Below are 60,948 nucleotides of genomic sequence, written 5' to 3'. Positions count from 1 at the left end.
AATAGTATTTCAGTCAAGTCATGAAGTGTGAGCGTTATGTCTGGGAGGAAACCGATCTCAGACGTTTACCACTTCATTGAACCCCACGAGCACAGGGGTGCTCACAAACCTAGAAACATAATCAGCGCGAACCGGGATTCGAACCCTTGATCATAATACTCTGGCAACTAAGGGACGCAACTCTGCACTCTGAACGCCAGCTGGGTCCCCTCAAGGAATACGGCTGTCGGAATATCATGTTGGTTTCCGGTGAACGATAAAGTTAAGATTACCCTCTTACAACATGGAAAGGAACGTTCAGTAACGCCTCCATGTTTTTGTGTCTGGTTTTGCTCAACAGTCGGCGTACAAGGAAGTCGGATCACTTGACACACACCACAGAACGTCTATGTAAGTGACGTCACATGCTGACTGGGTGGGGAAAGCCCAGCACAGCACTTCCTCATTGCCAGATCTAATGTCTCCCAGAGCGCGATGTCGGCTTATCACATTGTGGCCATGGATCCTCTTCCTGAAGAAATATCTTGGAACAGACGCAGCCGGACTGAAACATCCGGGTACTGAACACGCGTGGGTCGATATTCCTTTGAATCCAGTTCTCAATTATTCCTTCGTATCCAACAACAAAGACGACAACAACAACAACAACAACAACAACATGTTTATCGGTACTATGTGAGATACTACACAAGTCCCCGCTAGACACTGTTGCTATTACTCGCTATCTCCAAACATACCAAGCGAGGTAAAAAGAGTTTTGAAATGCACGAGTAATTAAATACTTAGATATCCATATACGTGTTGTCTCTTTTTATTAGCTACTGTGGAAAGGAAACGCCCCAATTTGGCCACCCATGTAAGAAATTAATTATTTTCTGACGGTTTGGGTATCGCTTGATTTCACAGGATTTTGGAGATCCAAAGCTATTTATTACCCAGTTTAAAGAAAGAGTGTACCCGCCTCCTTAGACTCAAATGTGTTAACTTTTTATAAGACCCAGAAATCATTGTTAGATTGTAAAAACATATTTGTCTCTTCAAATGCCCTGGGAGTACAAACGTCTATTAACAAAGTTTAGAATTGGCTGTAATTCTTGGGGTGTGCAGCATCTACGAAGGGGTGTGTCAACAATGCCTGATGATAATGTTCTGTGTGAACATTGCAACGCAATCGAAGATGAAATTCATGTTGTATATGTCTGTAAACATTATGAAGATGAGCGTAAACTGTGATTACCTAAATTGTCAAATATACAGTATTATTCACTAAAAAGCCTATGTAGTTCGTCAGATGTAAATGTATTATTGCCATTTACTAAGTTCTTAACACAACTGATAAGAACTGTTCCTCTTAATAAGTACTTTTGTTGATTTGAGTCTGTGTATCTTCATGTGGTAACTCAAATTATGATGTAAAAAGTTTTGTACTTTAGGTCACGTGGCTTATAATGCCTGTCTGTCTGTCTGTCTGTCTGCCTGCCTGCCTGTCATATAGACTGCATCAAATAGGGACGAATCTAGTTTAGTGTTCTCTGGGGGAAACCTAGCTATACAGTGCGCAAAGTTTTCCTTGATCTATTGTAAAGATCCTAGAAACACTTCCTAACAGGCTAACCACAAGCATTACTATGTAAGATTCAACAGAACGTACAACTTGCCATGTTGGTCGTGTGATTTCACACGAATCAGCTGTTTATATGAATTAAGCTTGATTGTAATTATCGTTAGGCAGTGAGGTGAGGTGAAATGGGGTTTAACGTCGCGTCCAAGATGATTGCACTTATATAGCGACGTGTGTGTGTGTGTGTGTGTGTGTGCTTGTACTAGTCCGGACTGATACCGATTTATAGTGCTAGTTCAATGAGATACCATGCCGCAGTTTAACATGAATACCCCACTCAGACAGGGTATACTGACTTCTTGTTTTAGTCCCTTAATGCCGATCGCCAGACAGGGTTACAACAAGTATCATCTTTTAACGTCTTTTGGTATGACGCGGCCGGGGATCGAACCCCGAACCTTCCGCTCTCCGGGCGGACGCTCTCCCACTAGACCACGGAGGCGGTTGACTTGATGACCATTTCTAACGACTGTCTACTTTGTTCGAGAGGGACTACTCTCATTTGCAGCGCACAGTTCAAGGTCGTAGGTGGACGCAGTAATGTCCATTTTGATGATGCTTCGACGACATGTTTTCTGTTTCTGGTTGTGGGAAGAATTTACCAAATATTTAATGGACATACTGGATGTCTTAATATACGAGTGTGGGTCTCAAATAATGTTTTGGTTTTTTATATGTCTCAGAGGAGGGGACTAGTGTCTGTCCCGAGCAGCCTCTGTTTGTCCTTTAAGGCGAGATGATGGATCGGGTCGCCCAGCTCTGCGACGTGGTAGATAGCGTACCGCTAAAACAGCGTAGATGAAGCACTGGTCCGGAATCGGTTACTTACATGCCGACCCGGGGAGATCCGGGGTAGAACAGGTCTTCAGCAACCCATGCTTGTCGGAAGAGGCGACTAACGGGATCGGGTGGTCATTCTCGCTGATTTGATTGATGCATGTCATCAATCCCATTTGCGTAGATTGATGCTCATGATGTCAATCACTGAATTGTCTATTCCAGACTCTGGTGGCGGTCGGGTACCCTTGTGGTTAAAGCGTTCGCTCGTCACGCCGAAGACCCGGGTTCGATTCCCGACATGGGTACAATGTGTGAAGCCCATTTCTGGTGTTCCCCGCTGTGATATTGCTGGAATATTGCTAAAAGCGGCGTAAAACCATACTCACTCACTCACTATTCCAGACTTGATTATTTACAGACCACCGTCATATGGCTGGAGAGCGACGTTCAACAACAAACAAAGAACAAACTTACAGGCCGCCGTGGTATAGCCCGAATTCAATGACAAGCTCCATATATTTGACTTTTGTTAAGGAAAAAAACAAACATAGTTATAAGACACTTACTATTGTTGAACATGGAAACACGATCTGTTTAAGTTTGTACCGTGAACGCCTGCGTCTTACCGTTACGGTCAATACTGTAACACGCATAGCTGACCATAGCTGACAACGGAACATACTTCGTGATTGTGGAAATAACGGATAACCTCCAGAGTGAGTGAGTGAGTTGGGTTAACCCTTATCGACTGTAATTCATTGAGAGTGAGTCATATTTTACGCCGCTTTTAGCAATATGCCAGCAATATCACGGCGGGGGACACCACAATTGGGCTTCACACATCTGCCGGGGATGAATTCCTTCTACACCAAGACGGTTATGGGCCGGGAAGAGGAAAATCATTCCCTCAGAGTTAGAAATTACGTTCGCCTTCCCGGTCATCACAAAAATTCTTATTATGGCAGATGATCGCCTTCCCGGTACTTGTTAATTACAAAGAAAACACCAATGAAATGAGGACACTATTTAATCTGGGCAACAAAGTCAATATATAACAAGTATAGTATAACATTTCATATATCATGCATGTATTTGAAGATGTATATAGACATACATTTTATCATTTATGTAATAATTCAGTTCATTCCCAGTGCAGTAGATCTGCCACATCGTCAGTGTAGTCCATTGTTGTCGTCAATTGGTTCAACAGATCTTCTTTCAAGGCACGGAGTCTAGAGTCAATCACTCGGTATTTTCTCTTCCGAGCAGGTGCTCTTGGGTGAGCGCCTAGCTCCTCAACCCTCACTTCTGTTAGAGATTGTTCACGTTTCAGAAGATTCACTACCTCGAAGATGTTAGGGTGAGTCTTCTGGGCGCTCTTGTTCAGGTGATGATGCCATCCTTCAAGGTTGTTGTTTGTTCTGCGTCCCTGGTTTCCGAAGTGATTCCACAGGTCCTTGCTCCAAGATCCTTCTACCCATGTACTGGTAACATAGCCCATGAAGCGCGTCACCTGACGCCTTGAGGACTGTCTGCAATCGCATCAGCCCACACGTCTTCAACCATGTCTAGTGGCACCAAGGGAATGGCAGAAGCTCGTCTTACAACCTTCTTCACTTCTTCAACGCTAGTGTGTTCTGTTGCCAGTCCTTCCTGATCATTCTCTGAGTTCAATTTTAACAATTTTAGTAGATTATATCTTTCTTTATTTTTCCGTCTCACGAGTTCAGTGGAAGTTAGTAATCACATTCTCTGAGTTCAATTTTTTTTATCTCTTTCTTCACTTTTCCGTCTCACAACACCCCAGTGTCCTCAATGTATAAGTGTCCGTTGTATACATAACGAGGGTACACATCACTGATCTTTTCATTCGCCTTCCCGGTCCCCAGTCCCTTACCCCTCCATTCGCCTTTCCAGTACTACTGGTAAATAGATTTTCGACTTCCCGGCCCGACACCACCAAGACACCAAGATGCTGATGTTCACCACCACTGAGAACCTACGACGCCTGTCCGCTGCCGACACCTACTTCAGTGACGACACCTTCAACATTTGTCCATTCTATTAGCTCTACACAATCCATGCCAAGGTCGACAACAAGATGCTGCCTCTCGTCGACGGTCTACTCTCTGACAAGCGCCAGACAACCTACCACCGGTGTTTTCAGATCGTGAAGCAGAAGGTCGCTGATCACAACATTCCACTGACACCCGTAACCATGTTTACAGACTTTGAATTGGCCGCCCAGAATGCTGCTCGAGATGTTTTCAACTGTGAAATGAAGGGGTGCATGTTTGCGGACAGAACAGTGGGTGTAATCAGACAGGAGAGATGTGTGGAACCTTTTTGGGACCCTGGGTGTCAGGACAACCAATCACTTAGAAGGTTGGCACTCCAAGCTGAAGAAATCGGGCCCAAGTCATCCAAACAGTCAACATTTATTGACATTATCAAGAATGAACAATCACGTTTAGAGAAATTATTGATGCAAATTCATGCCGGAGGAAGACTGCCGCCAAAGAGAAGGAAATATCTCCAAATTGAAAACAACATCCTGATAGAGAAGGACAACTTGTTGACTGGCAGAGTGACACCAATTGAATATGCTGACGCAGTGGCTGAATATGTTGGATTTTGAATGAAAATGAAACTTTATGAAATATATGTTTCTGTAAAGTGAATGTTATGTAATGTTGTGAACTCAATATGAAATATATGAAATATTATTAAATATATGCTTCTGTAAAGGTGAACGTACTGTTGATTTTATGAATCTGAGAGACAGTATTTTCTACAGACTATAGGTAATCCTAATGTTACCCACTTAACCACGGCTGCCTGCACCTCTACCCTATACCATCAGGTGAGGGCACAGTGAGGTGTTCCCTGCGAAATATGGGGACATCACAGATTAGAGATAATAGAATATTTGTACACTCCCACTGCAATTGCTTTAGAGGAATGTGTATCCGTTGTTTACAAACCTTCCGCACACCTGTATGTCTCTGTGCCCCCCTACCAGGTAACACACAACCAAATGTTTCCCCATAGGCTTCTATAGTGACGTAATATTCCTTGTAAAAATAACAAAGCATTCAACAGCTTTTACTTGAAGCTACCTGTTTACCTGTGTGCACAGTTTGGCCTTAGAGCAGCAATAACAACCAAAACAATGACAAGCCCAGCCTGGAAGCTAAACACATCAATTGTCACTTGCTTGAAAATATCTGTGGTCACATTCAGCATAAGTAGTTGAAAAGACAATACTAAATAAAGAACTATATGGTCAGTTTTAAATACTGGATAGATCTACATTTCAAAAACATAAATGCTTCTAATCACAGCTGCCAGATAATTCAGTCTGCACTGAAGGATTGTTACCGACTGATTTTGATTTGGTGTAGTTACATCCACACATCTGTATGTCTATGTGTTCCCCTGACATCAACACACCTGTACGTCTCTGTGTTCCCTTGACATCCACACACCTGCATGTCTCTGTGTTCCCCTGACATCAACACACCTGTACGTCTCTGTGTTCCCCTGACATCCACACACCTGTATGTCTCTGTGTTCCCCTGACATCAACACACCTGTACGTCTCTGTGTTCCCCTGACACCCACACACCTGTATGTCTCTGTGTTCCCCTGACATCAACACACCTGTACGTCTCTGTGTTCCCCTGACACCCACACACCTGTATGTCTCTGTGTTCCCCTGACATCCACAAATCTGTATGTCTCTGTGTTCCCCTGACATCAACACACCTGTACGTCTCTGTGTTCCCCTGATATACACACACCTGTATGTCTCTGTGTTCCCCTGACACCCACACACCTGTATGTCTGTGTGTTCCCTTGACACCCACACACCTGCATGTCTCTGTGTTCCTCTACTATCCACACACCTGTATGTCTCTGTGTTCCCCTGACATCAACACACCTGTATGTCTCTGTGTTCCCCTGACATCCACACACCTGCATGTCTCTGTGTTCCTCTACTATCCACACAACTGTATGTCTCTGTGTTCCCCTGACATCAACACACCTGTATGTCTCTGTGTTCCCCTGACATCCACACACCTGTATGTCTCTGTGTTCCCCTGACATCCACACACCTGTATGTCTGTGTGTTCCCCTGACATCCACACACCTGTATGTCTGTGTGTTCCCTTGACACCCACACACCTGCATGTCTCTGTGTTCCTCTACTATCCACACACCTGTATGTCTCTGTGTTCCCCTGACACCCACACACCTGTATGTCTCTGTGTTCCCCTGACACCCACACACCTGTATGTCTCTGTGTTCCCCTCACATCCACACACCTGTATGTCTCTGTGTTCCTCTAACATCCACACACCTGTATGTCTCTGTGTTCCCCTGACACCCACACACCTGCATGTCTCTGTGTTCCCCTCACATCCACACACCTGTATGTCTCTGTGTTCCCCTGACATCCACACACCTGCATGTCTCTGTGTTCCCCTCACATCCACACACCTGTATGTCTCTGTGTTCCCCTGACATCAACACACCTGTATGTCTGTGTGTTCCCCTGACACCCACACACCTGCATGTCTCTGTGTTCCCCTCACATCAACACACCTGTATGTCTCTGTGTTCCCCTCACACCCACACACCTGTATGTCTCTGTGTTCCCCTCACATCAACACACCTGTATGTCTCTGTGTTCCCCTCACACCCACACACCTGTATGTCTCTGTGTTCCCCTCACACCCACACACCTGCATGTCTCTGTGTTCCCCTGACATCAACACACCTGTATGTCTCTGTGTTCCCCTGACATCAACACACCTGCATGTCTCTGTGTTCCCCTCACACCCACACACCTGCATGTCTCTGTGTTCCCCTCACACCCACACACCTGCATGTCTCTGTGTTCCCCTCACACCCACACACCTGCATGTCTCTGTGTTCCCCTCACACCCACACACCTGCATGTCTTTATATCACGGGCGGGTAATGTAAGATCGTGAGAGCCACGGGAATGAATGCAGACATTAGTATAGGTTAAGTGGAGGTATAGTGTTGGTTTAGTGTAGGTTAAGTGTAGATTTAGTGTAGGTTTAGTGTAGGTTTACCGAAATGAGAGCCCTGGAGACCTATGTGTGTATTTACAGATCAATTTATAAATGTCGCTGTGGTAATAGAGGATAGTGATTAAACACGACAGTGACATGGGCATATGGCTTACTATAGGATATAGCACAGTAACTCAATCTTAACTCTGTTGAAGGGGAGGCATACTTTTATTTGACATAACGTCATTCATTGTTTGGTGACGGATGTAACACATGCATGTCTTTGTGAAGCGTAATCGCCTTAGTGGGTGTTGAGTGACCAGTCCGTGTATATTATTTCATTACTGCGTATTTTATCCTTACCTTCCACATGGTAAGTTTAGGGTATAGATAATTCCGTCGCACATGTTACCGAAGTTACGAAATAATTCAAGAACATTTAATCAGCACATATTCCATATGAAATCATAGAAAGGATTCCCCATGAAAGAACATATGTCAAAATGTCTGAAGTCAAAGGACACGTTTAAGAAAAAACTTATACCCTTAAACCTTAGGTGCAATGCTACATTATCAATCAATCAGCTGTGGTACATGAGTAGTAACATATATACATAATACAGTATTCAGTAATCAGTATTCAGTAATCAGTAATCAGTAATCAGTATACAGTATTCTGTATTCAGTATATAGTATACAATATATAGTATACAGTATTCAGTATACAGTATACAGTATACAGTATACAGTGTTCAGTATACAGTATACAGTATTCAGTATACAGTATACAGTATTCAGCATAAAGTATTCAGTATGCAGTATATAGTATTCAGTATACAGTATACAGTATTCGGTATACAGCATACGGTATTCAGCATAAAGTATTCAGTATGCAGTATACAGTATTCAGTATTCAGTATACAATATACAGTATACATAATACAGTATTCAGTATTCAGTATTCAGTATACAGTATTCAGTATTCACTATTCAGTATACAGTATTCAGTATACAGTTTTCAGTTTTCAGTTTTCAGTATACAGTATTCAGTATATAGTATTCAGTATACAGTATACAGTATTCGGTATACAGCATACGGTATTCAGCATAAAGTATTCAGTATGCAGTATACAGTATTCAGTATACAGTATACAGTATACAGTATACAGTATTCAGTATACAGTATTCAGTATACAGTATTCGGTATAAAGTATTCAGTGTACAGTTTTCAGTATACAGTATTCAGTATACAGTATTCAGTATACAGTTTTCAGTATACAGTATTCAGTATACAGTATTCAGTATACAGTATTCAGTATACAGTTTTCAGTACACAGTATTCAGTATACAGTATATAGTATTCAGTATACAGTATACAGTATTCGGTATACAGCATACGGTATTCAGCATAAAGTATTCAGTATGCAGTATACAGTATTCAGCATTCAGTATACAGTATACAGTATTCAGTATACAGTATACAGTATTCAGCATAAAGTATTCAGTATGCAGTATATAGTATTCAGTATACAGTATATAGTATTCGGTATACAGCATACGGTATTCAGCATAAAGTATTCAGTATGCAGTATACAGTATTAAGTATTCAGTATACAGTATACAGTATTCGGTATACAGCATACGGTATTCAGCATAAAGTATTCAGTATGCAGTATACAGTATTCAGTATTCAGTATACAGTATACAGTATTCAGTATACAGTATTCAGTATACAGTATACAGTATTCAGCATAAAGTATTCAGTATGCAGTATATAGTATTCAGTATACAGTATACAGTATTCGGTATACAGCATACGGTATTCAGCATAAAGTATTCAGTATGCAGTATGCAGTATACAGTATTCAGTATTCAGTATACAGTATACAGTATACAGTATACATTATTCAGTATACAGTATTCGGTATACAGCATACGGTATTCAGCATAAAGTATTCAGTATGCAGTATACAGTATTCAGTATTCAGTATACAGTATACAGTATTCGGTATACAGCATACGGTATTCAGCATAAAGTATTCAGTATACAGTATACAGTATACAGTATTCAGTATGCAGTATATAGCATTCAGTATACAGTATTCGGTATACAGCATACGGTATTCAGCATAAAGTATTCAGTATGCAGTATGCAGTATACAGTATTCAGTATTCAGTATACAGTATACAGTATACAGTATACAGTATTCAGTATACAGTATTCAGTATACAGTATACAGTATTCAGTATACAGTATACAGTATTCAGCATAAAGTATTCAGTTTGCAGTATATAGTATTCAGTATACAGTATTCGGTATACAGCATACGGTATTCAGCATAAAGTATTCAGTATGCAGTATACAGTATTCAGTATGCAGTATACAGTATTCAGTATGCAGTATACAGCATACGGTATTCAGCATAAAGTATTCAGTATGCAGTATACAGTATTCAGTATACAGTATACAGTATACAGTATTCAGTATTCGGTATACAGCATACGGTATTCAGCATAAAGTATTCAGTATGCAGTATACAGTATTCAGTATTCGGTATACAGTATACAGTATACAGTATACAGTATACAGTATTCAGTATACAGTATTCAGTATTCAGTATACAGTATTCAGTGTACAGTTATCAGTATACAGTATTCAGTATACAGTATTCAGTATACAGTTTTCAGTATACAGTATTCAGTATACAGTATTCAGTATACAGTTTTCAGTTTTCAGTATACAGTATTCAGTAGATAGTATTCAGTATACAGTATACAGTATTCGGTATACAGCATACGGTATTCAGCATAAAGTATTCAGTATGCAGTATGCAGTATACAGTATTCAGTTTACAGTATACAGTATATACAGTATACAGTATACAGTATTCAGTATACAGTATTCAGTATACAGTATTCAGTATACAGTATACAGTATTCAGTATACAGTATACAGTATTCAGCATAAAGTATTCAGTTTGCAGTATATAGTATTCAGTATACAGTATACAGTATTCGGTATACAGCATACGGTATTCAGCATAAAGTATTCAGTATGCAGTATACAGTATTCAGTATTCAGTATACAGTATACAGTATTCGGTATACAGCATACGGTATTCAGCATAAAGTATTCAGTATGCAGTATACAGTATTCAGTATTCAGTATACAGTATACAGTATTCAGTATACAGTATTCAGTATACAGTATACAGTATTCAGCATAAAGTATTCAGTATGCAGTATATAGTATTCAGTATACAGTATACAGTATTCGGTATACAGCATACGGTATTCAGCATAAAGTATTCATTATGCAGTATGCAGTATACAGTATTCAGTATTCAGTATACAGTATACAGTATACAGTATTCAGTATACAGTATTCAGTATTCAGTATTCAGTATACAGTATACAGTATTCAGTATACAGTATACAGTATTCAGCATAAAGTATTCAGTTTGCAGTATATAGTATTCAGTATACAGTATACAGTATACAGTATTCGGTATACAGCATACGGTATTCAGCATAAAGTATTCAGTATGCAGTATACAGTATTCAGTATTCAGTATACAGTATACAGTATTCAGTATACAGTATACAGTATTCAGCATAAAGTATTCAGTATGCAGTATATAGTATTCAGTATACAGTATACAGTATACAGTATTCAGTATACAGTATACAGTATTCAGTATACAGTATTCAGTATACAGTATACAGTATTCAGCATAAAGTATTCAGTATGCAGTATATAGTATTCAGTATACAGTATACAGTATTCGGTATACAGCATACGGTATTCAGCATAAAGTATTCAGTATGCAGTATGCAGTATACAGTATTCAGTATACAGTATACAGTATACAGTATACAGTATTCAGTATACAGTATTCAGTATATAGTATTCAGTATACAGTATACAGTATTCAGTATACAGTATACAGTATTCAGCATAAAGTATTCAGTATGCAGTATACAGTATTCAGTATTCAGTATATAGTATACAGTATACAGTATTCAGTATTCAGTATTCAGTATACAGTATTCAGTATTCAGTATTCAGTATACATTATACAGTATTCAGTATACAGTATTCAGTTTACAGTTTTCAGTATAAAGTATTCAGTATACAGTATTCAGTATACAGTTTTCAGTATACAGTATTCAGTATACAGTTTTCAGTATACACTATTCAGTATACAGTATTCAGTATACAGTTTTCAGTATACACTATTCAGTATATAGTATTCAGTATACAGTATACAGTATTCGGTATACAGCATACGGTATTCAGCATAAAGTATTCAGTATGCAGTATACAGTATTCAGTATTCAGTATACAGTATACAGTATACAGTATTCAGTATACAGTATTCAGTATTCAGTATACAGTATTCAGTGTACAGTTATCAGTATACAGTATTCAGTATACAGTATTCAGTATACAGTTTTCAGTATACAGTATTCAGTATACAGTATTCAGTATACAGTTTTCAGTATACAGTATTCAGTATACAGTATTCAGTATACATTATTCAGTTTACAGTTTTCAGTATACAGTATTCAGTATACAGTATTCAGTACACAGTATTCGGTATACAATTTTCAGTGTACAGTTTTCAGTATACAGTATTCTGTATACAGTTTTCAGTATACAGTTTTCAGTAAACAGTATACAGTATTCAGTATACAGTATTCGAACCAGCTTAATCTGTTTTAGAACCATTGTTACTTCTATTTTGACAATTAAATTTTTTGGTATATCATCGGTACATTCATTCAGTTCAGCTTGGTATTTTAAATATTTAACTTTTGTTCTTTTTTTCTGCACTTTTGGTATTTTTGTTTTTTTCCTGGTTACAAAATCCGTGTCAGAATGCTCAGGGTATCTTCCTGATTTTACAATTACTTCCTGTCATTCAATACCGCATGTTCGCCCAAGACAGACATGTTGATTTTAAAAGGAATCACAAAGAGTCTATTACTTATGGGGGTGGAATGTCCACAGTATTTGTAAGTTTTTATTTTGTGATTTATTTATTTCAAAATATATTATTTTATCATAACATTTTAGTATTTATAATATGTTTGTTTATTTAAAGATACAAGGTATAATATTTTGGTATAAATTTAGGTCTAATTTAAAGGTGCATTTTTACTATTTCATTGATAATTTAAGGTATTTTTTTATTTTTTTAAATTATTTTTTTAATAATGTTTTTGCATGTTTGTTTACATTTTTACTTACGAGTGTTATTGTTTATTTATTTTAGCTCGTACCGGTTTAACTGTGTACATAATATGGAATAAATTATTTACCACCCACAACCATAAACCACCACAACGTCATTAAGTCGTTTTTAATAATAGTACTCTCCTCCCTCCGGAATAAAAAAACCCAACTTTTTAAAACATACATGTATTAGCAACAAGGCCTGAGTTACAACCAAATCCTTGCAGCATACATAGAGGTTATCACGCGAGTGTGTTTGGGGATGGTAAATATCCTGCATTAGGAATAAACATTGTATTTAGCGAGCCTTGGCGAGCTAAATACATAGTGTTTATTCCTAATACAGGATATTTACCATCCCCAAACACACAAGCGTGATAACCTCTTTATCATATAATGTCATTCTTTAATTCTGTGCTTCAAAATCGCTTTCCCTCTCTCACACACATAACCGAAACATTGCGAATTTTCCTGGAATGCGCGCATTAATAATTGTTACGTCACAGGGTAAGTGATGTGTCTGTCAGACAGTGACAGTAGCCAATATAGCTCCAACTGAAATAGGTTTCTTATACAGTGGCGAAGCAACATATACGCAAAACAACAACAAAAATTAATTGCCTTTCGCGGCAATCCATCGGTCTGACCGCTAGAGTAACTGTCCTTTGTCAAAGGGAAGCTACTCTAACCCTATACTATGAGACGTCACGGCCACGGTCAGATGTTGTTGACAGTCGGTCTGTCCTGTCATAACGATAAGAATTGAAGTCAAATGTACACACAGCGACAAAACGAAACAAGGTAACAATTCAAACATATTTCCGCCAAATCCAACTATTTTAATTTGTGGAGGAGGTTTTAAGCGGCAGAGGTCTACAAGCACAGATATGGCTACTCATCCTACTTGGCTAGGCCTCGTGCCTTCGCCAAATTGTTTCGAAATTTATATCTCCAAAGTTGCCAAACTTATAAAATGCCTTAGCTACGTCACAGTTAAACACAGATTTTCAGTATATTAGAGTGTTCTTATGATAATGATAGCAATTATCCCTGTAGTTTATCCAGATTCACGATGGTTAATTCTGACTCGATCGCCGAATGACAAGTGCGACGCCATGTTTGTTTATAAACAGTGAAAGTAGTCCCTACTTGACCTTTGGTATTTGCATCTCTTTCCGCATATGACCCCAACGGATATCGTTTTTATCCGTTGGCTTTATCCTGCCGAGAAACCTACCCATTGTATGATAAAATATTATATTAAAATTTAATTGCCATGGATGTTTTCAGAATTATGCGTTATAATCCCATGTTTATGATATGTGTCAGAGTATTTTATTGTTGAACAATAATTGTAACTGCGTTATATTTGTTTCTGTTGAAATTCGGTAGACTCTCATGGCATAGTGTTTGGGCAGTGATTAGTCGGCAGGAATGTAGTGACATTTAATGTAAGCAGTCATCAGGATGTTGCTATATTTAGATTCTTCCTGTGAACACGTCATGCTGATGAAACACTTAGCTGCAGATTCTTCCCGCGAACACGTCATGCTGATAAAACGCTTAGCTGCAGATTCTTCCTGTGAACACGTCATGCTGATGAAACACTTAGCTGCAGATTCTACCTGTGAACAAGTCATGCTGATAAAACGCTTAGCTGCAGATTCTTCCCGCGAACACGTCATGCTGATAAAACGCTCAGCAGCAGCTGCTGGTGTGATACCAAACAATACAAAATCAAACAAAGCATATTTTATTTCACGCAAACCATACAATGAACATATACGTTAACATTTTGCGAAAACATAAAAAGGCAGCAGTGTGAGCATTTTAAATAATTAAACATCAGGAACTCCCTGAAAACTTTACAGCTCCAAGTCCAATAAGCATGTACACGAGATAAGCAGCGAAACATTTCCTTAAGACGCCACACCGCTCTCACGTGAGTTCCTTCACTGACCAATAGGACCTTGTGGTGCTGTTAACACGATCAAATCCATTCACTTCTGAGTCAACCTGGCTATCACTGGACGTATTCCATCATGTGATGGAGTATTGTTATAAAACTTAGATGCATCATAGAGTGAGTGAGTGAGTTTGTTTTTACATCCGGGTGGCCACGGGTGCACGACGCACGCCTCGGTGAAGCCCAGCAGCACGGATTAGGTGCGGAGGAACTAGAGATCATACCCAGGGGGAATCTGTGATCTGAACTAATGTATACCGGATCCTGGAATAACAAAGGGACGAAACTCTGCACTGGACCCCACGGGATGATATTCGTATCAATCATACAGACACACTCGTGCAGTATATACAGCGTCAGTACTATCAACCCACATCTAGGATCTGTTAATAAAACTATGTAACAATGTAATCATATAACGTCACACACAGTCAATGTACACAAAAACAGGAGGGGTAACGACTATAAATAGGCAGATCATGAATTTAGTCCAATATACATACATGGGCATGTACTGTAAGTGTATACATAATATTATGTAAAAGAAATATATATAGATCGTTCTCTCTGACACACAGCGTGAACCTGACAGAAAGAACAGGTGCCGGAAGAGCCTCGCCTACCTCTCATAAACATCGTGATTCAAGTAGAATGTCCGATCATAAAAATGTTGTCCAAAACGGGTTTCACTATGGTTTCATTTTACATATATGTCATAGAGGCGACGTGTTCTTTTGTGTAATTTTATTGTTCGTGGTGAAATGGTTTAAATCATTTGAAAGGTTTCGCCTTTCTTTCCTAAACGAGCAGCCGTACAAGAGCGGCAACATGAACTGAATATACTCAATTTGTATCAAGACGTGAGTGAGTAAGGTTTAACGCCGTTTTGGAAGTATTTCATCCGGTTGTGCCAGCTTAAAGTGGGAGGAAAGCAGAAGTGATGCAAGTCTTTAAGACAATTACCATTTTTATGGAACCCAAAGAGCGGGTCTTAGCTCAGTGTACACAAGGCTTGTCAACCTTCAACTGTAATGGTCTAACATGCTGGCCGTATAAGGCGACTATGCTTGCCGTAAGAGACGACAAACGAGATCGGGCGGTCAGGCTAGTTGACGTGATTGAGACATGTCATCGATCCCAGTTGCGTAGATCGATACTCTTGATGTAAATCACTCGATTGTATGATCCAGACTCGATTATTAACAGACCGCCGGAATACTGCCGAGTGTGGCGCTAAACAACACACAAACAGACAAAAACAAACAGGTCAATCAAATCTCAGGTCTTTTACGCAAGCCTCTTCAGGTACAAGTAATAATGAATGGTTCTTAGATGTTTACAATTCTTTGTTTTCTTATATTGTGTCAACAATAACGTTCGACCACATTAACATCTGCGTCACTAACCTTGTGATACACCGGCATCAGGTAGAGGGCAACCCACAACTTGTAATAGGAAGTATTGGCGTTTTTTAACTGAAAACATGACGTCTTGTCAAAACAATCCTGAAAGAATTTGCTGCTGGATTAATTCTTGGATTTTAAACAACCCTGGCTTGTTTATTTCATTTCAAAACTATCTGATACCGTATATCCCCATGTACAACTATTTTACACCGCCATGTTCATCACAAACATCACATGCGGAAAGACTCCCAATAGGAAACACTCCTACCAGGAAACACTCGTTAACAGGAAACATCAAGATGTTGGCAGGAAACGTTCACCACCCCCATGTAGACCATTATTCGCGATAGACCAAATTCCACGTGCACGTAATGCACGTGCAATCATACTAATCCATTGGACGCGTCACAATCCGGCAGATACAGTGCGTCGTCTCATTGATTTTATTAACCCATTCCGATCTCCATCGATTCAAAATTTGACCTCTCGTCTCTGTCATGTCGGTGTATATAAAACCATTTTGAATAAATCGTAAACTCATTCCAAATCAAACCTCTGTCCCACATTTCAAACAAGACGTGTGTATAGACATGTTGCTATGGTAACGATGAGACATGTCAGGGTGTGAAGCTGCACGTGACTGCTGGTGGATGTGGGTGCGTCCCGGCGGCTAGCGGTCCAAGCTTGCACCGACTGGGTCAGAACATGTAAGGGCTTGTAGCCATTCGCCAAAACGGCCGAGTGGAAATCTCGAATATCGAACAGGTCCCCTGAAAAGTGAAGACACAGATTTTAGATGGTAATCGGTAAACGTTTAGATGATGATGATTGTGGTTACGGCAAAACACGATAACTACTTTATCCAGGATTTCTTAGATACATTATTTTCGACAATATTGAGAGCCCCTTTTGAATTCATCTCATACTCCCACTTATAGAAGTAACTGGTCTCACGGCTTACATTGAATAACTTCATTTCCTTCCTTGTAAGACTTGACTATTTCCCCATACCGTAATTCCTTTAATAAATTCCTGGCCCACAAAGCGATCTTAGCGCGAAGAGGACCTTAAAAAATATCTGTGACGTCATTCTTTTGTTTGAACGCTCCATTATTTTTCAGGAATGGAGAGTTGTTCGTCAACTGTACATTATCTTAAACCAACATTTAAATTAGGTTCCACTTGGAATAGACGAAACTATTTTGTTCATTTATTGACGAGTGAATTTCCGAAAACATGTGTTGCCAGCGGGGTTCGAACTCGCATAATTTTATTTGAAGACGTGTAATAGTCAACCTCAGCGACGGCGGCAAGGTATTGTGTGAAATTAACTATTAAATAGTTTTATAACTGTGCATCATGCTTAAAAGTTGAAAATAATATATATATTTTGTGTTAGAGCAAGTTACCAACAACAATGTTCATATATATAGCAATCAGATAAACATTTAACGAGAAAATAACAAATCAGTTAATATATAAATCCTTGTTCGGGGTTCTTATATTTCCTATTATTCCCGTCAGCATGTATTTACATGTGCAAGCGATTGATAAATACAATTTCAGGACCCAACGAAATTATGAAGAGCCGTGTATCATGCATTGTAAATGTCAGCTCGCGACGGAGCTTGATGCACGTGCAACAGCGGCAGAGAACGCATTCCTCGTGCATCACGCAAGGGCGACTCACGCAGTATAAATACAGACAACAAAGAGTTCTGGTATATTGTTCAAATATTTTCCACAACAGAATATTTTGTCAAAGTGTAAAAGTTAGGTTGAGTATTGAGTAGGGGAATATCCTCGTAACTCTGCAGCAGAGGCCCATTATTTTTAAGGAATGGAGAGTTACTCGGATATTCCCCTCTTCGTAACTCCCATACTTAACGCAGATACGTAGCGCTCAGATCGACAAGTTGATCGGGGGCAATGGTGTTTATGGAAGTCAGAAGGTCTCTAAATAGCCCCGGCGTTTATCTGAGGCAGGTGGTATTGTTTCTTGTAATAAGAGGTAGTGACTCTGGTCATATGTCATACTCAATGTCGATCTTGTCGATCTTGTCGATCTTCCCACATCGTATTCTACCTTGAGTGTAGAGGCGTGTCCTCTCAGGGAACAAAGACTGCGACCAGAACAACCTGCAACACCCTGCCTGGGATAGCGCGCATAGCCCTCCATCTCGAGTCAGCTGAAACCTTACCGTCAAAGTTCTTCCCCAAAGAAACAACGCAGAGGTTTTCGTCGTATTGTGTTTGGTAAAATGAATAAATTGCCATTTCGTAGACGTCAGTTAACATGCCTGTCATTCGAAGTTGGTGAAACAATATGTTAAAGAAAATAGCATAGCCTCTCATGAAAAGATAGCACGAGTGAGTGAGTGAGTTGGTGTAACTGGTGTAACAGGCGGGCCGGCGTCATGTGGGAGGACAGCCCGATGTGATGAACCGTAGAAACCAAGCGACATATGCATGTTGAGTCGAGGATTCGAACCCACGATCATAAGCATCTGGTGCCACTAAGGGACGCATCACCCATGCTCTTATAAGTCCTTCGAGATCGAGATTACTTCGACATTGATGTTGTTTCGAGTTTTGGGGTGGGTTGGGGGGACGCACGGGTGTCCCAGTCGTCTAAGGCGCCCCGATTCGCTGTGCAGACTTGCCAGCAACATATAATTGTAGGTTCGAATCCCGGTTCGCCCCGATTTTGTTTCTAGGTTTGTCAGCACCATACCCGTGCTCGTTGGTTTCACCAAAGTGGTAAACGTCTGAGACCTGCATCACCTCAGGCTTTCCTCCCACATTAAGTTGACATGCCGTGATATATCCGGAATACTGTTAAAAGCGGCGTTAAACCCAACTCTCTCATTCACTCACTTTTTCGAGATTTTTGTATTTTGTGAATGTTGCATGTTACGCCTACCCAGGTTTTCCTCGGCCATTTTTCTCAGCTTCTTGATCGTCAACTCTCCGATCTTGTAGGCACACGCTTGTCCAGGCCACGTTATGTAGCGGTCCACCTCCACCTCCACGAATGGTCTCCCCTTGGCAGTGATGTTCAGCAGGTACTCAATGGCCTGCTCGCGGTCCCAGCTGTGCAACAGAACTTAGCTGAACACAACTGACAAGTCTTCTTTATTGTTTGGTCACATCAAACATATTCTTGTTTCTTATCTTTGTATCAATGGGATAGGAGGCCTAATTATATTATTTTTATGTGTCTGTTGTTGTTTATCGCCACACTCAGCAATATTCGAGCTATATCGCGGCAGTCTCGAAATATTCGTGTCTGGATCAGACAATTCAGTGATTGACATCAAGTGTATCGATCCACGCAATTGGGATGACATGCATCAACTAAATCAACGAGTCTGACCATGCGATCCCGTTAGTTGACTCTCACGACAAGCATAGTCGCCTTTTACGGCAAGCATGTTAGACAATTACAGTTGAAGCGTAGGTTGATGAAGACCGACTCTAACCCGGATGTTCACGGGGTCTTGGTGTTCCACAGCATCCAGACATCTTACCCGTAATAATGGATGCCTGTGTCCACAACGAGGCGTCCCGCTCGGAAGATCTCGGAGCTGTACCTTCCCATCCTGTGAGGGGAGACAATCGGAATACATGTGTCATTGACAGTCAGGGGAGACAACCAGAATACAAGTGTCACTGATAGTCAGGGGAGACAACCAGAATACATGTGTCATTGATAGTCAGGGGAGACAAACAGAATACACGTGTCATTGATAGTCAGGGGAGACAAACAGAATACACGTGTCATTAAACAGTCAGGGGAGACAACCAGAATACATGTGTCATTGACAGTCAGGGGAGACAACCAGAATACAAGTGACATTGATAGTCAGGGGAGACAACCAGAATACAAGTGTCATTGACAGTCAGGGGAGACAACCAGAATACAAGTGACATTGATAGTCAGGGGAGACAACCAGAATACAAGTGTCACTGACAGTCAGGGGAGACAACCAGAATACAAGTGACATTGATAGTCAGGGGAGACAACCAGAATACATGTGTCATTGACAGTCAGGGGAGACAACCAGAATACAAGTGACATTGATAGTCAGGGGAGACAACCAGAATACAAGTGTCACTGACAGTCAGGGGAGACAACCAGAATACATGTGTCATTGATAGTCAGGGGAGACAACCAGAATACATGTGTCATTGACAGTCAGGGGAGACAACCAGAATACAAGTGTCACTGACAGTCAGGGGAGACAACCAGAATACATGTGTCATTGACAGTCAGGGGAGACAAACAGAATACACGTGTCATTAAACAGTCAGGGGAGACAACCAGAATACATGTGTCATTGACAGTCAGGGGAGACAACCAGAATACATGTTTCATTCATAGTTAGGGGAGACAACCAGAATACACGTGTCATATGACATGTGTGCCAGGGGAGAGAATAAAGTAAGTGAGTATGATTTTACGCCGATTTTCGCAATATTCAAACAATATCACGGCGGGGGACACCAGAAATGGGCTTCACACATTGTACCCATGTCGGGAATCGAACCCGGGTTTTGGGCGTGACGAGCGAACTGTGTACCCCTACGCTTCGTTACACAAACGAAGTATGGCCCCTTTTGTCAAGTGTCCGTGAGACGTCACAAAGACGAAACTGTCCGCATCAACAAGGGTCCCTTGTACACAGACAAGATCAGGTTGAAGACACTCACAGTTCATACTCGTCCCTGTACAGCCCGAACTCCTCACCAAGCGACTCCGCATACAGTGCCCATCCCTGCGGGAGAGTTGAGAGACAAATTCAACACATCATTACGTCATCGATAACACAATGTCTTCTACATCCATTCTATTTTGATAATATGTTGATGGCTTATGAATCCGTATTTTTAGTGTCGTGCCTTTCGAATCGGGCTCAGAACGAGGTTATGGTGGTCGAATCGGGCTCAAAACGAGGCTGTGGTGGCGCATGGGTGAAGGTTTTTTATCTTAATACAATGCATTGCACGTCACTCACACGATACAATCAAAATTAAGACGGAAGTCGGTTATTTCACATTACCATTTGTCACGAAGTAAAGACAGGCAGGTAACATGCTAGTCACTTGCATTTGCGTCTGTTTCAGTAATATCTTTATTTATATTCATTTATTTATCTCAAAAGTTAAAATAATGTGTGAGCTCTCAAGAATAGCCGTTTTAATGAACAAATTGTTTTGGGGTATTCTCTATGATAAACATGACATAAGCAGACATTTTCGCACAAGCGCTATCGAGGTACACAGATTCAAAAACTATGAACCCCGTCCGTCTATGGGCTTCATCCTCACTGCCACTGCCCCCCTTGTTCGGTGGTTGTTTTTGTTAATCCCTGTGTATGGTGTTCACTTCACCTCTGTTTGGGGAACGCAGTCTAGGGGAGACAACTCTGTATGCCCTGTCTTACCTCTACGAATGCCGTGTATGCTGGGAAGGCGTATGGCACTTGGTAGGTGTGTGGGCTTTCCTTGTACTTCATAAATCGCGGGGTGTTGGACGCCAAGGCAGAGCTGACCTGAGAAACACGTTGAATGATTTGAAATTCAGAATTAAATGACCATAAATGTGTATCGCTGACATCCAGGTTCAGCCTATCTTCACTGACACTGCTGCTACAAGTAATGCCACATGGGTGAGTGAGTTTGGTTTATCGCCGCTTTAAGCAATATTCCAGCAATATCACGGAGTGGGACACCAGACATGGGCTTCACACATTGTACCCATGTCGGGACTCGAACCCGGCCCTCGGCGTGACGAGCAAACGCTTTAACCACAAGGCTACCAGACCGCCCCTAATGCCAAAGGAAGATATTGAAAATGATGAAATAGGAAATTAATTTGAAACATGTTAGGTTTAATATAACAATATTTATTAATTTTGTTTCCTCTCTTTTCCAAATGACGGACAGATAACCGAGTCGCGACATTCATCTCCTTTGTCACGTGTGTGCAAAGTGTGCATGTTCTTTAAGATGATGGTATTGTCTTCCCTCTGCCTGCTTCAACAGGTACATTATGACGGGACGCTCTAGACCTCAGTCTGCTAACAACAGAGATATTTACAGAGCCAAAACTATAATACAACAGTACATGTACAGAGAAATGAGTGAGTGACTGAGCGAGTTGGTTTTAACGCCGCTTTTAACAGTTTGCCGGCGTGTCAGCTTGATGTAGGAGGAAAGCCCGAAGTGATGCAGGTCTCAGACGTTTACCACTTTGGTAAAACCAACGAGCACGGGTATGGTGCTGACAAACCTAGAAACATAATTGCACTTATATAGTGACGTGCATGCACGTGTGTGTCTGTGTATACGGACGCTCTACCACTAGGCCACGGAGACAGTCAATTCAGATCGGAACCTCTTGAACAAATACAGATATCATCATTGGTGGGGACATGATATTTCATCTTCATTGGTCCAGTGAGGTGAGGTTAAATTGGGTTTGAACGTCGCGTCCAAGATTATTGCACTTATATAGCGACGTGCATGCACGTGTGTGTGTGTGTGTGTGGCTGCTTGTACTAGTCCGGACTGATGCCGATTTATAGTGCTAGCTCACTGAGATACCATGCCGCAGTTTAACATGAATACTCCACTCAGACACAGTATACTGACTCCGAGGCGACCAGTCCTTGTTTTAGCCCCGTAATGCCGAGCGCCAGACAGGGTAACAACAAGTACCATCTTTTAACGTCTTTTGGTATGACGCGACCGGGGATCGAACCCCGGACCTTGCGCTCTCCGGGCGGACGCTCTACCATTAGACCACGGAGGCGGTCTCATTGGTTCAGTAGTTTCAGGAGGAGATGATGAGGTTTAAAGTGCGATGAAATGTACGTTGAGAAAATTTAGGAGCATGATCAAAATGGAAAGGTCAAAATGAAGTCCAAACGTAAAATATCGCGGAAAAACGATCACATGTGATGGGACCCACTACTAACTGCACACCTACCAAAATTAATTAAATGTTGAAAATAAATTGCCACAAAGACGTATTCAAAATGGCGGCCAGGGTGGCCATATTTGAAAATGGATTTGTACCTCTTGGTCACGTTCAGGTGTCATCAGTGTCGGGAGCAGGCTTCACTGCCCCAGTTGTTTGTGAGGGGAAGATGTTTACAGACGAGGACGGACAACCGACAACCAGTCCAAGCTCAATTGACTTTCAGACAGGCGAACTAATAATTAAGGTGTGGCCATAAGATGAATGGGATTTAATGTCGCATTCACGATTGAGACAACTGCAGGAGTCATCCCGGAAGTGCCACTGCGCAGTCCGTCTGAGCATGGAGATATGTATACGATGACATATAGTGACACATATGTGTAATTATAGGATGAATATGAAGTGGTCTTCCAGCACAACTAACTTATTGAATTGTTTGATAGGCATTACTTAGAAGTTGACGGATGACAAGGTACACACAATTTATGGATAACAACCTCTTTGGTACTGTAAGGCGACGTTTCGGTATAGATCCTAATACCGTTGTCAACAGAAGGATAATGCTGTCACAACGCGATGGACAGAGAACACAGAGGTGGATGCCAAACGGACATGAAGCCAAATAAACAGGATAAGTTTATATAGGTCTGGTGCATAGTATTATCCTTCTGCTGTCATTACCTACTCATGTTATCCCACTCATGTATGCAATTGTTGTTACTGTTAATCCTCTTCTGTTAATTCTACACCTACTATATATCTGTACAATGTTCCTCATCCAGCCTTGCTTGACAACGATATAAGGATCTATACCGCAACGTCGCCTTTACAGTATAAATTTGGTCTACTTATTACCTGGAAGTGGTGGCCTGGGTTGGCTTCGTGCATCACCAGGGACATGAACGTGTACACGGGCCTGAAATAATCACCGCAGTGTTATAGTGTGTTGAACTTGACGGGGAAAACCTCATCTGAGACGTTTATCCAAAGACAAATCGTCATTTGAATAACGTGGAGTGCGAGTCCCATTAAAAGGGCGTGCATTTCATGAGAGTGCGTCTGCGAGTGGGTTATTTTGTTTGATCTGAAGTTGAAAAACATTGTGTCGACATTGTTTCATTCTTCATTTGAGCAAGGCAACAATACGGTAGTTGCGCTGCCATTTTGGAAGAGGTAGCAAGCGCTTCGAGCTTTTGCAGACCCCAGGATGAGCGATGAATTTCAATACTCTGGGCAATTCGTGGCTTTACAGCGCACCCCTGATGTTTATTGACATTTCAAGTTCATCCCAATTTCAAATCCAAACAAAACACACTGACTTTTCAAAGTTCAACTTTTATGTCTGATTTCATCATCATCACAACTGTCATCATTGTCATTTCAACGTTGAAGCACTGCATTGATTCAACATTGGTTCAACTTTGTCCTGTCCGTTAGGAAAAATATTCACATACGTCGCAAAAGGAGGGTAACATCTCAAGAGTGAGTGAGTATGGTTTTTAAGCAATACTCCAGGACTATCGTGGCGGGGGCGCCACCAGCAATGGGCTATACACATTGTTCCCATGTGAAATATCGAACTCGGGCCTTCGGCGTGACGAGCGAACGCTTCAACCATTACATCACCCAACCCCGATCACCAATAACCTTCCAACCACACCCCATCCCATCCCATCCCACCCCAACACACCCCACCCCTCCACACCACAGTATACGTACATGCTCCGGGGGTGCATCACATTGGCGTAGAAAATGCCGGGGACTGTTCCGTCGGGGGTGGGGAGTGAGTAGCGCCCTGCCGGGCCGTCAGACATCATCGACACCACTCTGAAACAACAACAGCGACCATCAAACATCATCGACACCACTCTGAAACATACACAGGGACCATCAGACATCATCAACACCACTCTGAAACATCAACAGGGACCATCAGACATCATCGACACCACTCTGAAACATCCACAGGGACCATCAGCCATCATCGACACCACTCTGAAACATCCACAGGGACCATCATCCATCATCGACACCACTCTGAAACATCAACAGCGACCATCAGCCACCATCGACACCACTCTGAATCATCAACAGGGACCATCAGACATCATCGACACCACTCTGAAACATCCACAGGGACCATCATCCATCATCGACACCACTCTGAAACATCAACAGCGACCATCAGCCACCATCGACACCACTCTGAATCATCAACAGGGACCATCAGACATCATCGACACCACTCTGAATCATCAACAGGGACCATCAGCCATCATCGACACCACTCTGAATCATCAACAGGGACCATCAACCATCATCGACACCACTCTGAATCATCAACAGGGACCATCAGACATCATCGACACCACTCTGAATCATCAACAGGGACCATCAACCATCATCGACACCACTCTGAATCATCAACAGGGACCATCAGACATCATCGACACCACTCTGAATCATCAACAGGGACCATCAACCATCATCGACACCACTCTGAATCATCAACAGGGACCATCAACCATCATCGACACCACTCTGAATCATCAACAGGGACCATCAACCATCATCGACACCACTCTGAATCATCAACAGGGACCATCAGACATCATCGACACCACTCTGAATCATCCTCAGGGACCATCAGCCATCATCGACACCACTCTGAAACATCCTCAGGGACCATCAACCATCATCGACATCACTCTGAAACATCCTCAGGGACCATCAACCATCATCGACATCACTCTGAAACATCCTCAGGGACCATCAACCATCATCGACACCACTCTGAAACATCCTCAGGGACCATCAACCATCATCGACATCACTCTGAAACATCCTCAGGGACCATCAACCATCATCGACACCACTCTGAAACATCCTCAGGGACCATCAACCATCATCGACACCACTCTGAAACATCCTCAGGGACCATCAACCATCATCGACATCACTCTGAAACATCCTCAGGGACCATCAACCATCATCGACATCACTCTGAAACATCCTCAGGGACCATCAACCATCATCGACACCACTCCTACACAACAACAAGGACCATCAAACATCATCGACACCACTCTGAAACATACACAGGAAACATCAAACATAATCGACACCACTCTGAAACAACAACAGGGACCATCAGTCACCAACGACACCACTCTGAAACAACATTCCCCATTAGATATCATGGACACCACTCTGAAACAACATTCCCCATTAGATATCATGGACACCACTCTGAAACAACATTCCCCATTAGATATCATGGACACCGCTCTGAAACATCATGGACCATTAGATATCCTGGACACAACCCTTCGAGGAAAGTAACACTGAGCGTTACAGGTGGTACACGTGGCAAGTAGGTCCTGTAGGTGGAAGGTGACACTCACTGGATATCATACTTCGGCATTTCGTTGAACATCTCCGGAAGGTAAGGATTGATTCGGTCCGTGATCATAGACCGGAACTCCTCCAAAATGTCCGCCTGTACAGAGAACGGTGCGTAAGGGCGGGCCTTTCTCAGAGATAGCATACGCTATCGGTCAATGAATCAAGACATTTCTTCGAAGAGAGGAGCGACATAATTCATTTGAACAACACATCTAGTAGACATTTAAATTTAAAACTGAGAATGGATTCATGGATACGTCCTGAACCTCACATGCATTGCTTAATAGTGAAATATTATGGCATGGAGATTTTGTCAACGAAAAATGAGGGTAATTTAAGTCAATTGGTTCGCTGTGACAAGTCAGTGACAGAAGCAAGACGTGTCATAGTCAAACTCCCGTAACATCTCTACATGTATCGTCTTGGGTAGCTCGGTTTCCGGATTAGCGAGGCTAAGTGTCAGTAAAGAATCACTAACCGGATCATTTTTAAAGAAGCGTGGGTCCTCGCTCAGTGACTGGAAGTATTCCGCGATTGTCCCCGTGAAATTCTGGCTTTCGATAATCTAAAAACAAAACAATACATCAGTTGAGGTAAAAAAAGATGTTAAAATGTCACTAGTTCACGTGACTATCCCACTGCACAACTAGCGGCAAATGTGGTCCTTTTACAAATGTTCTTCGGTGTCAATTTACAAACATGCTGACCAAAAATTAAAACCGTTTCACAAATTGGGCTGCCGAGCTGTGGGAACTATGTGTGGAGGATGTCGGGATGCGGTTTACTCTGACGAAATGTAATACCGCCATCACACTGCTGTCCGGGGTAGATAATGGAAGAAGTCCTAGGATCCTGGTCATATATATCCGTGAACCAGGGGAGACAATTCTGGTCACTCACCTCGTTCATATTCTCCTTGATTCGCTCGACCTCCCTCAATCCCAGTTCATGCACTTCCTCGGCGGTGAGATTGACGGACGTGTGCCACCTCAGACACGCCGCGTAGTAGTCCTTGTTGACACCGTAGCTGCGCCTGGTACGTGGGATGTACGTCTGGGTGATAAAGATTACATGAAGAGAGTGAGTGAGTGAGTTGGGTTTAACGCCGTTTTTATCAGTATTGCAGTTATATCACGGCGTGTCAGCTTAATATGAGAGGAAAGCCCGAAGTGATGCAGGTCTCAGCCGTTTACCACTTCGGTGAAACCCACAAGCACGGGTATGGTGCTGACAAACCTATAAACATAATTAGGGCGAACCAGGATTCGAACTCACAATCATAGGTTTCTGGGGTTACAAAGGGACGCAACTCTGCACAGCGAATCGCGGCGCCTTAGAAGACTGGGCCACCCGTGCCCCCTCAAACAGCAAGAAGCGATATCAATAACTCCACAAATAAAAATCTGTCATTATTTTGCCTTGTCAATATACAGAGCGATTGTGTTAAAGAGAATGTCAACAGTTTGTGAAGGGACTAGACTGTTACGATAAAGGGAGACAATTTGCACTCTGTGTGTGTCTGTGTGTGTGGTGAGTGTGTGTCTGTGTGTGTGTGGTCAGTGTGTGTGTCTGTATGGTGTGTGTGTCTCTGTGTGTCTCTCCACAGCGAATCGAGGCGCCTAAGACGACTGGGCCACCCGTACCCCCTGACATGAGGTGAGGTGAGGTGAAATTGGGTTTAACGTCACGTCCAAGAATATTGCACTTGTATAGCGACGTTGCATGCACGTGTGCGTGTGTGTGTGGCTGCTTGTACTAGTCCGGACTGATGCCGATTTATGGTGCTAGCTCACTGAGATACCATGCCGCAGTTTAACATAAATACCTCACTCAGACACAGCATACCCCAGACAGGGTAACAACAAGTACCATATTTTAACGTCTTTTGGTATGACGCGGTTGGGGATCTAACCCTGAACCTTCCGCTCTCCGGGCGGACTCCCCCTGACTTGAAGAGAATAGACATTATTATGATGTAGTAAGAAGAAGAAGATGATGATGATGATGATGATGATGATGATGATGATGAAATATTCGGTAAAATCATCGTTAATACGTCATTATCTAATAATGGTCATAGTTTTTGAGTGATAGAAGGGGCATATAAGTATACGGATGTGTTGTGGTTTTTTGCCATAAACAAACAGCTACCTTCAAAGTGTCATTCTAATCCCAACATGGTGAGTGAGTGAATGCTGTTAGAGGTATCAGTGAGCTAGAGAGGGTGGCAGCCTACACATAATCGCGTTCGAATCCCTGATTACCCGCGATAAGGATCCTTGGTTTGTCAGCACCTTACTCACTGGTGCTCGCTTTGGTCTCACTATAGAGGTTCCTCTCACGTGTAGCTGAAGGAAAAGCTGAACGTATGCGTCCCAAAATGACTGCGCTTGTATTCAAACATACACCGTGTGGATTCTCATTTGGAGAATTATGGCCAGTTATCTTACCGCTCGGAGCCAGTTGAGAAACAGCCGGTAGGCCTGAACCACCTTCCGGACCATCTCGTAGCCAGTACGACGAATGTCACTCCTGGAACAACACAACACGGAAGTCAGCATCCGTGTCTCCATCATTTACGTGTCGTGTGTGTGCGTGTGTGTGTGTGCGTGCGTGCGTGCGTGCGTGTGTGCGCGCGCGCGTGTGTGTGTGTGTGTGTGTGCGCGCGCGTGTGTGTGTGTGTGTGTGTGTGTGCGTGCGTGCGTGCTTGTGTGTGTGTGCGTGTGTGTGTGCGTGTGTGTGTGTGTGCGTGTGCGTGTGCGTGCGTGTATGTGTGTGTGCGTGTGTTTTTTGTGTGTGTTTTGTTGGTCTCTTTGTGTAGTGCGTGTGTGTGTTTGTGTATTGTGTTTGTGTGTGTCTGTGTGTTTGTATTGTGTGTGTCTGTGTATTGTGTTTGTAAGTCTCTGTGTGCCTGTGTGTTTTTATTGTATGTAGTGTGTTTTGCGGGTCTGTATGTGTAGTGTGTGTGTGTGTGTGTGTGTGTTTGTGTATTGTGTTTGTATTGTGTGTGTCTGTGTATTGTGTTTGTAAGTCTGTGTGTCTGTGTGTTTGTATAGTATGTAGTGTGTTTTGTGTGTCTGTGTGTGTAGTGTGTGTTTATGTGTGTCTGTGTATTGTGTGTGTAGTGTGTAGTGTGTCTGTATGTGATTGTATTGTGTGTATAGTGTGTCTGTAGTGTGTTTTGTTGGTCTGTGTGTGTGTAGTGTGTGTGTATGTGTGTGTGGTTGTCTGTGTGTATGAGTAGTGCGTTTGTGTGTGTATATATGTGTGTGTCTGTATTGTGTGTGTAGTGTGTTTTGCGGGTCTGTGTGTGTCTTTGTGTCGTGAGCTCAGGCGTACAAGAGGTGAGCGGAGCTCCAGCTCACCTCAGGGCGTTTCCTACGAGCGGCACATCCTGCTCGAGGTCGTCCCTACACCAGCACTCGGAATACCAAGCCTGACTAACACCCCAGTAACAGTGTAATGGTAGCACATATATAGTAATGAACAACAATGGACAGACAAAGAGACAATGACGTTGCTTTGGACATTGGACATACGGGCGTGATGAACCGATACAGTTCAGGGGATGATCAATTAGGGCAAAAAATGCCATACTTTAAAAAGCAGTAGTTAACGGGAAGTGATATGGTAGTCCAGGCTGACTGACAGTCAAAATACAATGAAATGTTGGTGAGGATTAACAACGGGGAAGTAAGTGTGTGTGTGTTTTAGTAGGTATGTGTGTATGTAAATGTGTTTGTGTTTTAGTAGGTATGTGTGTATGTAAGTGTGTGTGTGTTTTAGTAGGTATGTGTATATGTAAGTGTGTGTGTGTTTTAGTAGGTATGTGTGTATGTAAGTGTGTGTGTGTTTTAGTAGGTATTTGTGTATGTAAGTGTGTGTGTGTTTTAGTGGGTATGTGTGTATGTAAGTGTGTGTGTGTTTAAGTAGGTATTTGTGTATGTAAGTGTGTGTGTGTTTTAGTAGGTATGTGTGTATGTAAGTGTGTGTGTGTTTTAGTAGGTATGTGTGTATGTAAGTGTGTGTGTGTTTTAGTAGGTATGTGTGTATGAAAGTGTGTGTGTGTTTTAGTAGGTATGTGTTCTTGTAAGTGTGTGTGTGTTTTAGTAGGTATGTGTGTATGTAAGTGTGTGTGTGTTTTAGTAGGTATGTGTATATGTAAGTGTGTGTGTGTTTTAGTAGGTATGTGTGTATGTAAATGTGTTTGTGTTTTAGTAGGTATGTGTGTATGTAAGTGTGTGTGTGTTTTAGTAGGTATGTGTATATGTAAGTGTGTGTGTGTTTTAGTAGGTATGTGTGTATGTAAGTGTGTGTGTGTTTTAGTAGGTATTTGTGTATGTAAGTGTGTGTGTGTTTTAGTGGGTATGTGTGTATGTAAGTGTGTGTGTGTTTAAGTAGGTATTTGTGTATGTAAGTGTGTGTGTGTTTTAGTAGGTATGTGTGTATGTAAGTGTGTGTGTGTTTTAGTAGGTATGTGTGTATGTAAGTGTGTGTGTGTTTTAGTAGGTATGTGTGTATGAAAGTGTGTGTGTGTTTTAGTAGGTATGTGTTCTTGTAAGTGTGTGTGTGTTTTAGTAGGTATGTGTGTATGTAAGTGTGTGTGTGTTTTAGTGGGTATATGTGTATGTAAGTGTGTGTGTGTTTTAGTGGGTATGTGTGTATGTAAGTGTGTGTGTGTTTTAGTAGGTATGTGTGTATGTAAGTGTGTGTGTGTTTTAGTGGGTATGTGTGTATGTAAGTGTGTGTGTGTTTTAGTAGGTATGTTTGTATGTAAGTGTGTGTGTGTTTTAGTAGGTATGTGTGTATGTAAGTGTGTGTGTGTTTTAGTAGGTAGGTATGTATGTAAGTGTGTGTGTGTTTTAGTAGGTATGTGTGTATGTAAGTGTGTGTGTGTTTTAGTGGGTATGTGTGTATGTAAGTGTGTGTGTGTTTTAGTGGGTATGTGTGTATGTAAGTGTGTGTGTGTTTTAGTAGGTATGTGTGTATGTAAGTGTGTGTGTGTTTTAGTAGGTATGTGTGTATGTAAGTGTGTGTGTGTTTTAGTGGGTATGTGTGTATGTAAGTGTGTGTGTGTTTTAGTGGGTATGTGTGTATGTAAGTGTGTGTGTGTTTTAGTAGGTATGTGTGTATGTAAGTGTGTGTGTGTTTTAGTAGGTATGTGTGTATGTAAGTGTGTGTGTGTTTTAGTAGGTATGTGTGTATGTAAGTGTGTGTGTGTTTTAGTAGGTATGTGTGTATGTAAGTGTGTGTGTGTTTTAGTAGGTATGTGTGTATGTAAGTGTGTGTGTTTTAGTAGGTATGTGTGTATGCAAGTGTGTGTGTGTTTTAGTAGGTATGTGTGTATGTAAGTGTGTGTGTGTGTTTTAGTAGGTATGTGTGTATGTCAGTGTGTGTGTGTTTTAGTAGGTATGTGTGTATGTAAGTGTGTGTGTGTGTTTTGGTAGGTATGTGTGTATGTAAGTGTGTGTGTGTTTTAGTAGGTATGTGTGTATGTAAGTGTGTGTGTGTTTTAGTAGGTATGTGTGTAAGTAAGTGTGTGTGTGTGTGTTTTAGTAGGTATGTGTGTATGTAAGTGTGTGTGTGTTTTAGTAGGTATGTGTGTATGTAAGTGTGTGTGTGTTTTAGTAGGTATGTTTGTATGTAAGTGTGTGTGTGTTTTAGTAGGTATGTGCGTATGTAAGTGTGTGTGTGTTTTAGTAGGTATTTGTGTGTGTCTGTGTGTGTGTGTGTCTTAGTAGGTATTTTTGTGTGTCTGTGTGTGTGTGTTTTAGTGGGTATGTGTGTATGTAAGTGTGTGTGTGTTTTAGTAGGTATGTGTGTATGTAAGTGTGTGTGTGTTTTAGTAGGTATGTGTGTGTGTAAGTGTGTGTGTGTTTTAGTAGGTATGTGTGTGTGTAAGTGTGTGTGTGTTTTAGTAGGTATGTGTGTATGTAAGTGTGTTTGTGTTTTAGTAGGTAGCCTGCAACCTCGGGGTATCGCGGTACTTGTCATGTACGCTAAACGGAACAAAATGCACTCACTAACCTTTATGTTTATTCGTGTTTTCTGTATCAGATATCATTCGTGTTATCAAACAATGCATATTTTACTGATAAAAGTTCATTATTTACATTAGTAGCTCCGAGTAAAAGCCGGGCCTCGCGCTCTGTCTGACAAGGGAGAGAACTCCATCGTATTGCGGTACAGAGAAAAGTTGTGTATGGAGGTCCGAATTGGACAAAAAGAGGACATAATTCTACCAACCACTTCGTATGATCATGCAGGACATCAGTGATTTGTCCAGACAAGTGCAAAGACAGCACAAGTAAAATTCTAAACGTGTTATCAGCAATAGGTATTCAATGCATATTTACCGAAAAGTAAGAGAAAAATATTTTTATAAGTCAACATCAAAATATCAGAAATGATATTTTAAGATAGTTTAAAAATAATTGGATGACAATAATTTGTCACAAAATGGAAAAATGTTAAATGTCAACAATAAATATATAAAAAGCACTTCTAGTATGCCCAAAGTATGTATTTATCTTTTGGTTACTAGTGAAGAACGTATTTCTAAGTTTGGCATTATGGCCCTTATGATCTCCCAATAGATTCTGGGCACAGAGCGGGAAAAAATGTGCGGACTACGTAACTTCCGTTACCTCATTAGTCGCCATGAATATGCAGATGATCTAGTTCAGGTCGATAGAGAAAGTTTACTTGGGGAACTGCGGGTTATATCGTTGGCCATTGATAGATGGGGGTAAGGCAATATTACAACAGATGCCAGAAATATGTATCAACGCATTAATAACTCCTTACTTACAGCAGACGGAACATTTCCAGGAAATTGAAATTGTTAACGAAGTGAGCACTTCCTGGTTACTGATTTGCATTAATAGACAGCCGCTAAGAGGCGTGTCCCGCGTGAACTATCGGAAATCACAAATGCCGCGATACGATGAATGCCGCGGTAGCATGGGGTCCGAGTATATGTGTGTATGTAAGTGTGTGTGTGTTTTAGTAGGTATGTGTGTATGTAAGTGTGTGTGTGTTTTAGTAGGTATGTGTGTATATAAGTGTGTGTGTGTTTTAGTAGGAATGTGTGTATATGTGTGTGTGTTTTAGTAGGTATGTGTGTATGTAAGTGTGTGTGTGTTTTAGTAGGTATGTGTGTATGTAAGTGTGTGTGTGTGTGTTTTAGTAGGTATGTGTGTATGTAAGTGTGTGTTTTTTAGAGGGTATGTGTGTATGTAAGTGTGTGTGTGTTTTAGTAGGTATGTGTGTATGTAAGTGTGTGTGCATTTTAGTAGGTATGTGTGTATGTAAGTGTGTGTGTGTTTTTTAGTGGGTATTTGTGTATGTAAGTGTGTGTGTGTGTAAGTGTGTGTGTGTTTTAGTAGGTATGTGTGTATGTAAGTGTGTGTGTGTTTTAGTAGGTATGTGTGTATGTATGTGTGTGTGTGTTTTAGTAGGTATGTGTGTGTGTAAGTGTGTGTGTGTTTAAGTAGGTATGTGTGTATGTAAGTGTGTGTGTGTTTTAGTAGGTAGGTGTGTATGTAAGTGTGTGTGTGTTTTTAGTGGGTATTTGTGTATGTAAGTGTGTGTGTGTTTTTTAGTGGGTATGTGTGTAAGTGTGTGTGTGTTTTAGTAGGTATGTGTGTATGTAAGTGTGTGTGTGTTTTAGTAGGTATGTGTGTATGTAAGTGTGTGTGTGTTTTAGTGGGTATGTGTGTGTGTAAGTGTGTGTGTGTTTAAGTGGGTATGTGTGTATGTAAGTGTGTGTGTGTGTTTTAGTAGGTATGTGTGTATGTAAGTGTGTGTGTGTTTTAGTGGGTATGTGTGTATGTAAGTGTGTGTGTGTTTTAGTAGGTATGTGTGTATGTAAGTGTGTGTGTGTTTTAGTGGGTATGTGTGTATGTAAGTGTGTGTGTGTTTTAGTGGGTATGGGTGTATGTAAGTGTGTGTGTGTTTTAGTAGGTATGTGTGTATGTAAGTGTGTGTGTGATTTAGTAGGTATGTGTGTATGTAAGTGTGTGTGTGTTTTAGTGGGTATGTGTGTATATAAGTGTGTGTGTGTTTTAGTAGGTATGTGTGTATGTAAGTGTGTGTGTGTTTTAGTAGGTATGTGTGTATGTAAGTGTGTGTGTGTTTTAGTAGGTATTTGTGTATGTAAGTGTGTGTGTGTTTTAGTAGGTATGTGTGTATGTAAGAGCATGAGAGTATGTGCGTAAGTTTGTGTGTAAATATGTGTTGGTAAATGTGTGTTGGTGTGTGTGAGTGTGTATGTTCACTCAATCACTCACTCACTCACTCACTCACGCACTCACGCACTCACTCGCTCACCCATGCACGCACACCATTCGGTCGTCAGCGAAAGTAGATAATTGCACTGACACTATCATGGACATATCTAGGAGCGCCCAACATCGATACAATGGTTGAGTATGTCCTGTAAAAACGATAAACACGTATATATTCTTGGTCCTATTTCGCCATTTTGAAATACTACACTCTTCCACTAGCAGCAATCGCCACACAGCGATAGACCACACGACAGCAGTAATGGAACGAAAAAAGGTGTCTCAGCTCCCTGGGAAACATTTACTGTCAGAATTCCAAACTTAATGGACCATGAAACGATGATCGGACTCCGATTCCCACGAGGTGTGGAGACGAGATAAGTGACAGAGAACGTCAGCCCTGTACTCCTCCTCAAGGCCATCAGGTTTCTTTCCAACTCTTATTTGTATCTGATTCAATTAAATACCGCATCCACGAACACGTCCTTCCTCGCGATTATTTTCTTCAGGGAGAAACGTGACGCATGCCAAGGTAAACATGACTGAGTTCCTGCTGACTCGACCCTATATGACACTATGTCTATCAGCGCGTCCGCACCGGTGCTGTATAGACAGTGTTTACACAGAACACAACACCGTTCCGTGAGGTAATCACAATGGCTGCACGTGGAACCGACTTGGCACAGCGGGGGCGGCGAGGTACATCACTAATTGTGTTAGAGCGCACTTGGAGCCGTTGTGAAGGCTACGTGCCTCGTTAAGAGGTATCTAGCTTGTTGTAGCGTCGTAATGTTTGTTTGTTTGTTGTTTAACGCCGCACTCAGCAATATTCCAGCAATATGACGGCCGTCTGTAATAATCGAGTCTGGACCAGACAATCCAGTGATTGACATCACGAGCATCGATCCATGCTATTGGGATCGATGACATGCATCAAGCAAATCAGTGCGCCTGACCACCCGATCCCGTTAGTCACCTCTTACGACAAGCATACATGTAGTCGCCTGTTACGGCAAGCATGGATTGCTGAAGACCTATTCTACCCCGGATCTTAACGAAGGGAGACCGGTATTGGTTGCTGAAGATCTATTCTACCCCGGATCTTAACGAAGGGAGACCGGTATTGGTTGCTGAAGACCTATTCTACCCCGGATCTTAACGAAGGGAGACCGGTATTGGTTGCTGAAGACCTATTCTATCCCGGATCTTAACGAAGGGAGACCGGTATTGGTTGCTGAAGACCTATTCTACCCCGGATCTTAACGAAGGGAGACCGGTATTGGTTGCTGAAAACCTATTCTACCCCGGATCTTAACGAAGGGAGACCGGTATTGGTTGCTGAAGACCTATTCTACCCCGGATCTTAACGAAGGGAGACCGGTATTGGTTGCTGAAGACCTATTCTATCCCGGATCTTAACGAAGGGAGACCGGTATTGTTTGCTGAAGATCTATTCTACCCCGGATCTTAACGAAGGGAGACCGGTATTGGTTGCTGAAGACCTATTCTATCCCGGATCTTAACGAAGGGAGACCGGTATTGGTTGCTGAAGATCTATTCTATCCCGGATCTTAACGAAGGGAGACCGGTATTAGTTGCTGAAGACCTATTCTATCCCGGATCTTAACGAAGGGAGACCGGTATTGGTTGCTGAAGACCTATTCTATCCCGGATCTTAACGAAGGGAGACCGGTATTGGTTGCTGAAGACATATTCTACCCCGGATCTTAACGAAGGGAGACCGGTATTGGTTGCTGAAGATCTATTCTATCCCGGATCTTAACGAAGGGAGACCGGTTTTGGTTGCTGAAGATCTATTCTATCCCGGATCTTAACGAAGGGAGACCGGTATTGGTTGCTGAAGACCTATTCTATCCCGGATCTTAACGAAGGGAGACCGGTATTGGTTGCTGAAGACCTATTCTATCCCGGATCTTAACGAAGGGAGACCGGTATTGGTTGCTGAAGACCTATTCTACCCCGGATCTTAACGAAGGGAGACCGGTATTGGTTGCTGAAGATCTATTCTATCCCGGATCTTAACGAAGGGAGACCGGTTTTGGTTGCTGAAGACCTATTCTACCCCGGATCTTAACGAAGGGAGACCGGTATTGGTTGCTGAAGACCTATTCTACCCCGGATCTTAACGAAGGGAGACCGGTTTTGGTTGCTGAAGATCTATTCTATCCCGGATCTTCACGGGGGGAGACAATCATGGTTTGCAATCTTGGCTCTACACAAAATCAAATCGTCGTCCTTTAACTGACTGAGTATGGTTTTACGCCGCTTTTAGCAATATTTCAGTAATATCACGGCGGGGGACACCAGAAATGGGCTTCACACATTGTACCCATGTCGGGAATCGAACCCGGGTCTTCGGCGTGACGAGCTAACGCCTTAACCACCAGGCTACCCTACCGGCCTTTAAGAAATAACTGCTTGTCGATGTATAGAAGGTAAGGTAATATGAGTACTGGAAGTGTGTGTTGACACCCAGTATACAGACAAACCTGTGTTACTCACTGATAAAAGAGAGGAGGGGCTTAGGGGACGGACGTGGGGGCACAATTCACGAGCCCGTAGATGTTGTTGTTTCAGATTGATGCAGGTGGAGTCGCTGATGAGGCAGACGGAGCACAACTCCTGGGAGATGGGAGATGTACACTGGGTGTGATGTATATCGTGTATAGACAACTAAAAACATGATTGCATCATGAATCTCGCTGCGCCGTGTTGCAAGGTGGAGATGTGTATTCTCCTATATTTGTTTCTTTTCTGTGGCTTCTATTCCTAGCAACCGATTCTCCCTCGTGTAACATGATGAAGACAGCCGTCCCTCACGGCGCAGTCACATTCCTCTTTCAAGCAGGTCGTGATTCATTCGCGCTCAGGTATTGGGAATAACACTTACCATAACTAATATCACACAGTTGTTATCAGAATATAGGATTGTTGATGCCGATAGACACATGCAGGCGGTATCCTCCAGGCCTGGGCATACAACTGTACAGCCGGATGGGGGAGGGAGTGTTGAGTGTGAGGGAGGTGTGTAGGATGGGTGAAGTGTGGTACAGCGGGAGGCGTGTGGCGTGGTGGCGTGGTGGCGTGGTGGCGTGTGGCGTGGTGGCGTGTGGCGTGGCGGTGTGTGGCGTGGCGGTGTGTGGCGTGGCAATGTGACATGGTGGCGTGTGGCGTGGTGGCGTATGGCATGCTGGTGTGGCGGTTCGTGGGGTGGCGTGGTGGCGTGGTGGCGTGTGGCGTGTTGCGTGTGGCGTGGCGGTGTGTGGCGTGGCGGTGTGTGGCGTGGCGGTGTGAGGCGTGGCCTTGTGACATAGTGGCGTGTGGCGTGGTGGCGTGTGGCATGATGGTGTGGGGGTTCGTGGCGTGGCGCGGCGTGGCGTGGTGTGGCGCATGCTTCTGTATATCGTATCAGCACTTCTGTATATAGTATACACCTGTGCATAAGGACCACCCACAATGTTATAAATGTGTTATCTTTACATTGACTGTAATTTGTTCACGTTGTATGTATAAATTATTGCCACAGTAGCATGTAATGTACACTTGCACCCACACCTCAGTAACAGGTTACCGACCACTTTCTCACAGTTTACTAACCTTTCCAAATGTTACATTTTCAATTTCAATCAAGTTACGGTGTGTGACGTCCCAATTCATCACATTCGTTACGACCAGCATAAGTTGAAGGGAACAAAGCCACGTGAACATCTGTGGCTAGTAAAGACGCGCCCATGCCACCACCTACCACTGGTCCTCAGGGATGCTGGAGTCCTTCAGCATGATGAAGGGGATGAAGAAGACGGACTTGGTGATGTCTCCGACAGACATCAGCTCGATCTGCGTCTCCAACCGAGTCTGTACAAACAGGTCATACAATGTCAATATAGCATACATTGTGTCTGCTTAACGAAATTAGAATACTGAGAAGATATATGTCATAAAAAAAGATAAATTAAGTGGGTGAAATTTACAGTTTGTGTGTTATACCGCTTGTGGCAAGAGTGTTGCCGTATCACGGCGCGGGAACATAGTTTCATACATTCTACTCATGCTTGGAAATGAACCCGATTCTTTGGCGTAAAGAACCCAACGCTTCAACCCCTTGGCGACCCATCGTGCCATGACGATGATGATGATGATGTTGATGACTGTATTGTATTCTCATAGAGATACTTATATATATCCACTATAAAAACATAGTTTCACACATTCTACTCATGTTGAGAATTGAACCAAATTCTTTGGCTTTCAACCCCTTGGCCAAAAATCCTCCCGTGATGATGATGATGATGATGATGCTGATGATGATGATACTTGCCACAGAGACTTTGTGTAGCGTTGCGTTCCTTCTGATAGCCTCCATCATCAGCGACTTCATCTGCGTTAACTTGAAACAACAACACCAACAACGTGAACATCAGGTAAGTAAACTGACGCGTCCTTAATCCAGAATTCTCAGATAGATCGGACTAGATTAATTGCATTATTTCTCATAATCAAGGGTCGACGATCACTGCAATCATCTATTGTTATATTCGTTTTATACGTCGAAAAAGTATTGACACTCACGTGAATTTAAACATCCACATCTTTCAAGTTTGATTCAAGAGAAGTACCAGGTATTGAGTGTTAAGATACTCGCCTGAACCCGAGAATGACTTTTTGTGCGATAGATGTGTGACTTAAATAGCATAATAATAATAATAAAAATTAATAATAATACTAATAATAATACTAATACTACTAATAATAATATAAAAAATATAATAATAATAAAATAATAATAATAATAATAGGCTTTCAAGAACCATTCTCATCTCCCTGGGGAGTATACAACCAAGCTGTGCATCTGTAAAGTCCGTGTTACACTGATGAGATTACCTGTCGGGGAAGAAGTCGCAGTCGAGCGATGTAGTTTTCGAAGTCCCCGACAGTGTAGAGCGGCATCATGTTGACGAACGCGAGGGGGTTTCTTGGGATGCCCTCCATAAAGTTTATCGGGTTCAGAGTGTAACTGCAAGAGAGAGTGAGTGAGTGAGTGGGTGGGGGTTAAACCCGCTTAACGCCGCTTAACGCCGCTTAACGCCGCCTAAATAGATAAGAAAGCCACACGTGACACAGGCCACTGGTGTTTATGACTGTTTAATGATTACAGGACATTGTTTGTTTGGTTGGTTGGTTTGTTTAACGCCGCATTCAGCAATATTCCAGCTATATGACGGAGGTCTGTAAATAATCGAGTCTGGACCAGACAATCCAGTGAATGACATCATGAGCGACATTCTCAGCATTTGGGATCCGATGGCATGCATCAACCACGTCAGCGCGCCTGACCACCCTATTCCGTTAGTCGCCTATTACGTACGACAAGCACAGTCACCTCTAACGGCAAGCATGGGTTGTTGAAGACCTATTCTACCCCGGATCTTCACGGGTTTACAGACCAAAGGTCGTTACATGAACGAATGGAGTCGAAACCATGCTCTGCGGTGGCACTGATCCTGCACATTCACCTGCAGTAACTACGACTCATAAATAACTAAACAAATTTAGCTGCTGTCGTTGATTGCTGTACGGTTCTATCTATTCTATGTAGGAAAGAAATCCCATAAATTGCATCCACAAGTTTCTCAGTGCTTCATGAATCTGAGGAAGCAAAATCACATCCGTCACAGATCAAAGTTGGACAGCTTGGCTTTTGTAACCTACTTCATGAAGGAGTATCCGTCGATGAAGGTGCTGAGCGAGTCGTACAGGATGCTGTATGACGTCATATCCGCTCCCTCCAAGTCCTCTACAGAAATGTTTCGTAGTTCCGTCATCATTTCTTCAGCTACCCACTGGAGTTTGTAGAAAAAAAGAGTTGTGTCAGCGGCCGCGGTTAGCAGTGATATCAGTTCAGACAAACCAGTGGTTGATATTGTGAGCTACGCCCACCACGTCGGGGTACGACGACATGTAGTCAACCATGTTGACTTTCAGCACTGGCTGCTGTAGGTTACCTATAACCCGAACCCCCACGGAGTGAGTGAGTGAGTGAGTACGGTATACTCTCACTGCCCTAAATATATGCCCCCATTTTCTGGTTTTTATCAACAGACCTTAAAATATGGTACTTGTTGTTACCCTGTCTGGCCCTCGGCATTACGTGGCTAAAACAAGGACTGGTCGGCTCGGAGTCAGTATACTGTGTCTGAGTAGGGAATTCATGTTTTATCTCAGTGAGCTAGCACTATAAATCGGCATAAGTCCGGACTACTACAAGCAGCAACACACACACATTCGTGCATGCACGTCGCTCTATAAGGGCAATAATTTTGTACACGACGTTAAACCCCATTTCCCCTCACTTCATGTTGATGCCGGTCAGTCATGCCCTGGTTTCTTGATCTGGATGTATGCCTAAACTAATTATATCGCAACAGTGTTTTATGTTTTAGTGTTTTACTGCACTAATGCCCTTAATAGTCACCAACAGACTCCAATGACCTCCTGACCTCCTGACCTTATTTTCCTTAAGTTTGTCGAGACTGAGGACCTCGAGGTCGTCGTTGTAGTTGTAGATGTTCTTTTTGGTGGCCTGCAGAGGTCGTTCACGCATGCGCCAGTCGAAGAACTTGTTACCAAGTGCGAACAACTCCGCTGATTCACTCTCCACTGGAACACAGTGTGAACAGAATGTGAAAATGGTGTGAACTTGGTGTGAACATGGTGTGAACAGAATGTGAACATGGTGTGAACAGAATGTGAACAGAATGTGAACATGGTGTGAACATAGTGTGAACATGGTGTGAACAGAATGTGAACATGGGGAACATAGTGTGAACAGAATGTGAACATAATGTGAACAGAATGTGAACATGGTGTGAACAGAGTGTGAACATGTGTGAACATAGTGTGAACAGGATGTGCACATGGTGTGAACAGGATGTGAACCGTGTGAACAGAATGTGAACATGGTGTGGACATGATTATAACGAGTAGGGTCTAACCGCGCTGTGATACACCTCCTATCCATATCATGTTAGAGTGAGTGAGTGAGTTTGATTTCACGCCGCTTTAGCAATATTCCAGCAATATCACGGCGGGGGACACCAGAAATAGGCTTCCCACATTGTACCCATGTCGGGAATCGAATCCGGGTCTTCGGCGTGACAAGCGAATGTTTTAACCACAAGGCTACCCGACCGCCCCTATGACGTTAGCAGACACCACACATGAGCTTGATACACGACATGTGGATCCATTGTGGAGAACCGAACCCACTGAACAATGTAATAAGGGAACGGCATGGCTTCTCCACTTTACCCCAAATATATAATCTGGGTATGCAAGAGTGTTATACGACTCTTGATCAAAAGTTATTTGATCAGGGTTACAGCATACAAGGCCATAAATACTATCATTGTGGGTATGTGGGGTATATTTCGAATGTTTACACATCAGTGAAAAAACCGATACTTGATGCTATTCCCTTTATGTTCTCACGTCTATTCCGAACAATTGACTTGCCCTCGCATGTGTTTGTGACAGGTGGTATCGGTTGTATTGAAACACTTGGTATCATCACAGTGTATTGTGAAGTAATTCATCAGAAAATGATGATTATAATTATAGCCTGAGTCGTGCAATGGACTGTGCTTTTAGCAGAGATTTCTAATGGTGATGGAAAGTGACACCAGCTCCTGCTGGGTATGTTACCTCGGGAGTAGAGCGTGATGATGCACAACACTGCTAGCTGGAATGTAACGGACCCCATTCTGAAAGGATAAATAACATGATATGTTCATATCGGAGAAGTAGCGGCTGTAGAGGTAGTGGCAATAACAGTAGAAAAGGTATAATATCAGCGTTGTCAAGCAAGTCACCGCTGATAGTAGTGTGACACTGTTGTGTATCTCCATGTTGAATTTTATCTCAGATAGAATAGTTTGCGTTATATTTCGAGTCGGTCGAAATTATCCTTGGCCAACACTCTGTGTGTTCTATTGTCGCAGATTTGACTAGATTCAGCTTGAACTAACCAGATTCAACTTGAGCTAACCAGATTCATCTTGAGCTAACCAGAGTCAAACGAGGAAAACAAAACTCGTGGTGACAGTCTCGTCACGCCGGAGACATTGTTGTATTGTTCAGTCTGCAGTGAAATCATATTACTCAATTACACTATATCAAAATAAACGATTACCCATCTAAGAACTTTCTTTGGAATTAACATCTCCCAATGCAAACGCCGTGGGGATTTCGGACCAAAACAGATACCAAATACCCATGAATCATTAGAGAGACAAATACCGGTTTTATAGTGCTAGCCAACTGAGATGCGGGAGTTGAAATACTGATACGCCACTCAAACACAGTATACAGACTCCTAGGCGACCAGTCCTTGTTTATTCGATAAATGCCGAGCACAAGGCAGGGTAACAACAAATGGGGATCGAATTACCAACCTTCCTATCTCAAGGCAAACGGTCTATCCACTACACCACGGAGACGGCCTCCGGGCAGACGCTCTATCCACTACACCACGGAAGCGGTCTCCGGGCAGACGGTCTATCCACTCCATCACGGAGCGGTCTCCGGACAGACGCTCTATCCACTCCATCACGGAGCGGTCTCCGGGCAGACGCTCTATCCACTACACCACGGAGGCGGTCTCCGGGCAGACGCACTATCCACTACACCACGGAGGCGGTCTCCGGGCAGACGCTCTATCCACTACACCACGGAGGCGGTCCCCGGACAGGCGCTCTATCCACTACACCACGGAGGCGGTCCCCGGACAGACGCTCTATCCACTACTCCACGGAGGCGGTCCCCGGGCAGACGCTCTATCCACTACACCGCAGAGGCGGTCTCCAGGCAGACGCTCTATCCACAACACCACGGAGGCGGTCCACGGACAGACGCTCTATCCACTACACCACGGAGGCGGTCCACGAACAGACGCTCTATCCACTACACCACGGAGGCGGCCGCCGAACAGACGCTCTGTCCACTACACCACGGCGGCTGTCTTTAGGTATGCAGACAAATGATGGTCAGGTCATCACAACTGGTTTGAAGACATGTTAAGCTTGAACAGATAGCTGGAACGCAACTTGCTTCGCGGAGAAAAGGGAAAAGTATGACATGGCACGAGGAAAATCGGACATACTTGAGTTCATTTTGGTTTTGAGATGTCGTCGCGTTTGGACGTACGTTCGTGACATTGGTTTGATAGTTCGGCTCTATGGGACGCACATTTGTCAGTTTGGTTTGAGATGTCGTCGCGATAGGACGTACATTGAATAGTCTCGTTCTATAGCTCGTCAAAATAGGACGTAGTAGAACGTGTTAGTTACGATAGGATGTCGCAATAGGACGCAACAATGCTGGCCAAAATAGGGCTTAACTGATAGATTGATAGCAATAGATTTTGAGAATCATATTTAGTTGATTTTGTCACATTTACATTTCTTCAGCTTTTTTAAGAAGAGATTCACGTTTAGTTCCCCGAATTTATTATCTGAATTATTTCATATCAAGATAGTCACGTTTAGTTCCCCGCATACAACAGTGAGGGAATTATCATTTTTGTTAATACTTGATATTCCACTGCGCAACAACAATGATGGCGTGAAACGTTGCTCATGCTATCAACCACTGGTCTGCCATTACTTTGTCATTGTGATGAACAATACAGACGCGTAATACTACATTCACTCACTCACCCAGCATGACCCACGACAATGTTCTGCCGTAAACGCACTGCCTTGTCTGTTACTTCTTACCGACGATAACTTCTGCCCCAAACCAACTTCCGACTGTGACGATGTAAGTTCGTCCTACACAAAGCTGTTAACATTACCTCTGCTGTAATCACTGCCCAGCTATGCAGGGATCCCTTTTGTTTTCAGATGATTAATGCTGCCGCTTGGGAAGAATGTGATGCATGTAGGCGAGTCGGTATTTCCATGCGAAACATGACCCAAGTCGTTCAACGTCTTACTCCAACAACCACAACAACATCACCCTACCCACCCCACCACGTCTTACTCCAACAACCACAACAACACCACCCACAACATCACCCTACCCTCCCCACCACGTCTTTCTCCAACAACCACAACAACATCACCCTACCCACCCCACCACGTCTTACTCCAACAACCACAACAACATCACCCTACCCACCCCACCACGTCTTACTCCAACAACCACAACAACATCACCCTACCCACCCCACCACGTCTTACTCCAACAACCACAACAACATCACCCTACCCTCCCCACCACGTCTTACTCCAACAACCACAACAACATCACCCTACCAACCCCACCACGTCTTACTCCAACAACCACAACAACATCACCCTACCAACCCCACCACGTCTTACTCCAACAACCACAACAACAGAGCCCACAACATCACCCTACCAACCCCACCACGTCTTACTCCAACAACCACAACAACAGAGCCCACAACATCACCCAACACACCTTCCTTTTTCACTTGTTTAGACGTCGTTATATAAACAACATTGCATACTAAATGTTTAACTTAAATCCCGTTTACCGAGTTTCTTGTTTGATCTCGTCAAGCAAGTTTCACTTGTTGTGCCACGAACTGTATGTAAACCTTCGCCGTATTCACGGACATTGGTGAGGGAGTAGCTTACAGAGACAGCAGGGCGTAAAGTGACATTGCTGTGAGGGAGTTGGCATGGCTGTGGCCGTCTGTGTGATAATATAGAAGAAGAGGCTATCGCTGTGGGGAGCTTGAAGTAACAAAAATAGTCGCTTCTCTCCCCTGACCTTATACACAGACAGACACACATACATATATATAGGCACACCACGCAAACAAGCACACACTACACACACATATAGGCACATCATACAAACAAGCACACACACACACACTACACACACACTACACACACATATAGGCACACAAACAAGCACACACACACACACACACACACACACATATTGGCACACCACACAAACAAGCACACACACACACTACACACATATATAGGCACACCACACAAACAAGCACACACTATACACACATATAGGCACACCACACAAGCAAGCACACACACACACACACTACACACACATATAGGCACACCACACAGACACACACACTCACCACCACCCATATGCAGACACACAAACACACGTATAAGCATACCACACACACACACACACACACACACACACACCACAGACAAACCAACACAGAGACACATACACCATACAGACACACACACTGACCACACACTCACAGACACACACTCACACATACACTCACACACGCCACCACACACACAGACACACACTCACCATTAGCTTCCAACAGCGGCCTCGAAGATTACAAGAATATTTTTAAAAGTTGATTTTGTATATATAATCTTATCCAAGTGTATGATAAAGAATAAATATAAATATTACTCTTGTTTATATTTTTTATGAATTTGCAAACTCGGAACTACCTTTTAAGTCGCAATTACAAGGGTCGTGAAACGTCCCTGCGTGTTAGGTTGGGAGAATTTACGTTTCAAGTTTTTACACTTGTAATGAAATTAATTATTTAATTTCCGGTAGACAACTGCACACAAAGTATATCATAAATAGGATATTCCATGTGTCGAGTGAAGTATCATGTTTCTCTTATCGAATGACAGGGGAAAGAAGCAATATATTTCATGGTAATATATTGCGAACTGTTTCTTTAGAAAGAATACACTTGGGACATTTTTCACGTTCATATTCTATGAAATGACCTTCACCGATCATCCAGCCTGAACACCAAGGGTCAGGAAGTACAGTGCTTGTGGCTGCCATCTCTACTATCCGAAGTATTCAATAATCGCGGAACACGCCTTCATGTTCAAAACAACCAATAAACAAATCCTAGACCAGGCACCTCCGCGCACCTGTCTCTCCCAAAAACTCAGGAGCCCCTCTCCGGAACAAGTCGGAAATAACCAACACTCGAACCCCCGTCAATCATCCCCGAACTACCAGTCTCCCTCCTCCCCCCTCCCTCAAACTACCAGACTCTCCCCTCCCCATCCCTCGAACTAGCTGTCTCCAACGTGTTCCCCCCCCCCTCCCTCTCGAACTACCAGTCTCCAATGTGTTCCCCTCCCCCCTCCCTCGAACTACCAGCCTCCAATGTGTCCCCCCCCCCTCCCTCTCGAACTACCAGCCTCCAATGTGTTCCCCTCCCCCCTCCTTCGAACTACCAGCCTCCCCCCTCCTTCGAACTACCAGACTCTCCCCTCCCCATCCCTCGAACTAGCTGTCTCCAACGTGTTCCCCCCCTCCCTCGAACAACCAGCCTCCAATGTGTTCCCCTCCCCCCTCCCTCGAACTACCAGCCTCCAATGTGTTCCCCTCCCCCCTCCTTCGAACTACCAGCCTCCAATGTGTTCCCCTCCCCCCTCCTTCGAACTACCAGCCTCCAATGTGTTCCCCTCCCCCCTCCCTCGAACTACCAGCCTCCAATGTGTTCCCCTCCCCCCTCCCTCGAACTACCAGCCTCCAATGTGTTCCCCTCCCCCCTCCCTCGAACTACCAGCCTCCAATGTGTTCCCCTCCCCCCTCCCTCGAACTACCAGCCTCCCCCCTCCTTCGAACTACAAGCCTCCAATATGTTCCCCTCCCCCCCTCCCTCGAACTACCAGTCCCCCCCTCCCCCTTCCCTCGAACTACCAGCCTCCAATGTGTCCCCCCCCCCTCGAACTACCAGCCTCCAATGTGTCCCCCCCCCTCGAACTACCAGCCTCCAATGTGTTCCCCTCCCCCCTCCCTCGAACTACCAGCCTCCAATGTGTTCCCCTCCCCCCTCCCTCGAACTACCAGCCTCCAATGTGTTCCCCTCCCCCCTCCCTCGAACTACCAGCCTCCCCCCTCCTTCGAACTACAAGCCTCCAATATGTTCCCCTCCCCCCCTCCCTCGAACTACCAGTCCCCCCCTCCCCCTTCCCTCGAACTACCAGCCTCCAATGTGTCCCCCCCCCCCTCGAACTACCAGCCTCCCATGTGTCCCCCCCCCCCTCCCTCGAACTACCAGCCTCCAATATGTCCCCCCCCTCCCTCGAACTACCAGCCTCCAATATGTCCCCCCCCCCCTCCCTCGAACTACCAGCCTCCAATATGTCCCCCCCCCTCCCTCGAACTACCAGCCTCTAATAATGTGTTCTCTAATAATGCTGTAATACTTTGAAGCATTGCGTTTTTTAGAAAATAACTGGTTTTAGTTGTTTGGACCCAAAACAACATTTCAGATGCATGTAATATGTGGATCACATTCCTGGATCCCGCTGTGATATTTGCTGAAAGCGGCGTAAAACCTCACTCACTCCACACTAGCTTTAATATGAGGAACACGTGTCATTAGTGGGGTGTACGGGTTTTACCGGCTGAGCTGGCCGCGACCTCGTCATGTCCACTAACGGTCGGCTGCTAGATGCGTGTACACCCCGCTTGTGACACATGTACTCCATATTGCAAGAACGTCGGGGTGAAATTATTTCTGGCAATGTCAGATCCGCTTGACGACCGCCAGTGGGTTTGACATGTGATCAGGGTAAGTTATGGAGTGACAAGCACATGACGTCCTATGACACATTATGACGTCATGACAACCGCACAGACTGCCTGACAAACTAAGCTGGTTCCCGGCTCTATATGCGCGTCTTCAGCTTTATAATATGAGACGGGGCCCAGCTTACCTGACACATTTGCATGAGTTTTTATAGACTGGTTCGACAAACTGGAACCGAACGGAGGATATCCGGGAAACAGTCTGGGTTTTTTCCACTCTCCTACCCAGAGTTCCTTGCGGTGATCCTCTCCCACAGGCCCCGAGATTCGTCACACCTAACACTGTCCACTCAGCAAGAGTATAGACATTCAGATAAACACATGTCAAGAATGGTTAACATTCCTAATATCCGTCATTTTGTTATAAGCGTGTTCGTTATAAACGCATTTGATTGTATTGTCATGCACCTCGCTGTCGCAGTTGTAGTAGCAAATCTCTCTATATATATAATTATAATTATACAAAATAACAGGAAAAAGCGCACAAAGGCTACAATTAGGCCACTTTGCTCTGTTTCAGAATAATCACATAATTAGAGACCGGTCCGGTCAAGTCCGGAAAAAAGTCCGGATATGCAAATTAACTTGTGGTAGTGGTGTATTGCTACGTGATCACTGCGCCGGAGTTTGGGCTTTTTGGCCAATCAGAGAGCTGGGTTGTATTGCTGGTCATGGTCATCTCCACCCACATGTCATCAAGTGTCTGCTACTGCAAACACAAGTCATCTCCGCCTCCTCCACAGGTAGGATGTCAAACTCATCTATATGTCGAGACCATTCTGAAACTATTTTTACACCTACGAGGGCAAACACATAGAGAATCTCACCAGTGTGTCTTTCCACGGAGTTGTTTCACTTTTATCATCTCGTCTTGATATAGACACGAGGGTGCAGTTTTATTTATCCCCCAACATCATTCTTCAAACTTTTTCAGTTTGTAGACAGTAATAAGCAGTGTAAATAGAGAATACTACACTCATTCTCGTTAGATACCATTTTTACGAAACGAGTGGACTTTCTATGGTATCTGACCGAGCGAAAGCGAGGTCAGATACCATAGAAAGTTCACGAGTTTCGTAAAAATGGTATCTAACGAGAATGAGTGTGGTATTTTATTTATTACCCACGTTGAATATATATTTAAGTGTAAATACATAACAACTTGCGTTCGTTGACAGACCAAACTGAAACCGGTTGCAAAATCTGGTTGCGCATGATATATGACCAAATATGGGCATTGTTGACATGTGTATGCATACGCATTAACAACATGCGCCTGCTGATCTGTTTACAAACAAACCAGCACCGACGCTCAAGATCCTTTTGGAAGAAAGTCTTCAACTTATGGTAATTCAAGCGCCATGTTGTTAGTACGCAGGACACCGATGAGAAAATTTGAAATCTCACATTAGCGCCGCGCTTTGAATATCGGACCAACAGTCACACGCATCACACTGCCGGGGTCCTGTCTGTGCAATCAAAATGGTTCGGTTTCCTTGATCTATCAGCTGAATTTATATCATGTCCGTACCATTTTGGAAGAGGGAAATCAGACTGTTCGCCAAAGACATTCATGTTAACTGTACCACCCTTTACCGAAGACGTGAAAATCAACAAACTCAAATCTGCTTGCATGTCAGTGATAGCTTCGAACGATCGAAGGGCAAGGTCGCCACCGGAATAAGAAAAGACAACCGCGATCCACTCACAGCGTTTTACTCTAGAGATAGGGAATGTTACTGTTCACATTTGGGATGTTTTGGGCCACAAAATCAGAAGTCAGGCACACTTCCACGGAGTTTTCGAATGATTTGTATCGGAACTGTGAACTTTAAGTTATCTGGTCGTGCTGTGTTCGTTCATTCATGAACAACACTTCCCGAAACAGCGCCACAACATACGCTTCAAAGGGGACACCGATGGCACAACCGGATCATCCCAAGTAAGTCTAGATATTTGTCCAGATAGTTTAAACAGACTTCATTTCACCACGTTTATCCTTTTACGTTACATCAAATTGAAAGTTGCGAAATGGTCGGGTGTGTCACGCTCAAGGGACGCGCTCGATCGGCAGTCGTACATTGTAAATCGATTCATAGATCTAGCTCGATTATACGTCTGTAGGAGCTCAATGCATAACTTATATAGAATGCAAACCGAATTTGATGCGAGTGACTATCTTGTTTGGTTTAATAAAGTGTTTGTAAATATCTCTCGTGCTCATGAATTTCTTCAGTTCTGCCTTGTAATCGCAAAATGAATGACGTCTCGCGATTTTTTATGAATGAAAAAAGTAGTCCCGGTGTGACAGAGGTCACGGTTATCCAATCAAAACGAATAAAACAAGGTCAACCTTGTACGACACACGTGTAACGTACGGATTTAGTGTCTTACCACCTGTATCTTCACCACGTGGGTAATAAAAGTGTAAAGGTTCTGCTAACAACTTAAGTAGAAGAGCCATTTTCATTTGATTTTGACGTCATGATAACAATGACGTCACAATTGTCAGCAAAGCATTGTGATGCAATTTCATTGCAGCGATATGTCCTGTGGGAGCCAGTTTGCGATGATAAATCTAGGTTAATAAAATTCATCATATTACGTCATTTTACGTCATGCGACAACAGGGCATTTTTTCCGTCATCCGGAGGGCATTGTTGACGTCATTCGAATCTTATTGTGACGTGAGGTCTGAGTGACGTCACACTCGCAACGCCGTCACAGCTGAAGACGTCATTCGATAAATTATGGTTCCGCTGCTTTTGCGACTTAGTGTCCTTATAGGTAAACAGTCACGATATGGCTGAAATACTGCCGATGTGACGTTAATCTTAACTCACTCACTATAGGTAAACACTAAACTTCGTCTCTGTATGTGGACATATTCGTCGGTAATATATGAACATTATATTCGTGTTCATGTCATACTATATTTGCGATAATTTGCGGAAATTCCGGTATTTTCATCGCACTCGCTCGAGAAATACCGGAATTTAGACACTTATGTCGTAAACCTAGTATGACATGAACACTCATATAATATCCTCTATGTACAGCATCTGTGTGCAATCATCACTTAGCTATTCTTGTCACAATCCTTCCTCCGAATATCGTCTACATTCTGCTGTATTTGTACAACTTAATGTTTGTGTAATTGTTTCAAAGGGAGGACATGCTCACCCATCTCTTTCCAACACACGTCTGGAATTAACACGGGCGGGTCAGGAGGATCACCCAGGACGAACTGATTGGGTGATGTATCATCCCAAACTGGCTCCCACAGGAGATATCATTTGGGTGAGATCAAGCGATATCAACATTATAGATATCGCTGCAATGAAATTGCATCACAATGCTTTACAGACCATTGTGATGTCATTGGTCACCATGACGTCACAATCAAATGACATCACTAATGGCACTGCTACTGAAGCTGTTAGCAGTACTTTTTACACTAAGACACTGCTTATTACTGTCTACCAACTGAAAAAAGTTGGAAGATTGATGTTGGATGATAAATAAAATCCCTATCGTGTCTTTTGATATCAAATATATCAACACGAGTTGATAAAAGTGAAAATCCCCGGCGAAAGAGATTCGGGTGAGATTCTCTATATGTTTGCCCTCGTACGTAGTAAAAATAGTTTCGGAGAGGCTTCGAGAAATAGATGAGTTTGACATTGAAAGAATGATGTTGGATGATATTTGATATCCAAAGACACTCGGGTGAGATTATCTATACATATTGTCTGAAACAATACACGATTACTACAAACACGAAATGCAAAATTTCAAATAGTGAAAAAATACCTCCCCCTCACCCCTCACACACGCGCGTCTTTTGTTTTTAAAAAAAGCAACAGTTTTACCAAACTATCTGTAAATAATGTCTGGGATGAAAATGTGCTCGTTCAGGACAGGAATCTTAAACATGATAAATAGATGTCAAGGCATGAAGACATTCTATCTCTCCGTGTGGTTATAATATTCCCATATAACACACACGCTCGCAGTCATAACTGACATATCGGAGTAAACTAGGGATTTGAGCTCTGAAGTTGCCTGCTAGGGTTTGAGCCAGAACCTCTTCCAGGAATGCTAATTTTAGACTCCATTCACAAACACATAACCTCAGAGCATGAAATATGTTTGTGTAGATTCTCACGGGTAAACACGCCAACAATTATAACCTCGGTAATGACCAGTTGCTAGTTGTGCGTGGATAGATGCGTCAATTACAGAGTTTTGCGATCCATTTGTAGTCAGACGTCGGAATCGGAGCTAGTCCTAACATTTTTCCAATTAAGAACCAGGCTTGGTAAGAAGAACGAGTGCAACAATTCACCAAACTTTACCGTACAGGTTCTTGTCGATACACATGGCTACATCCAGTTTACCGTACAGATTCTTGTCGATACACACGGCTACATCCAGTTTACCGTACAGATTCTTGGCAATACACATGGCTACATCCAGTTTACCGTACAGATTCTTGGCAATACACATGGCTACATCCAGTTTACCGTACAGATTCTTGGCAATACACACGGCTACATCCAGTTTACCGTACAGATTCTTGGCAATACACACGGCTACATCCAGTTTACCGTACAGATTCTTGGCAATACACATGGCTACATCCAGTTTACCGTACAGATTCTTGGCAATACACACGGCTACATCCAGTTTACCGTACAGATTCTTGGCAATACACACGGCTACATCCAGTTTACCGTACAGATTCTTGGCAATACACATGGCTACATCCAGTTTACCGTACAGATTCTTGGCGATACACATGGCTACATCCAGTTTACCGTACAGATTCTTGTCGATATACATGCCTACAGCTACTTTACCGTTAAGGTTCTTGTCGATACACATGCCTACAACTACTTTACCGTACAGCTAGTTTGCCGTAAAGGTTTGTCTTGATAGACTTTCCCCTAGCTAGTTTACAGTAAAGGTTTGTCTCGATAGACTTTCCCCTAGCTAGTTTACAGTAAAGGTTCTTCTCGATAGACTTTCCCCTAGCTAGTTTACAGTAAAGGTCCGTCTCGATAGACTTTCCTACAGCTAGTTTACAGTAAAGGTTTGTCTCGATAGACATATTAGACATGTCTATTGTTATTTCTCATTCGACGAAAGCTACATAACATCACAAAACATCACATAACATCACATAAATGCACATAGTATCAACATTCTTGTTTCTATGACCACCTACATTAATGATCACTGATCGATGATCAATATTTCAGAAATTCTCTTATATCGAAATGCCTTATAACCAATGCGTGACTTTAGCAATTTTCGCGACATCCGTAATTGAGTTGATTGCCCACTGACGTGGTAACAGTTACCCCTCCCCGGGAGTTACAGCCTGTTAGACAGTTCGTGCATTGTTTTGTATGTCTTAAACTCTGTTCTATCATGTCTGTTGACATAGCAACACCCGCAGGCATTGAGTCGATGTTGCACAGACATGGCGCAAGTCCCTTCAAAAAGATGTAGATGTTCGCCCAGCTTGCAAGTCAGTTCCCACCTGTTGTACGAGTCTGAGGCACAACATTCCTGTAATGCTGTAACTCTGTAGCGCTGTAGCGGTGTAACGCTGTAACGCTGTAGCGCTGTAACGCTGTAACGCCGTAACGCTGTAACGCTTTAACGCTGTAACACTGTAACGCTGTAGCGCTATAACGCTGTAACGCTGTAGGGCTGTAACGCTGTAACGCTGCCTGTTCTGGTGTGTTCTGTGTGTCAGATAACATAGGAGGGTATGGACATGGACTGGCTTGATATTTACTGCATTGTCACAGTGTGTGAGTATGGTTTTACGCCGCTTCTGGCAAGATTCCAGCAACATCGCGGCGGAGGACACCAGAAACAGACTCCATGTACTATGTGGGGAATCGATTCCGGACAATAGTTCTTTCATAATTATATAATCATTTTTATCTAATAAAATATTTGATTCACGAATATCAGTTTTGGGGTTAAAAAGGTACACTTTTCCACCACACACGTCTGTTACTACAACCATTACTCCACTTTTTCTATTACAAACTGTTTGTGTTTGGTAAAAACTGTGAACTCAATTTCATGACACGGAATCATCACTGACTGAACGTAGCAGCGGGACAATAACCAAAGCTGAACTTCTCGGCAGAAAGGTTTGGTATTCACAAAGGATTGATATCTGGATTCTAAAAGGCTTGTTTATAAAAGTGTCCAGTGACGCTTACTCTGGTTCTTTTGTTTGTTTGTTTGGTGTTGAACGCCGCTCTCAATAATATCCAGCTATATGACGGAGGTCTGTAAATAATCGAGTCTAAACCAGACAATCCAGTGATTGACATCATGATCATCGATCTACGCAATCGGGATACGGTGATATGCATCAACCAAGTCAGCGAGCCTTACCACCCGATCCCGTTAGTCGCCTCTTATGACAGTCATAGTCGCCATCTCGGATTCTAAAAGGCTTGCTATCTATTAAAGTATCCGTTGACGAATTATCGTGTTTTAAAAGGCTTCGTTTTCCACACAGTAATCCTTTGACGGATATCCGTATTTTGAAAGCTCTTGTACCCACAAACATATCCGGTGAGAACCGGGTCCATTTCCGGTAGGTACCCCGTGTTATCCGTCAGTAGTCCGGCGGAAAGAACCGTTAGGATGCTGCCCAGCCTGCCCTGTATCCCGACCTTGACCTTCACGGGCACTGTGATACATCCATTGAATCCTTGGTCCGTTGAAGGAAGTGTAGCGATTGTAAACCAGATGCTCCCGTGACAACACGACGCCCTTCACGGCCCGATACGTCAACATTAAGTGTTTATATCTCCGTCTCGCGGAAAGACATAACTCATTATGTATATTTGTTTCCAGCACATTTCCCACATCACTCCCACATCCCAAAGCGAGCAGACCGTTGAATATAGGGCAGGAGGGGGGATCCACGCGGAGGGGGAGTTGGGGGAGGTGTTCTCAGAGAGAGACCTTGACTTCTCATCTCATTTGTTCTTGGTGGTTGCAAGCACTATTGGACTGCTGACAAACTATTTCTCCCAAAAGCATCGACTTACAATGGAATGCGCCATTTTGTCTTGAATTATGCTGATTTGACTATTATCTCTGCATGTGGAGACGGTAGACTCAACACACGCATGGAACACATGATTAGTATACATAGTCATATATGTAACAATCATATCAATGCAGACAAACGCGCCAACCTACAAGGACACCTCATGTTTTTACCCTGGAGACGTACAACATAACAGAACTCATCAAAATACATTATCAAGCTTCGAAGAATTTCCCTTAACAAGAAATAAAATATGAAAGAGAAGAGAAAATATTACGTCAGGGACAACGATTACCGTTGGCATAACCAAACAAAAAATGAGAATTCAGTTCAGTTCCAAAATATATTCTAATTCCGCTAAAACATTCATTTGGATTTTATTGTAGGTGAGAACATGTAGAGAAAGTAGCACTAACCTGTTGCTCGGCGCTTCTGCTCGCCCCAAACAAGTGGTGGAGTTATTTTCGTGTGTAAATGTGCCAGAGTTAAGAGCCGTGTGCAGAACAGAGGGCGGGGATGATCGTCGTTGTTCATCCTGTTGTCATGGAAACTGCATGCATCGGATACAAATTCCAAGTTGAGTGTTTTCTTGATGGAAGGATTCCGTGTGCTCTGCACCTGAAATACGGCGACTTCACTGAACCGTAAATATAGGATATATAACATACGTATTCCCTACACCGGCGGATATAGAATATATAACAATCGTATTCCCTACACCGGCGGATATAGGATATATAACATACGTATTCTCTACACCGGCGGATAATCCACGTTGAAACGTCGACAGTCGTTTTTCAACGCTGTCCGAGAATTCCACAAAACTTTGAACACTCTTCGTAATCAGTGAAGTGAGTTGGTAATGTTTTATGCCGCTTTAATCAATATTCAAACAATATGACGACTGGTGACAGCAGGAATATATTTCATAATGTTCCCTGGTGGGGGATCTAACACCGGCCCTCCGCGTAACGGGCGAACACCTCAACCACGGGGCATTTCACCCCACGTCAGCTGTAACAGGTTGTTTCCTAATGTTCCCATGCTATGAAACGTCGACGTCCAGGATTGAAGACCTGACTATTATGGTATTCACGAGCAGTATCGCAGAAGAGTGAGTGAGTGAGTGAGTGAGTGAGTGTGTGAGTGTGTTTGGTGTTTCGGCGTTTCAGTCAGCTGGTATAGGAGGAAGTCCCGAAGAGTTTACCACTTTGGCGAAACTCATGAGCACGGGAATGACGCCAATAGACGGAGACACTTATTCAGGAAAAACTGGGTTTCGAACACACGATCATAGGTTTCTGGCAGCCTAAAGGACGCAAAATAGGATCACGTTTTCGTTACAAAATAAACTGCGAAAATATACGCTTGAAAATTTAATTTAACTGAAAAAATACAACGTTATCAAACGTTACTTGGATCAAAACAGTCGCCGAAACACTGCAAACTTGTGCCAAGTCAAATATAGTGCCCTATATTACACCGACGGGCCTTCGGTCCGTACGCATAAAGGTTGCATGTAAGTAGTTTTACATATGCGAATAAACTCGTACTGTTTTCGGATAAACTCGTAACAGTTCGTTACTAAGAGAAATTGCATTGTTTACAATTGAAGTCAGTTTTAATATGACGGCTCCTAAAAAGAAATATGATACCCGCATTAAATACATCACCATCGAATAACCATTCCGTGTTTCTTTTAAGTTTCAGCGCCAGTTTATATTAAACCTAAGCTCGTGAACTGACTGTCGTCATAGTGATATTTCATATTTGTTTATATATACGTAACGTTATACCGTATTTACTCTGTTAGACGCCCGAGTGTCTATAAATTCCGTGCAAGCCGTCTGTTACACTAGGCTGGCGTGTATATAGAGGCCCGGCGTGTATATAGAGGCCCGGCGTGTATATAGAGGCCCGGCGTGTATATAGAGGCCCGGCGTGTATTCTGGTTTATGATGCCACATTGGCAACTCACTACCGAATCCCACATTCTACAGTCATACCCAGTGTGCACTGGCAGGAACCAGTCATGATTAATCACGAACATATATATCACAGTATACGAGACCCAGCGTCTAATAGAGGCCTGGCTTCTGTGTTCTGCGTCTGTGTTAGAATATGAGAGCTACGATCACCTTAGCGCTAAGATCGTACAACGGCACTCAATGTCGCAATTTTTATGTTACATTGTCTCTTTTGAGATTCAGTAGAAGTTCAAAACATTGTGTTTTGGCAATTATTAGTTGTCATGAATGTAGTGCTATCAAATGTAAGCAGTGGTGTGGAAGTTACTATATTTAGATGTTTTTGAGTCAAGCGTAATCTAGAATCTTCGGGAACAGTTAGTCTCGTCCACCACTGAATAGAAACTTCCAGGGGGTATTTATAGGCAAGTGCGTGCAAGTGCGTGCAAGTGCGTGCCTCTCTGATCGCGCATCTCTCATTGACCCGTGAAGATCCGGGGGTAGAATTGGACTGCAGCAACCCACGGTTGTCGTAAGAGGCGACTAACGGGATCGGGTGGTCAGGCAGATGCATGTCATCGTATCCCAATTACATGGATCGATGCTCAGTGACTCGATTGTCTGGTCCAGACTCAATTGTTTACAGACCGCCGTCATATAGTTGGAATTGTGCGGCGTAAAACAACAAACAATCATGAACATCTCTCATTACATCAAGACCAGCGGTTGTGTGCAGATCATTATTTTCACCCAGGATATCAAGCCTTGACCTATTAAGGAAGCTTGACCACTGTTGCTGGTAGGTGAATATTGTTACCACTGCTATTATATTTTATTCTTCCTATGGAGTTGTACTGCCATTGAGTAAGTGAGTATGGTTTTACGCCGCTTTTAGCAATATTCCAGCAATATCACGGCGGGGGACACCAGAAATGGGCTTCATTGTGCCCATGTGCCCAAGCACACACATACACGTACACACGCACATACACAAATACACACACACGCCCACACATAAACACGCACACACACGCACGCACACACAACGAACACACACACAAGCACAGACGTACACACACGTACACATACGCACACACACCCACACGCACATGCACATACACAAATACACACACACACTAACACGCACACATACACACACACGAACACACACACAATCCCAGACGTACACACACGTGCACGATCACACACGTACGCATGCACGAACGCACACACACGCGCACACAAACACACACACACACACACGCGCACACAAACACGCACACACACACCAACACACACACACGGATTACACCGAGGCGGCTTCGTGCAGCTGGCAGTAACATGTGACATATCCTCATCAGCATCAAAGACAACTTCGTTAGGTCATCGTGACACTGTTCAATGCTATACCCTATTTTCCGAAACACTTAGCAAGCGACCTGTGTTGGTATTTAGGTAATGGACTGACAAACTCCGCCACGCGCTAGCGGGCAGTAAACATTAAACCTGACATTTCAGTCGTAGCTTTTACTTTTTATAATAGTATCTAACGTGAACTTAATTATGCACCATGACATTCATTATAATTCCTGTGTGATCTTGACTTTTGATCAATAATTCATATATTGTAATAATTAATTATTGGTATGTGCGTTTTGCTTTCCACGTGTGGAAGTGACTGGTCAAGGGTTTATGTTCAAACTCGTCCTGACCTATGATGTGTATGTTGTTGTTCGTCCAGTTGTCCTAGGTATATAGCGGTGGTCCGTTAATAGGGCAAACACGTGATTGATATCATGAGCATTTCTACACAATTAACCAACTCATTGAAGTTTACACGGGTTACGTCAATGGTTGAAACATTCGCCTGAAGATCCGGGTTCGAATCCCGACATAGCGACAATGTGCGGGACCCATTCTTTCCCCGGTGAATTCCCTGCAAGCGGCGTACAATCTCACTCACCGACAGGGTAACGCGTCGAGTAAAGTGGATCTCAGGTCTAACCACACCATCAACATCCAGGTCCCCGTTCTGTGGTTACAAAACAGAGTTGCGTCCCTTAGGAGTGCCAGAATCCCGTGACGACGGCTTGGAATCAGGGGCCACTCAGACATGATTGTCACAAGTGACCACGGGTTTGTGAATATCGTTATCAAAACACTGTTGTTGGATAGTGGAGGCGTTTGGGTTCGATGCATATTCCCTATGGTGCCAAGAGGTCCGAGCCCTTTGACCCCAGGTCGTGAACTGATCTTGTTTTAAAACCGATCAAACTGACTTAGGAAACGTTTTACCTCAGTCATGACGGGTTTAATCATCAGGACCCGGCTGTGTCAAACTTTAATGATGCATCAGCGTGTCACTCAACCCTCATTAACTAATGTATCATTAAATCCAGTTGTACCAACGTTTTAATGACGTCCTGCTGTCATAAGCGCGTCGTTAACTTAATGGAGGTTCTAGGGCATCATTAGCGTGTCATGGAAAACAAACATGGCAGCGAACATACGAACACGGAGGACGCACAAGGAAAGACCGTGTTTCTAGAAAACGAACTCAGTACCTCGAATCCATGAGCGATGAAGAAGTAAGGGCCCGCTACCGTTTTGGGGAAGCCAGCATCAGATATGTCTGCGATCTTGTGAGAGATGAACTACAGCCCCAGTCTGTCAGATCTGATGCACTAAGTGTTGAACTACGGGTGAATATTTGATAATTAACACGTCGTTACTAGAAACTCAGCAGGTTTGAAATATACAAATAATTATAACGCCATAAATAATTATAGCAGCCATCTTTACGATGAATGATACGCAGTTCTGCTTGGATCTGAACCACTCGGAATCTGAATCTTTGAAATTCAATCTGGTCATATGCAGTTTTGACATCAAATACATTAAATGAATTATACGAATAACTCTTCAGGTCAGTCAGATCTCCGTCCGCTTTAACGAGGTCATTTACTTTGACAGTTGTCAAATGGTCAGCCATGTTTGTTTACAAACAACGCAGACGTAGTTTTGGTTTCTACAGCCAAATGGAAAGCCTGTGAAATAAATAATAATGTGAAATCATCTTGTTTAAATGAAGCTTTGTTTGTTGTCTTAAAAATCTCCAATCAGTGAGATTGTAGCACGTAAAACATCTGAATGAAAGGCGTGGATTTGTGAATGAATGAGATGAGACAAAAATAGTCCCCTTGTCCAATGAAAATTGATCCTTGTTCAACTGACCAATCAGCTTCGAGAATCACTTATTGCACATATATAAAAAAGATATTACACTGCTTATTTGAGCCCATATGGGTAATAAATAATTACGCCAAATCGGGCAAATTTATAGCGGCAATCAGTACAATGAAGAATACGCAGTTCTGTGTGGGTCTGCTCACTAGCACGTGTGTTGGTACAGTCATGTATGCCTTTATGTATCTTTATAACTAAATAAGGGTGTATATACAATTAAAGATCTATCCAACTCGAAAGGCTTAATGTCTTTTGAAGAATTCAAGAAGAAATATAATGTC

At 42.9% G+C, this 60,948-nt stretch overlaps 1 protein-coding gene across 1 annotated transcript; it reads right to left on the bottom strand.

Annotated features, from left to right (window-relative positions):
* Positions 1–14,422: 14,422 nt before the first annotated feature.
* LOC139477916 (uncharacterized) lies at positions 14,423–55,938 on the bottom strand. The gene is made up of 18 exons (XM_071260360.1): positions 55,871–55,938; positions 42,461–42,519; positions 41,265–41,416; positions 40,469–40,599; positions 39,641–39,773; positions 39,078–39,146; positions 38,505–38,614; positions 28,901–28,982; positions 27,351–27,503; positions 26,929–27,015; positions 26,450–26,544; positions 24,765–24,872; positions 23,901–23,961; positions 21,505–21,612; positions 20,771–20,835; positions 19,588–19,659; positions 18,981–19,150; positions 14,423–16,827 (listed from the first exon to the last, which is right to left on the bottom strand). The coding sequence occupies exons 2-18, from the start codon at positions 42,516–42,518 to the stop codon at positions 16,625–16,627; spliced, it is 1,857 nt and encodes a 618-aa protein (XP_071116461.1). The 5' UTR covers position 42,519; positions 55,871–55,938; the 3' UTR covers positions 14,423–16,624.
* Between the last annotated feature and the right edge of the window lie 5,010 nt (positions 55,939–60,948).

Source organism: Haliotis cracherodii, unplaced genomic scaffold, assembly GCF_022045235.1.
Source record: "Haliotis cracherodii isolate W230 unplaced genomic scaffold, xgHalCrac1.p SCAF_37, whole genome shotgun sequence".
Classification (NCBI taxonomy): Eukaryota; Metazoa; Mollusca; class Gastropoda; order Lepetellida; family Haliotidae; genus Haliotis; species Haliotis cracherodii.
Note: the sequence above shows the minus strand (reverse complement) of the source record. Positions and strands in the feature narration are given on the sequence as shown.

Coding starts and splice junctions, on each gene's coding strand:
- LOC139477916 (XM_071260360.1), bottom strand. CDS start 42,518: ATGGGGTCCGTTACATTCCAGCTAGCAGTGTTGTGCATCATCACGCTC. Junction 24,873..26,449: donor ATGCCGAAGTATGATATCCA/GTGAGTGTCACC, acceptor TTGTTGTTTCAG/AGTGGTGTCGATGATGTCTG. Junction 19,151..19,587: donor ACAGGCATCCATTATTACGG/GTAAGATGTCTG, acceptor TCTGTTGCACAG/CTGGGACCGCGAGCAGGCCA.